The sequence below is a fragment of the Hemicordylus capensis genome, chromosome 2 (genome assembly GCF_027244095.1).
Source record: "Hemicordylus capensis ecotype Gifberg chromosome 2, rHemCap1.1.pri, whole genome shotgun sequence".
Classification (NCBI taxonomy): Eukaryota; Metazoa; Chordata; class Lepidosauria; order Squamata; family Cordylidae; genus Hemicordylus; species Hemicordylus capensis.
In genome coordinates this window covers 128,016,852-128,088,940 of record NC_069658.1, presented here as the reverse complement: position 1 = coordinate 128,088,940, position 72,089 = coordinate 128,016,852, and the positions used below count along the sequence as shown (strand labels likewise).

Genomic DNA, 72,089 nt, shown 5'->3' with positions numbered 1-72,089 from the left:
CATTGCTCCTCTCTCAGTTGCGCACCCCTTCTTCCCAGAAGACCCTTAGGAGCCTTTTAGTCCCACCCAGCTTATTAACCGATTGGGTCATGACCTAGGGGTCTCCAGTCTGTCAATCAAGATCAACTGCTTTTTCCAGTTAACTCTATCAGTGTTGGCTGGATGCCTACTACAACTACCTTCCAAAAATATTATGGCTTCCGCATTCAGGATACTCCAGGGCAATCTCTCAACCATTAGCTCACATTAAGAAACATCAGCTAGCATATTGAACTATGCACCATGCTGGTTGAACTATGAACTACTGAACTATGCACCAAATGAATGCTGGTTATGCATTATCCCACATGCATAACCAACATTCATTTTCCCAAATCATAATTTGGGTGATTGAGAGGGTAGTGGCCTCCCAGCTCCAGGCAGTCATGGAGGAAACTGATTATCTAGACCCATTTCAAACTTGCTTTCAGCTGGGCTATGGGGTGGAGATTGCCTTGGTCGGCCTGATGGATAATCTTCAACTGGGAATTGACAGAGCGAGTGTGACTCTGATTATCCTTTCGGATCCCTCGAGAGCCTTTGATACTACTGACCATAGTATCCTTCTGGAACGTGTGTGTGTGTGTGTGTGTGTGTGTGTGTGTGTGTGTGTGTGTGTGTGAGAGATATAAGGAAGAATGGCATTATATAAATCTGGTATGGGATATTTGGAGAAAATATTATCTACCCTATAGAAACTTTTGAACATTCACTGCCGTTCTATTTAAATCTGGGTACGTGGGGGCTGTTCACAGAGAGCTGTTCATCTCAAGATCATATATAGGAGGATTTGTTGTGGTTTGGCGTTGCATATAGGTTTCCTGCAATGAGTTATATCTGGAGAAACTGTTATATCTGGAGAAACTGTTTGTCACTTGGAGTGGTCCTGTGCTGTCCAAGTGGAAGTGGTCACTGGACTGGTGGTGTGAAAACTCCAGGGGTTAAGCAGGGGGGTATACTAACCAGTTTTCATCAGTTTCCCTCAAACTTTTAAATAAATTGGAATGGATATTAGCTATAGCTTCAACTTTTCCAGGCAATTGCAGATGCCTCTATTTCTCTCATTAAAATAGTCCAAAATATCTGTTGCTCAGTAGCATGGAATATAAAACAGAGCAATTCAGTGTGGGTGGTCTGAGAATGTAAAATAGAAGAATGTCTTTATTGCTAAGAAATCAGAGATCATGTGGCACTTTTACGTAAGAGGAAAGAAACTAATTCAACATTGCAGTGAAAAGTCATCTTTTGTTGCCTCCAAAACAGTATGAGAGGCGAAACACATTAATTAGTTCCAAGCAGCATTTGGCCAAGCCATTTTCAAATCCAGATTATAGTGCCAGGGTTTCCAGCCTTGGGTCCCCAGAAATTGTTGGACTACAACTTCCATCAGACCACAGCCATGACAGCCAAAGACAATTGAGTTCTGGGGATGACGAAGTGTAGTCCAACAACCTCTGGAGACCCAAGCTGGGGCACCCCTCTTCTAGTGTGTGGGGAGCAGGTAGCTGGTCATCATGCTGCCAAGGCACATGTTGTCCAGAAATCAGCAGCTTGGTTTGTTGATAGGAAGTTCCAAATAAACTATAGCTGCAAATCTGAATCTCTGAGCAGCCAGCCCATGTATTTTAGTAGGAAAACCCTGCATTATTTGCAAAGCTATCCATTCCTCTTGTGGCTGGAGCCAAGCACAGTCACGTGACTGTCAGAAGAAGCATGGTTGGGGGAAAGCCTTTCAGGGAAACTTCATGCTAATACAGCCCTGTTACTCCACCCCCACCCTATCCCATACAAACAAGTGTTGCAGGAGAAGATCCAGTTATCACATGGCTGGCTAGTCTCTCAGTACAAGTGGGAAATTCCTTTAAAGTCATTCCAGGATACCTGAGGCTGAGTTAGCTGCACTTAACTAAGAGGATGAAAGCGGGATGGTGGGAGAAGTTTCCAGCTGTCTACAATACAGGGAACCCAGTGCCTTTGAGGCCAGCTTTGCAAATTGGCTGACTCAAATAGAGAGCTTTTAAGCCCTGTTAAAAATTGATGCTCACAATGCCAATCTGGTTAAACTTTGGAAATAAGGCAGGCAAATATAACAACATATAGTCTGTAGCAACTTGATAACTTTGTGGTATGAAGTGGTTTAAGAAGGTACTGAAACCTTGAAACAAAGTGAATGGAGAAATTGTCAAGAGAATAATTGATCAAAAAATAAGAAATCAGAAACTCCATTCGACAATGCCTTGTTTTCACATCTTCTTTATCAATGCATCCAGATTACTCATCCAAATGCAACACTATTAGTGAAAATAAGGTGTTACTAGAATTTTAACTGAATTTTATCACTTCTCTGTTGTTTCAGAGTTTTATTGGCTTTGTGAGCTGGCCCAAGCAGTATTGCACTGGATTGGCAGGATATACATATTTAAAATTAATTAATTAATACATTTATATTGTAAAGCTCTAGAAGACAATGAGGTGCTTCACATGATTACTGTGAAGCGCCTCAATGAGGCCTGCAGGCAGAGTAGGCTTAGCCCACTCTCGCTGCAGACAATCATGCCCTGAGCCCTGGGAGGCCAGATCGGCTGCCCACACAAATACCAGCTCCATCACGGAGCCTGTGGGGGCTGTGGGAAGTCCCATGATGCCCTGTGCGTGTGTTTGGGGCATTCTGTGGGTCTACCCGTGTGTCGTTGCATGCCGCGGTGGCACACGAGCAATAAAATGAAGCTAACAGAGTTCTCGCTCTATTAACCTCATTTAAGGGGAGGGTGAATTAGGCAGGCTAGCCGCCTGTGAACCACCCAGCTCTCCCGCAAGCCCGGTGGTTCCCATGATCAGTAGAAAGCAGGCTAGCCTCCCTTAGCCCACTTTCTACCAATCATGGGAATAGCTTCAATATGCCACTAACTCTTTGCCTTCATTGATATACATCTCTTTATTAAGATTATATCAAAAAACTTGTTCTTCTATTCAATTATATTAAATCTTAAGTCATATTAACATTTTTTACAGACTCATTCATGGGTAAAAGATATAAAAAGTGAAATTACTGCCTCCTGTTTAAGTTGCTGGCAGTCCATGAAGATTTTTGCTCAGATGAGAGCAATGCACTGTCAGAAATAGGTGAAAGGAAAGAGGACATCTTCCCTTGACATTTCCCCGAACATTAACCTTTCAAGTCATGTCAATAAGGATGATATACACCTGTGAATGTATCCCCAATACATTCTGGGATAAGAAACAGCAATTAAAAAGTGGAAAGAGAGGCCACATTCAGACATAATAGATAACTGGTTAAAGGTGGCCGAGGTTTTGATTGGAACTCCAAATTGCATGTTCATATCAGACTCATCTAGGCAATTCTCTCTCCTCCCCTCTAATGGTCCTTCTCACCAGTTGTCTGGGGATGTCCCTATCACCTTTCCCTCTCATGCATGGCCAGGGAGCCCCGGGTCAAGTGGCTGTATCCTTGAAAAAGGATCTGTGCATGCCCAAGACTGACCCTGATGACTGGCCTTGATCATGATTAAGCCTGTGGGGCACGAACTCCTAAAAGGGAAAGGGGCTGCCCCCTTCCCCATCCTTCCTGTGAAAAGAATAGAACTTGGCTGCTTGGGAATCCATTCTGGGGCTATCTTTCAAACCCTGCCAATAGCACCCACACCCAAGCCATTGCATGGATGGTATGGACACCAGTCTGTGGCATGGACCCTTAAACCCATTCTGAATTCCCAGGTCCAGCCCAGCATACTACCGTATGCAGATCTTCCAGCAAGAGAAAGGATCCACGGTTTCCAGTTGCCCTGGGTTGGCGGTATCATCCCTGGGTGCACCCATCTCCACATGGGCAGGAGGGCTGGTAGGTGGCACATATCTGCGGCAGCTTGGCTGCAGTCCCCAAGACATACAAAGCTGTCTTCAGGGTACCCCTTTCGATAGCTGCCACCCACAAAGCAATCTTGCTCTATTTGGAGCCCCATTGGCCAGACACACTCGTGAGATGGCTGTCCATGGGCGAATGGGATGCTTTGTCATCGCATAATATTGGTGATTGTGGTTGGCTGTTTTCCCCCCTTCCCTTGGATGATTGTTTGTTTGTTTGTTCGTTTATTTAACATATTTTTATACCAGCCAAAACTCACGTTTCTGGGCAGTTTACAACAAAATAAAAATAGAAAAAGTAAAACATTAGTTAAAGCAAAAACAAAAAGTTTAGAACATTACAACAATGTAAAAATTTTAAAACAATATTTTAAAACAGCATTAAAACCATTAAAACAATATTAATTAAAAGCCTGGGTGAACATATGCATCTTCAAAGACTTTTTAAAAGCTCTTACAGAGCTTTAAAGCTCTTAAAGCTCTTAAAGAGATGGGGAGGCTCTTATTTAATTGGGAGCACATTCCAAAGCCTCGGGACAGCAGCAGAGAAGGCCCATTCCTGAGTACCCACTAGACGAGCCAGTGGCAACTGCAGACGGACCTCTCCTGATTATCTCAATGGGCAGTGGGGTTCATGACCAAGAAAACATTCTCTTAAATACTCAGGGCCCAAGCTGTTTAGGACCTTATAGGATGATCAGTGAGACCCAGTTTAGGGTGCTGAGTGGGAAGAGCGGGCTAAGCCCACTCTCTCTGCTCACGAGCGGGCAGGGAGCCCTGGGCGGCCAGATTGGCTGCCCACATGATGGCCGGCCGCTAGACGGAGCCGGCGGGGGCTGGGGAGCTCAGGGGCCATGTGGCCCCCGGAAGCCCCAGTATGCCCTTCGCTAGCGCGCAGGGCATACTGGGGAGACCCCTGAGCCGGGAGTCTGCTTTTAAGCCTCCCGGCTGGAGGTTTACTCGCGAGTAGCCGTGGTGCAGAGCCGCACCACAGCTACTCATTAGCAGATAGCCCGGGTTTGCGGAGCACTTGCTCCACAAACCCGGGCTAAGGGGTGGGCTACAGGAGCGGGTTAGCCGTGCCAGAACCACCGGGTTCGGCTGTGAGCCCGGTGGTTCTTACGATCACAAAAATCGGGCTAGGATTTTCCTAGCCCGATTTTTGTGATCGTAAGAATAGCCCCCTTGTATTTTGCCGAGAAACATATCGATAGCCAATGTAGCTCCTTCAATATAGGAGCAATATGGTCTCTCCGAGATGACCCAGAGACCAACCTGGCTGCCACATTCTAGACCAACTGTAGTTTCCAGACTACTTACTAGCAGATGTACCACTATTTTGAGATTGTTCATCTCAAGAAACAGAAGCAGCTGGTGTATCGGCTGAAGCTTATTGAAGGCACTTCTGACCACTGCCTCAACCTGGGACACCACGGAGAGGCTTGGATCCAGAAGCACCTCTAGACTGCATATCTGTTTCTTTTGGGGAAGTGTGACCGGATACAGAACAGGCAGATCAAAATTGTCTCTTGAGTTTCAACCCCACACAATGAGTACCTCCGTCTTATCTGGATTCAGTCTCAGTTTGTTATAGGGGTGTGCACGGAACCGCCAACTGCGGTCCGGCACTGGGGGGGGGTTCTTTAAGAGCGGCGGGAGGGTTTACTTACCCCTCCTGCCGCTTTCCCGCTTGGCGCCCGTAATCTTTAGAATAATTGGGGCGGCAGGACACCAGCGCCCCCGCCGCCCCCCCGTGACCGGATTAGGGGCCAAATCGGCCCAAACTACTGCCGCCGCCACCGACCACCCACCCAACCGCCCAATACAAGGCCCGATTTCGGGCCAAGGAAGCCACCCCCCACACGGCCGATGACGGGCCGAATTGGCCCAAACTACAGCCGCCGCCACCAACCGCCCACCCGCCCTCCTAGCCGCCTGAGTCCTCCCCACAACAAGGCCCGCGTTGGTCAGGCCAATCAGGGCCCCACAATTTGAAAAGGAGAGGAGCTCGCAAACAGAGCTCCTCTCTCCAAAGTCTCGGCCCGAATTGGGGCTTTGGGCGCAAAGGACGCCTGGGAGTTCCAAGGCGTCCTTTGCGCCCAAAGCCCCAGTTCGGGCCGAGAATTTGCAGACTATGTACAAAGGCAGCCCCACATAGAGTGCATTACAGTAGTCAAGCCTAGAGGTTACTAGCATATGTACCACTGTTTTAAGGTCAGTTTCCTCCAGAAATGGATGTAGCTGGTTTATCAGTCAAAGCTGATAAAAAATGCTCCTGACCACTGCCTCAACCTGAGAAACCAGAGAGAGTTTTTTTACCTAGGAGCACTCCCAGACTACATATCTGCACCTGGGAATGTCATCTCATGCATTAGCACTTGGTCCGCACAGATCTTCTCATGAGCAAGACTTGGGGAGCAAATATCCCCACCTGGGGAAGGGCTTGGCTGCCCCTTCCCCAACCTAGAACTTTGCTGCTTCAGGTTCCCTGATTGGGGCTGCCTTTTAACCTAACCATGGGCACACAAACGCAAAGTGTTCTCCTCCCTGTGCTGTGATGGGATGTCTTGCTTTTGTTGCCACTTGGAGTGTTTGTGCTTGTGAACATACATGACTGTTGCTCTCTTCCCAGGGAACAAAGCGCTTTGCGCCCATCCTGTCATCCCATGCCCTCTCCCTACTACTTGCCAGGTGGGGGGAGCAAGGGACAAAGTGGGAATCAGGGATGCCCCCACGTGACTGTGCAGCTTGACAGACTGACAAGTCCAGGATGGGGCATGGCGGCGTTCCTGTAGCCTGGCAACTCCATAGCTGGCAGGAGGGGTGGGGTTGGTTTTCCCAAGAGGCTGCAAGTGAGAAGCCTTGAAAGCATGGAGCAGCCATATCCTCGGGAAGATCTGCACTGCTGCCTCTATGATTGTGCTTTGCAAATTGGTGTCAAACCACAGTTATAGCTGCATCAACACTCAGATGTAACGCCTCGGCAGCCAAACATTATAGATAACCAAAGGTTCAAATTGGAGTTTGGCGAAGCAAAACAGAGATCATTTCAGCTCGTAACCTGGTTTTACATGTTCGGGCATAACCAAGTTACAACCTCAGCCATGTTTAACCACAGTTAGCTGTTATGTCTGAATCCGGTCCGAGGCAGTAGACAGGCTTATAATCACAAGGTAGAGTAACTGATGGTGAAATGTTCCAAAGATTAATGTTTCTTAATGTTAGATTAAAGTTAGAATAATGTTTCTTTTAATGTTATGTGTTTACACTCATATTTCATGATAAAACCTATGACAACAAGTTCTCACGGAGGTAAATAGTTAAAGCTAATGATGGACAGACTATAAATCTGTTAAAGGAGTACTCAAGAATAACTGGGTTATCTCCCCAGACATCATCTGGGTATCTAAAAAATTAATGCAAGCACCTGACATTGTGTCCAGCTATTACTATATTGCAATGGCATCATCACCACATCTGATGCAGTGTTCCTGGAGTCCTTGTTCCTGCTTTCTCTGTTCACCACCACTCAAGGAATTTACTAAAAGGAGGGAGCAGTAGGGATGGGTCCAGTGAACAAAGCTGCTGGGACTGAGATTTAGATGCTCCTGCTGGGGACGACTGCCACATGGGAGATACAGTGCAACCCGGGGGGGGGGGGGGGGTGAGGAGACACACTACATTTTCTGATTTTTATTTTTTTTGAAGACTGTGTTCAGTAGAATAAAGTGGGGTAAATAATGGTGGACCTTGTACTGCTTATTCCAGACATCAAAGCAGAATTGACCAAAAAGTTTCATTTTGAAATGAATTAGATGCAGATTTAGTGGGATGGACTTCTCCAAAGAGCTGGATTCCAGTTTGTCTCCCATTCTTAGTTGTAGTCTTCAGAAAGTTTGGCTGTAGATTGAACATAGGGAGAGGTATATTGGGCTGCCTTTGAAAGTTTGATTTATTTTGCTGTAAAATAAAACTTAAGTTTTTTAAAAAATAAATTATCATTGGCATGTTTCACAAAGTGCTTAACAATTCTATCTGCATTCTTAGAACAACCTTGCAAGTGAGTTAACTTAAGTTAGAAGCTCAGACCTCTTCAGTGTAGTTGATAATCAATTTGGGGCATTTCAGATGCTACAGGTGAGAAAAATAGGGTCGCGCTGTGAACACACCCACCATGCTATTATGTGTGACCTCAGCAGGTCCAAACTGAATGAGAGAGATGAATGTCTAATCTCCCCTCTACACCTGCTGCAAAACAATGTTTAACAAAGCTTTGCAGAACTTTTAGAGGGGCTATTTGGATGAACACCCCTCCCACATTATTAAAGGATATGCCAAGGTCATGTTGACACATCTTTTAAACCAAAAGGCTGTTCTCACAAGCAGCCTAACCCAGTCTAGGGCAGCCCAACCTGGGTTAGGCTGCTCGGGTGCAGCGATGGGATCTGCAGAGATCCCAGCACTGCCCACCTGCCTAACCCCACTTTCAAACCCAGCCTTTAGGCAAGGTTAAGGGCACAAGTGTGCCTTTAGCCCTGGCACCAGGATCATGTGTGTGCTCAGGCTGCTTGTAGCCTGAGTGCACAGAGAGATGGGCACCTATTCACATGACCTGGAGGTGGGGAGGGTAGGTGGGCGGGTGATGGGAAGGCTGTGCTAAATTTACCTTTCCCGCCCCCAGACAATTCCTCTACACTGGTGAGAAGCACGGACCACACTCCCACATGATCCATGCTGCTGGATGCTGCATGGATCTCTGGAGGCCAGGATGATGCCGCCCAGCCTCCACATATCCTCCAGTTCACCACGCAATGAGCAATGTCTCCCAGGGGTATTCCCTAATCCACCATGCTCATTGCATTTCATGGAGGCTGGGACGCATCATCCTAGCCCCCTGCAGATCCACGCTGTATGCAGCAGCATGGATCACCGATGTAGAAAAATTATCTGGGGGAAAGGTAAGTTTAGCACAGTTTTCCCCCTGTCCACCCGCCTTACTGGTTGTGTGAATACTCTTAGAGTTTTGCAGTGTGTGTATAGGGGCTCTTTGGATGAACACCCCCTCACATAATTAAAGGACGTGCTAAAATTGTGTTGGCATCTTTTTTAATGCCTTTGAACTGTTTTTTGTCTCAAAAAATGCTGTACTTTGTACTTCATTGACTAATGGAACTGAACTGTTCTAGACTTGAAAGGTTGTCTGTTTCTTTTCCTCAAATAATACGTTAAACATAAATCCAATGGCATACCAAACACAAGTGAGCAGAATGCTAGCATGAATGCCTACTTCCTTGATAAATCTAAATCTCTGGTTATCAGCCAGGACATTCATATTGTTATAACTACAGTTGTTGAAAAATGTGAAGAAGCATTCATCTTGAATGTTTTCTGTGGCTCAACTGTTTTCCATGAACCATTTGTACTTATATTTTTGCATCTACACCTAATAGCAATTCTGTGGGGAGCACTTGCATCAGGAAATGCATATAAACTTCCCATCCTATACCATTGCATCAATCCGTATTTAGCCCCTTGTGTCTGCTTTTAAGGAAAGACAAAGATGGAGATATCCAGTAGGGCTGTTCTAGATCTGTGCCATTTTTAGAAATTTGCAAGCATGTCACAAGGCATATCTGTATAATCTACCTACCACCATGGACTTGGCCAATTTCTTTGTTAGTAACAAGGTAATTAACATTCACTTCCATAATTCAGTATTTCCTTGTTCTAACTTGGTCCCTTGCTCTCCCCCACCCCTCTCCTGGAAAGTAGGAGGGAAAAGGGATGAGCACCAAGTCCTTTACTCCCCGAGAAACAAGCAACAGTGATGTATGTTCACGAACAGAAACACTTCAGGTAGCAACATAAGCAGAGAACATCGCACCACCGGAAGGGGAATATTTGCGGGGGTGGGTGGGCATTCCTATGGTGAGGTTTAGAAGGCAGCCACGGAACCTGGAGCAGCAAAGTTCTATTTTTTCACCTATAGTTGGGGAAGGGGGGCTCAGCCCCTTCCCCTTGGGGGTTATCAGTCCCTGGGCTTACTCATGCAAAGCTCCATCTGGGAGGAGAAAGAAGAGGGAACTGTGAAGAACCCTACTCCCACAGAACACTCTCTCACAAGAGCGGCAGACTTTGGGGACTTGACATGAACCTGGATGCTCTATTCAGGAAAGCTGCAGAGATGGGTATTCAGGGAACTGCTGTCACGGTCTTGGCAACTGCCACCAAGTAGCTGTCAAACCATGCAATCTGTCAGCCCACGTGCCCACGTCAGGATGCTCATCCTTGCCCGCAGCCCCAAATGGCGACCCCACCATCCCATCCAGGACCTGTGGGAAGCTGGGGCTCCCCTCTCCCCACTAATCCCTGTGCTGGGAGATCTGCACAGAGTGCAGAGCTATTCTGGACCCTGGAATTTTGAATGGGTGTAAAGGAATGGCAAGGAGCCCGGTCTCTCCACCGTCCACACACCTGGGCATGCCCTGACACATGGCCCCCTCATGACAAGGATAACAAACATGAGCAGGACATCCCCATTCCGAGTGGGGAGCAAATGGGTTTTTTTGGGGGGGGTCCGCTGCTGTCCAGGTTTAAGAGGCTGCCACAAGCAGGGGTTGTGGAGATGCTAAGTTCTATCCTCCCCCCACCAGAAAGGTTGGGGAAGGGAGGCCTGGCCTCTTCCCAGGGTGGGGAGGGTTGCTCCCTAGGCTTGCTCATGGCCACATGGCCAGTCACCAGGGTCAGTGGTGCTCCAGGATTAGGAAAGAGCACAACCACTGTGAAGCCAGATTCATCCGACGCTGGATGGACCACTCACTCACAAGAGTGTCAGGCCATGGGGACACCCACACACAACTCTGAAGAACCATCAGAGGGGAGGAGAAAGAATTGCCAGGCACAATCTTGAATCATGTGCGATGGAAAAGCATCTGCTTCTCCCATGAACAACTCCTTCACAAGAGTGCCAGGACATTGGGTCTCTAAATAGAGCAAGGTTGCTATGTGAAGGGAAGCCTTGGGGAGGTGTATGCTGAAGACTGCTTTTCCTGTCTTGGTGGCTGCTGCTGAGTAGTTGCCAGAGCATGCCATCTGCAAGCCCATCTGCCCATGTGTACATGTGCATTCTTGCCCATGCCACCAAAGGCGATTTCGCTGTCCTGGGCAAAGAGGAAAACTTGGGCTCCTCTCTCCTGGGAATCCACGTACCCACAGATCTGCATACAGCAGCATGGCACACCGAGCCCTGGAATTTTAAATGGGTTCGAAGGTTCATCCTTGAACCCATTGTATCCCCCACCAGAGCAGCCACTTTGTGGGGGGGTGCTCATGGCCGGGTGTTAAGGTTAGCCACAAGTAAGTATTTGTGAGCAGCCAAGTTCTACTTTTCATACTGAAAGTTTGGGGAAGGTGGGCCCAAATCCCATTCCCCTTTGGGGTTTGCACTCACTAGGCTTACTCATGAGCAGGGCTGGTTGCCAAGGTTAGTAGTGCCCCAGTAAGTGGAAAGTCCACTTCTGCTCCAAAGATAGGGCCACCTGACCAGGGGCACACTGCTCAATAATGAGAGTAAAAGGCCATGGGAACACTCCCTTAAAGTTCATGAGAACTGCCAGAGGGGAGGGGAGAGAATTGCCGAGCAAGTCCAGTCATGATGCATGACAGCAAAACATCCCCTTCTCCAATGAATCACTCCCTCACGGGAGTGACAGGCCACTGGAGCTCAATATCAAGCAAGGTTGCAAAGTGGAGGGAAGCCATAGGGAAGGGTACCTTGGAGACAGATTTCTCTGTCTTGGTGGCTGCCATTGAGTAACTATTGGAGCGTGCCCCCTGCCAGCCTGTCTACCCATGTGGATATGTATACCCTTGCTTGTGCCCTGAAACGGTGACCCTGCTGTCCTGGGGTTTATTCAAGATGGGTTCCCCCTTCTCCTGGAAATCCAAGTGCTGGCAGATTTGCATACAGCAGGACGCCACACCAGGATCTTGGATTCTAAATGGGTTTAAAGTGTCCATTCCAGTATCTCCCTCTTCCCCTCTGCACACACATCTGGGCTATGGCATATGGAGTGTATAGGTGTCCTTTGGGTGCATACAAGTCTCCATGGGGAATGAGGGTGTGGAGGTTTAAGAGGATCTGTTCTATCTTTTACCGTGGAGAATTGGGGGCCCCACACAAGCAGGGCCTCCTTGGGTGGGTGTGGTGGCTCAACTTGTGAGCTCACAGTCTATGGGTTGACCAGCGCCCTCACAGCCACATTGGCCTCCCCAGAAGACTGGCCCTCTCATGAGAGGGTGAGCATGCCAGAAGCAAGCTGTCAGTTAAGCAGGATGTTTATTGGGTCTAGATGGACTGCTTGGTGGGGTGACCCCTCGCAATGTCATCCTAGGTTATGGTAGGACAGAACCCCAGCATCCTTTGCCCTCCCTCCTTTTACTAGTGAGAGTTAGGGGGCCCACGCAAGCAGGAGCTACTTGGCTGCATTGGAGGGTGGGCTGGCTCAACTCATGAGATTGCAGTCTGTGAGTGGAGCAGTGCCCTTACAGCCTTCTCCAGAAGGGAAGAGAGGGCAAGCCCGCTCAGCAGCAAGCTACCAGACAGCAGGATTTTGATTGGGTCTGCATGGACTGCTTTGCTGGGGTTACCACTCGCAACATCTTTCCAGGTCACAGTAGGACAGACTCCCCCAACATCCTTTGCCTTTCCTCATCTACAGATCCCATCCTAGGCTATCTCCATGTCCGCTCCCTCAGTAACAGCAGAATGCCAAATCCCTCCCTCTCACACCCAAACCCCTCACCCCAGAATTTGTGCTTCTGCTGGACTATTAGGGTACAGGGCTTCTTGGGGGGGGGGGTCAGTGGTGACATTGCTTGCAGAAGCGCTGTTGTTGCATGGCATGGAAGGACATTGCAGAGCATTTAAATTGATTTAGAAGTCCTTTCCATTCCAAAGGTGGGCGGAGAGCTCCGAAAATGCACAAATGCATTTGGCATATCCCCTCTGAGATCATGGCCAATCATGGCTGCCCTGCTGATATGGCGATGCTTTGCCCACAGTCTGGCCATGTAGGTTGCTTGGATCTGCCTTGGAGGCCGAGCAGCAAAGAGGGGCTCTCCTCTCCTGCAACTGGAGTTTGGCTGGCTGTGGTGCAACTTGGAGTTGAAACTTCAGCCACATATACCTCCAGTTTGCCATTATGTGTGAACCCAATCTATGCATGCTTAGTTGGGACTGCAGCCTGAGACATACTGAAGCATTATTCACTTCCCTCCCACTTCCTCAGGTGTTCTAATTGAATAGGAACTTCCAAATTTGCTTCCAGTTTCCCTATAGCTGAAATTTGCTATCTATGATTCATGTAATTACATTTCTGTATCACCCCATCTAGTAGCCCTGGGTGGCTTACAAACCATAGAACAAAAAATTAACACTCATAAAACAAAGCAGTTAAAAGTTAAAACCATTTAAAAACTATTTAAAAACCACTGATGGGCCCCCACACACATACACACTCTTCAGAATATGATGTTCCCAAGTTCGGGTTCAAATTTTGTCAACAGGATCAGCAATTTAAAAATACAATAGGAGGCACAATTATAATTCTTGCTAAAGTTTCTTTTTAATTTCCCCTGATGTGCACATCTGTTTAAAAATGTAATGCTCACCGAAGGCCTTTAGAAAAATACAGCTGAAATAGGAGGATGAGAGAAAAATAGAAATCTTGGCCAGGTTCACACGTTAACCACATCAGGTGGTTATCTGCATGTATGAATGAGCCATCACTCACTCTTATAATATAATATAATATAATATAATATAATATAATATAATATAATATAATAATTTATTTGCTTTGATTTCTATACCACCCTTCCAAAAATGGCTCAGCGCAGTTATATCCTAATGCTTAGTTAGGATTGCAGAAATCATATAACTTGAGTTATACAAGTTATAAGAAATAAAAGTTGAGTTTGTGCATATGTAAACTAGTACTTTGAGATGGTTCCTTTATAATGCCCCCTCCCCCAACATCTGTAACTGAGATTTCAAGTAAGTGATAGATGTCAGTGTCTCTAAGGGAAGTAGGACAAGATATGCTGGAATTTGTAGGTTTAAACAACACAACCAGTCTCAGCTTATCAGAATTTGGAATGGAAGTAGAGGCTCACTGCGGGGAGTGCACACTAGCAGGATAGCAGCAGTCTCAGGTGCCACCATTACATCTGAACTGCCCCTATTACATTGTGAAAGTTTCTATGGATTGATCCCCTTGCAGTTTTGGGAACTGAGCAAGTAAACATTGGCAAGTACACCCTAAATTGGCTAAGAGGCACCTTTTAACGTGGTGATTCTCTTAATTTAGCAGGGGGAGAGCTACTGGCCCTATCAACCCCCCCAGCACAGTACTCCCAGTGACTGTTGCTGGTGTCTGTCTTATGTTTCTTTTGGATTGTGAGCCCTTTGGAGACAGGGATCCATCTTATTTTATTTATTATTTCTCTGTGTAATAATTCTCTGTTTATTATTTCTCTGAGCCATTTTTGGAAGGGCAGTATAGAAATCGAATAACTAACTAACTACACATGCAACATCCATACGTTGTATGTGTGTATGCGTATATAGCAGGCCTGCTCAACTTCCGCCCTCCTGCAGATGTTGGCCTACAACTCCCATAATCCCTAGCTATTGGCTACAGTGGCTGGGGATTATGGGAGTTGTAGTCCAAAAACAGCTGGGGGGCCTAAGTTGAGCAGGCCTGGTATATAGCAACTGTCATTCACACTACACAGTGTGGTTGTGGGCATGCATTTCTTTCACAGTACAGTGTGGACAGGATGCTTATCCCCAACTTAGTGGAATATCAATGTCTCATATTTTGAGTTTCATTAAAATTTGACTGTCTTACTGCAATACTGAAAAGAGACCAGAATTGCCTCTTAAGACTTGCGGGCTCACAGTCTTAGCAATTATGCTGCACTGGTGCTCCTCAATTCAGCCTCTAATACATACATACATAAATATATTAAAATCATTTCAATTTTTAAAATAACATGAATAAAGTGGTGTTTGCCAGTTCTGCACTACTTTTATAATCCAAGGCTTGTATTTTTGTATTTTGTTCCCACAAAAAAATGTGACTGAAGCATGTCTAGGGAGCCAAAAGTGCCTGAAGGACAAAGAAGTGCTAGAAGGGATGCTTTAGGGAACCCCTTGCTAACATTCTGCACCAAAACTTAGAGGAGTCCAAACTTATTTCCTAGCGTCTCTTGCAGCTCTAGGTGGATATGCTTTGAGAGACCTGTAGACTTAACAGGGAAAACCAATCCCATTTTCCCCCTCTTTGGGGGTACAAATCTTTCTTTCTTATAGAAACATCGGAACATAGGATGCTGCCATATACTGAGACAGACCATTGGTCTATCTAGCTCAGTACTGTCTTCACAGACTGGCAGCAGCTTCTCCAAGGTTGCAGGCAGGAATCTCTCTCAGCCCTATCTTGGAGATAAACTGAAAACTAAAAGATATATGTGACATCAAGCGCCACCTCCTGATCGTGGGGGATTTTAATAATAGAGCCCAACGGAGCGACAGGAAAGCCTTTTCAGGAGGCCTCCCAGTCCCCCCCCCCCTCAAATCCCTCTCTAACGAATGAGGAAAAAGCTCTCCAATGTTTTCTGAGTGAGACTCTGGGTTTAGAGGATAAGGCCTTGGGGGTATATAATGATTTTGATTTTTCCCCAATCCGTCACGAAGAGAATTTTAAATCACAGTATAGACATAAATTTAAATCTGGAGTCAAATTTACATATTACCACCTGAGATCAGCTAGCTGGCTAGATAGACTCTGGGCTCCCCCTTCTTTTGAAGTCTACAGGTCCAAGCTAGTACTTACCTCATGGTCAGACCATGCGGCTCTGGGATTTTTTTGTAATCTCTCTGAGGTAATTCCACATGGTAAGCCCTTGTGGCGATTACACCCACAAATTTTAAGTGATGAATATCTCAAAGGTGTCCTTTTATCAGAACTGAGGCGACAGATCCTTCGGTTATTAGAGGCAGAAGATGATCTTTTTGGAGCCTGGGAGACATTTAAAAAGAGGGTAGGCTGCTGTACTAGGGCAGTGACCAGCCGGACATATAAGATAGGGGTCAAAAATTATCACAAAGCGATCACCCAACATCTGAGGATTGTCGATAAGATGAACAGGGGAGAAGCCTTCGACGTGGAATCATGCCACCGCTACAAGAGACATCAGGACATTTCAAAATGAGCTGCGGCACAGGCGTTGAGAAAATAAGCTGTATCGCTTCAAAGGGTCTGTAGTTGAAAAGGGGGAGTGGGCAAAGGAAAGATACATGCATCTAGTTTGACATTCCAAGGCCTGTGATCGGATGGAAGTTGCCCACTAAAGGCCGACCCCCACAATATGTTAAAGATCATGGCCCAGTTTTATACAAACTTGTATGCATTGAAGGATATTTCTGTAAAGGACATTCAATCTTATCTAGATAGGTTCTGCAGTCTGAATGAATATGGTCTTGGCTATTCCCTTACTGAGGGAGAAAAGAGCTCTTTGACCCATCCTGTAACGACAGAAGAGGTCAGAGCAGTTATCCCAGCGGGAAAGAATACATCGGCCCCGGGGCCTGATGGTCTGACATGGCCTTTCTATAAGTTTTACGCAGACCAGCGACTACCAGTCTTAGTAAAATTATTTAATTTTGTCCTAGACAATGGGCGTTTAAATAGGTCTTTTGGAGATGGCCTCTTAAATTTTTCCCCGAAGAAAGGTGACACCACTTTACCACAAAACTGGAGGCTGATAACCCTCACAAATATCAATTACAGAATCTTTGCCAAAATCCTAAATAATAGATTGGCAAAAATGGCCCCTAAATTAGTCCACAGCTTGCAGACAAGCGCCATCTCGGGAAGAAAGATGACAGACTCATTGTGTTCTGCTGAGAGAACTTTTTTACTATATACAGAATGAAAGTTGGAAAGGTCATCTCCTCTTATTGGATCAAGTTTGTGGTGGCATCCCAGCTGCAGAGGGTCTTGGATGATACGGATTATCTGGACCCTTTTCAATCTGGCTTCCGCCCCGGGTATGGGACTGAGACTGCCTTGGTCGCTCTAGTGGATGACCTATGCCAGGAACTAGACAGGGGGAGTGCGTCCCTCTTGGTTCTGCTGGACCTCTCGGCGGTGTTCAGTACCATCAACCATGGTATCCTTCTGGGCTGCCTCTCGATTATGGGAATCGGAAGTACTGTGTTGCAGTGGTTCCGGTCCTTTCTTGGAGGGAGGGTTCAGAAGGTGGTGCTGGGGGACTACTGCGCAGCTGCATGGCCATTGGCCTATGGGGTCCCACAGGGTTCAGTCTTGTCCCCCATGCTGTTTAACATCTACATGAAAACGCTGGAAGAAGTCATCCGGGGACTTGGACTGAGTTGTCAGCAATATGCGGATGACACTCAGCTCTATCTCTCCTTGTCACCTGATCCTAGGGAGGCGGTGGATGTCCTGAATCGGGGGCTGGAGACCGTGATGTGGGCTAATAAACTGAAATTGAATCCGGACAAGACGGAGGTAATGTTGGTCAGTAGGAGAGCCAATTGGGATGAGGAGATTTTACTGGTTCTGGATGGGGTTGCACTCCCCTTGAAGGAGCAAGTACGTAGGTTGGGGGTATTACTGGACCCGGCTCTGCTTTTGGAAGCTCAGGTGGAGGCAGTGGCCAGGGGTGCCTTTGCACGGCTTCAGCTAGTGCACCAGCTACATCCCTTTCTCAATAAGGCAGATCTGGCCACAGTTACCCACGCCTTAGTCACGTCAAGGCTGGATTACTGTAACACACTCTATGTGGGGCTGCCCTTGAAGAACATCCGGAAACTGCAGCTAGTGCAATATGCGGCAGCGAGGGTTTTCTCCGGAGCTGCCCGGTGGGAGCACATCACACCATTTTGAAAGAGCTGCACTGGCTGCCAGTTTGTTTCCGGGTCTAATTCAAGGTGCTAGTTTTGACCTTTAAAGCCCAAAACAGTTTGGGCCCGGGATACCTGAGGGACTGCCTGCTCCCAAGGGTTGCTGCCTGCTTGACAAGGTCATCTGAGAGGGCTCTGCTTCGGGTGCCCACAATGAGGGAGGCTTGGTTGTTGTGCACATGGGACAGGGCCTTCTCTGTTGCTGCCCCCAGACTCTGGAATGCTCTCCCAGTGGCTATTCGCTCCTTGCTCTCCATCACAGCTTTTAGAAAAAGTGTAAAATTTGGCTTTTTGACCAGGCATTTATTTGATTCTCTGCTGCTGCTCTTGATAGTCTTTATTGCTTTTGTGCTTTTGTTTTAAATTTTTTAATCAGATTTGTTTAAATTTTTCCCCCACTTAATATTGTAATTGTGTCTTTTTTACCATCTTGTGTTAACATTTTTTGCTGTAATCCACCTTGGGATTGCTTTAATGAAAGGCGGTATATAAATTTAACAATAAATAAAATAAATAAATAAAGTTAAGGCCTTTGACAAAGTGAACCACAATTACCTGTGGACATTGTTGAAAGCTAAAAGTATACCACCACTCTTCATTACTTGGATACAGCTGCTCTATGCGAATGCAAAGGTGACACTGCAGATTAATGGATGGCAGGGCGACCCAATCACTTTGCATTTGGGTGTCTGCCAAGGATGCCCACTGAGCCCATTACTTTATGCTTTTGCCCTGGATCCGATCCTGATCAGGATTCAGAGAGAACCTCATCTGCGAGGACTCTCGGTCTCTATTCCTCCGCCCTGCAAGATCTTCCTGGGAGGGAGGAGGAGGGAGAGTGATGGGATAGCTGAACCACCTGTCCACTCAGAATCGCATTCTGAATTTAAGGTAAAATTTGTAGCTCATGCTGATGATGTTACATTACTGTTATTGAATGAAAGTGAAATCTCTGTAATACTAGACCTCTTCTGAGAATATGGCAAGATCTCGGGCTCAGAATTAAATGCTGACAAAAGTGTATTTGTTACCCCGGACACCAGCAACTCTTGTGCCTACCCATCTCTGAATGTAAAAGCGAAGGGGCCCCAGAATCCAAACTGAAGTGGGTAGATACAGTAAACATTTTGGGGACTGAATATGGGATTAAGGAAAAAGTCTGGGGGGGAAATTGGACAGATTGGGAAGAAAAGGTAATGTTTAAAATCACCATGTGGAAAAAATGGAGCCTTGCCATGTACCAGAAAGTGGTTTACGTCCGGACTTACCTGATACCCCTGGTGCATAACCTGGCGGTAGTCTACCCTCCTCTGCTCAATCTCCTTCGGAGAGTTGAAAGCCAGATCTTCCATCTAGTATGGCACACAGCGTCCTTCCCTTTGGCCCATGCGGTAGCATTTAAGGAGATTGAGCGGGGAGGCCTAGCCCTACCTGCCCTGCAACCCTATTTTGTAACTGAATTCGTGTCCTACAATTTTGGAAACTGGGTTTTCGTGAATGTCCATAATATGTCCAACCTCCTGCAAAAAACCTGGGTCTCGCTTTTCGCTCTGCGTTGGCGAAAGTCAGCATGGGGCATAGCATGGTGGGGGAAAGGATCTTTCAATGGTAATATCACACAAGTATTAAAAAGAAAACACCTGGATTACTTGAGAGATTTGTTATTCACACTTTAAAAATGGAAGGTTGAACCGGATCTATTTAAAGGATCCTCCTCAGTTAAGCAGCTAAGGAAAACCATTTATGGAGAGATTCTAGAAGTGGGTTTTAAAAACCTGATTTAGAACATAAACGCTACAAACACCGCACTTCACAGTACTTGTTACAACCCGATCACCCTATTGCTCTCTTTAAGGAGAAAAAGGTCCCTTTCCATTTATGGGAAATGAGGGCGTTTATACCACGAAGTACTACCGCTTAATGCAGCTAAGCCATGGCTCCCAGAGGACCAGCAAGAGTGTCTTAAAATCACCTGTAAACAGAAAGCTAGTGAGCTAGGCAAAACAGTCAGGGAAGCCCATTCACATTTCTTAAAAGAGTGTGTGGTAGCCAAAAGAGTGTGGCAGGGAGTAAGCAAGTTGTTAGAGTGGCCTGATTTGGAAAAACAGACTTGGGAAGAACTAACCTCGGGTTTTAGCGATGGAACCTCTTTTCAAGGTCCCAGAAAGAAACCTTCAAGGAAACGGGACGGAACGGGTGCCCTCATACTAGGGAATTGGAATGTTCCCCTTCTCATAATCAGGTTAGTAAACCTGTATGTCATTTATGCAATGCTCCTGCATAGGAATAGGGAGGGAAGACGCGACCAAGAAGTTCACGTGGATGAGACAGTAAATCTCTTCTGGAAAAGTTTGTATGGTTATGTGCAAAAAGATAAGTGTATCTTTTCTAAACAGCAATGGGAAAAATTATGGAAATGGACATTGGACGTAACCCACCCACCCCCCCGATTACCTGATGTGCCTTGTAATCCCCCATCCCCTAGTTACAGTACTGCCTGCATATACTCTATAACCCTGTGGGTTTCCAAATCCTTGTGTGTAAATCTTTGTAGATATATGATGTACAAACAACCACTTTGTATATAATTGTGCTTTGGCAACATACTGTATACTTTGGTAGTTTGTTGGTTCAAAAAAAAAAAATCTTGTCCTATTAAAAAAAAATCATCTTGTCCTATCTTGGAAAAGCCAGCGAAGGAACTTGAAACCTTCTGCTCTTCCCAGAGCAGCTCCATCCCCTGAGGGGAATATCTTGCAGTGCTCACACTTCTAGTCTCTCATTCATGTGCAACCAGGGCAGACCCTGCTTAGCTAAGGAGACAAGTCATGCTTGCTACCACAAGACCAGCTCTTTCTTATAAGAAAATATTTTAGGGTACAAATCTACCCCCAACACAAGTCATGTTAAATTATGACAAAAGGACGGACTTAAAAACTGCTTAGATAAACTGTGTTGTATTCTCTCTAGTGTTCTGTAGTTTGGAAGTTTGTCCCAGTGAGGATCCTGTTGGGAGTGTGGGGGTGGAGTCAGAAAGAAAAGTGGTGGAGGTGGGAGGAGCAGGAGAAGGAGGTGTTTCTGGAATAAAGTCTTAGTTAAATCCACAGACGGTTGTTTTGTGTTTACAAGGGAAGCAGTTATAAAACAAACTGTTAACACTAGCCCAAGTAACGCATTATGTTCAACATACATACAAGCTACATACAATATACTCATTTATGTACAGAACTTTACACATATATTTTATACATGTACATATCTGTACATTATGTTCAACACATGTACAGAGGATCTGTACCTAGTTTCATTTTTGAAGTGAGCACATGTACTGTCATTCACACACACAAAATGTACATATATACAGACAACTGCACACACACATACAACATAAAGTCTGAATAGGGCTTAAATTCCAATTGTGTAATTTTGAGACAATCAGAATTTACAGTTGTGTAATTTAGAAAGGATCAGAAATGGAATGTGGCATGTACGAGGAGGGCTGGCCTTGCTCCTGCCTCCCTGCTCCCCCCAATCAATAAGGGTTGATTATTGATCTAAATGTGCATACATTCACTGATATCCACAGCTCTACACTAATCTAAGCAGTCTGAAAACCGACATTTTAGTATTTTAAAAAATGAATGACTGTATTCTAGCCCAAATTTCACATGATGCATTTCCTGCTTCAGCTGAAGAGAGGTTTTTGTGTGTATGATACCACAAAATGTGTTCAGGGGTTTCCAGACTGAGATAAATAAAGGTTATGCTTTTCTTTGGATATTTATTAAAGTTATATGTGGAGACATGGATTGTTGTAACGATTAGCTTGTCAATTCAAATGTTTTCTTAAAAATTATATTTATATTTATTTATTTATTTATTACATTTATAGACCTCCCGATCCAAAAGCTCTGGGTGGTACACAACAAATTTTAAAAGACATAAAACAAACACCAGCTAAAACACACCAGTCAAGAAACAATTCAAAACAATTCAAAACCAATTAAAATACCCCCCAAACAAGTAAAAAACCTTGGAAGGCCAGGCCAAATAAATTTTCAGGGCCCTCTTAAAGGCTAACAGCAAAAAAAAAAAAAAAAAAAGAGAGAGAGAGAGAGAGATGGCAATTAATTTCATATCTCTTGTACTGTTAGGGCATTCTCTTTTTGAAGCACTGTGATCCTCGGATACTTAATTAATCTCTTTTTCAAAATGGAACTTTTCTGAAGAATACATGGAGGGTATTTACGTGTGCAGCCTAACCCAGGCTAGGGCCTAGGCTTTTAACCCAGTGTTTAGCCTAGTTTAAGTAACCTATGGTTCACTTGACCTATGGTTCACTTGATCATCTGGGTGACCACCACTGGGTTAAACAGCCTCCCCCTGGGGCACCCTAGGATATAGGAGGGAAGAAGTCCTTCCGCTCCCAGTATCTCCCTCCATCACACTGCTGCTCATGTGGGCGTACAGTGCAGTGGAGGGGATGGTGGCTGCTCATCTGTCGGAGAAGGCAGGCAAACTCCTGCCTTCCCCACAGCTCCTGCCTTCCACCATCCCCAGTGAGGTCATGTGCACAGCCTCATTGGCTGACATCCAGACTAGCACAGCACAGGTGCACTAGTGCTAAGTTTGACCACTGCTTTGCTGTTGTGTGAGTGAGGAAAGAGCAGTTTTTGCCAATCTCCCCTTCCCTCTGAAGCACACTGTGCATCATGTGACCATTAGGGACATATTTTTGTGATGGATAGTAGGCTTCAGAGGGAAGGGGAGATCAGTAAATATAACCTCTTCCCTCCTATATAATTTAATTATACTTAAATTATAATTAAATACTTTAAATACTTTATAATTTATAATTTATGAAGTATATCTATTAGAAGTATTTTAATTAGGAAGCATAAAATTATGGGAATATTACCATTATCCAGACCTAGTCAGATGCTCACCAAATGGTGGAAGCGTGCAAAATTTTCTAGAAGGATGCATATCCCTCCCCAATAGCATTTGAGGTGTCCCCTCTAATTTTACTGAATCCCCCTGCACCAAACTTAATAACTTATATATTCAGTCACCAAAAGATATTTTCTCCCCACTGGAAATCAATTATCACAAAACTAAAATTATGGCCTTTGCCAGGAGGCCCAATCCACTCTTGGTGGATTGAGGGGCATAAGACTGAGCAAGCTGCACACTTCAAATACTTGGGAATAGTTTTTCATTCTGGCGGCTCAGAGCCCATGGGGGCATGTGGCTTTAAATGCCCAGAGAAGTGCCTCTGCCATTCTCAAATTCCTGCGGACAAGAGGAGGCTATTATGTATGCATAGCTCTTGAACTGTTCACAGCCAAGTCACTAGCTCAGCTTCTCTATGGTGCTCAACTGGGCCCTTTCCCCAACATTGCAGCTCTGGAACTTGTACAATCTAAATTCCTGCGGGCAGTGCTCCAAGCACCGAGATGTGTCTCCTGTGCCACTCTGCGCCTGGAGACAGGCCTGATCAAGCTGGAGGCCAGGGTGTGGGTGGCCATCCTCTTATTGGCTCAGACTATCCTTCTGCCCAATTGGCTATAGGGTCCCCATTTATTAGCTTCCTCCTCCATTTCAGGTTCCTGATTATACTACTACAGTACACCAGAGATACTAGCCCTGTTCAGGTGTTCAAAATCACAGCTGGTGAACACGAGTACAGAGACAGAAAATGGGTCTGGAAATCCCACCCCCAGCACTGTCAATCATTTTCCTGCCTGGCTCTTCACACTTAGGGCATTCATCTGAAGAAGCAATCGCCCTAAGCATGTTCAGTCCCATTTTTGTGATCAACAGACTGGGAAACCCCAGCCTGTTGACCACAAAGACAGGTGCTTGCCTCTTCAGATGGACAATCTAAGTGTGAAGAGCCCATCAAGCGGATGACTGACAGTGTTGTGGGTGGGATTTCTGAACCCATTTTCTGGCTCTGTACTCGTGCTCATTCACTGTGATTTTGAATGCCTGAACAAGGCTATTGTTTGGAAGTGAATGTTAAACTAACTTGTTTATTCACAGCCATTGTACCATTATTCTATAGCTGCAATCTAGGGGTAACTTTGATTAAACATTGCCATTTGAAGAATATAAAGGGAAGGTAACTGGACCCCTTTACCACTATGCACATCATGAATTAACTATAGTGTTCTGATGAAAGAAGTTTATTGTTTGAAGACCTTGAGATAAATAGCCTCTTCCATCTTGCTTTCTTTCTTTTGGCAAGAACACAGGTCAAAGATTCTCTCTGTGCCCAATATCTAAATGGATGTTTTACCCTTAGCATTACCTGTATGACCCTGAAGGATGCTCTGTTTGCTACTAGGTCCTGATGCCTCATTCTTCCCCCTTTTCCCTAGTGCATTGTAGAGACATTGCAGAGTCTTTTGAGAAGATGGAATTGACACTCTCTGCATGAATTGTACACACTTGGGTGGAATTCATATTCTTCTGTCCAAAAAAGACACAGTAAAATTAGAGGGATTTCAGAAAAGAGGACAAAGATTATTTTGGAGCAAAGCAAAACTCTCATGAATAGAAAGGAGAAGGATATATTTCAGATAGGTCATTAATAATAAGAGAAGATACTACTTGCTCAGATCAAAGGAACAGCATCCTATTTCCCACAGTGATCAGCTACCTGATTCTGCAAAGCACACAACCAGGCCATGAAGATAACAGCTCTTCCCTACTGATAGTATTCAGGGGTATTCTACCTTTGAAAATGGAAGTTTTGCTTAGTGGAACTGGTAGGCCTCTTCAAACCCTGAATTTGTCTAATCCTTTCTAAAGGCACTTGAACCAGTGGCTCATCACTGTATCTTGTACATCTTTAATTGTGCTGTATGAAGAAGGTTTTTCTTTAGTCTACTGCCAATAAATTTTGTTGGATTACCCCAAATTCTAGTATAGTGAGAGAGGGAGATAAATTATCTAGCCACTTTCTTCAGGCTATGCAAAATGGTTGGGACTTTTACATACAAACTGGAGTGTGTGTGTGTGTGTGTGTGTGTACGTGCAATTGTTCAGCCCAATGTAACCATTGGACTGTATGTCTCGACCCCTCTTCCCTTTTAAAAAACAAAACAAAATTTTCCCATTTGACTGCCCCAAACAGTCCAAAACAAAGTAGTTATACTTTCCTCCATTTCTCTTCTTGACCAAATAGCTGATTGGCAAAAATTTTCTTCTTTAAAAGGGTTCAGTTTGCTATATTAACTGGCAAGATGGCTTCCTGTTTAGGTGGTGACTCTGCACCTCCATTTTCTATCATTTGTACTCTTTGACTAATATGCTGCTCCATTTTCTCCTCTGCATACCCCTGTGTAAACATACAGGGGATGCCATGAAAAGCAGTTAGGTTGACAGATCTAGTTCAGTGTATTAATTGTACCTGTATCCATCCTGGATTGAAGGACTGGATGGGCTATTTTGGGAAAGAGTGTGTTTGCGCCTACTTGTGAGAGGCTCTCCCATCCTAAATTCTTACACATCCACATTATTAGTCCTGGGCCCCTGGGGCACATACATGATTGTTTTGTCCAAGATCTCCAGCACCCCCACCCCACCTGCAGCCTTGTTTTGAGCATGGAGGAGACAAAGTTTAATTCCACCCTTCTCCATCTGTGACCTGTCCTTCTCCTTCAAAATCTGTGCTGTAATGAAAAGGGAAGGGACAAACAGATTGCCTTCTCTCCACTTCCTCTTCCACTCTGAGAAATGGAAAGAAGTTGCTCTGTCCATCCCTCTCCCTATCTATTATGGTGAATGGCCATGAAAAAAGGAGGCTGGATTGCAGGGGTGGTCGGCCCAAGCTCTGGTCTTGAAAGCCCTACAACACTATAGAAGCTTGTTCTTGGAGAGTAACAAGAAACAAAAAAATGTGTGGCAGCTTTCCTCGGTAAAATAGGTACTAATGGGGAGCAGAAGTTGGAGCCCAAGCTCCAAAATCAAATGAACAAGCATAGGATTGGAGAGACCTTGCTTGTCAGCAGGACATGCAAAATGGTGCCTTAGAGAATAACAAGGTAAATGTGAGCCAGCAGGATGCATTCGCTTTTTCAGCAGCTGCATCAATCTTCAGCTACAACACAAGAAGTCATAGTTGCACTCTATTCTGCACTAGTCAGGCCTCACCTGGAAATCTGTGTCCAGTTCTTGGCACTGCTTTTTAAGGAGAATATTGACAAACTAGGACAGGATCAGAGGAGGGGAACAACGACGCCAAGGGGTCCTATGAGGTATGGCTGAAGGGGATGGGTATATTAAACTTGGAGGAGATGTGCTAGTTATCTTCTAATATTTAAAGGGCTATCTCATGGATGGAGGAGTGGAATTGTGTTTTGGTCCTGAGCACAAGACATTACAAGGAACCCAATTTAGGGTGTAGCATCTATTGGTCATGGGAGTACAAATGTCCTTGGGCCACCAGGGTCTGGGGCCACCATGGTTCCCACTTGCCCCCACTTGCCCCTCCCCAAAACGCAGACACGCGCGCACACACGCACACACACACACACACACACATTCTCTGTACAGGATCCCCAATGGGACAAACTTTCAAACAACAAAACACAAAAGATTACTAGCTAGAATGCAACACTTCACTATGCTGTGGGTCTCATGGTGCAGAAAACTAGAAACACCATGCTTCCTTCCCTCAGTTACTGACTGAATTAGATTGTGCAGTGTGTACCTAATTAAGATATAGTTAGGTGCACTGAAGATATGATTCAGAAGCAGATTTGGGGAATTGCTGCTACAGCAGAACACCAATAAAGCCTTACCTATAATTGCATAGGTGTGTTAACATTTATCTCTCTCTTCTTGTCCCATTCTCTATGGTATTGTTTTACTCTTCCGGGATGTAAACATTCTTTTCTTCTTTCTTCTTGGCAAAAGATATTTCTACACTACAGAGCAGCTAACTGAAATTGTTTCCATGTACAAACAGATGCTCCATTCCATAAGACAGTGGAGCTATCCACAATCCACTGTCAGTTAGGCAAGCTAGCTGAGGAAAATCTCAAAACATGATGATGTGAACCGGATGCCATTCAAAAGTCAACATTTACCCACAGATCCCACATTGTCATTGTCTTAGCATATAATGGGGGGAAAGTCATATGGAGATTAGCTCAGGGAGGTAGCTGTAATGGTGAGGGTTGCCTCTTAATGGTATGTATTGCTGCATAATTTATTGGCTAAGGCTGTATGGAGAGCTATTTCTGATTCCTTGTTTGTTGTCTTACTGTTGAGGTATACACAGGGAAAATAAGCTCTGTACTTTCCTGGTTAGATCAGTTGAAGCCAAATGAATAAATGTTTGGTTGTAAGTACTGATAAACAATATTTTGTGCTCTGCCAGTCAGAGAGTGGGAGGGAGGGAGAGAAAATTACAGTTTGTGTCTTATTAGAATCATTGAAAGTTTAAACTCACACTTGTGGGATTACTCAGTGCAATATCTAGTACACAGAATGAGTCAACAGGGGCTGCAGTGGAGATTTTAAAAATAAGGATTGAGGAATGCAGTTACCAACTCATTGCGTTTGTCTTCATCTTCACATATGGAGTTCTTTTTAATAAGGGGAGCAGATGCAGGCTGGCCTCTGAGGTTTCCTCTTCTCTTGATCATTTGCATGTAAGCTGATGCAGAATTTGTAAACTGAAAAAGAACAACATGAAGAGCTTATGGTGAAGCTCTGTAAACGATGAGAACTGAATTGTTAGTCTATCAATAAAATAGCAGTCTATGGCACACTGAAGAAGGGACTGCATGTTACCAGGGATGGTGTGTGTGTGTGTGTGTGTGTGTGTGTGTGTGTGTGTGGAGGAGAGACTACTGTTGATGAGAGACCTTATTTTCAAGACGCTGGTCCCCATTTTCCAACACTCCACAGACATCACTTTGAAGGGACTAACTATGCTAATATAAACATACAAATCACTGCCAGAGTCTTTGCCATCGCACTACAAATTCAACATCACAATATTGACTGCGTGGGGCATAAACAAATTATGGTCTTAAGAAGACCACTAGAGTCATAGGGCTTGTGCACATTCTGCCCAGTGCTTTGTTTAAAATAATATTCTAGCAATAATCTTTAAGTACTTTTAGCAAGGGAATTGATTGATTGATTTAGCATCTAATGCTAGGAAACCGGAGTGTCAGGACAGGATTACTGCCAATGTTTCTGAAGAGCACTGTCAGAAGCACCCAGACCAAACACTGCAAGGACTCGGTGGACATAGCATTAGTGTACAACAGCTCAGAGCTGTGTGGTTATGCATGTGTGTTAAAGCTGTAATCCATTAATATGTCCGTCTGATGACTTAAGACACCTGAGTGTTCTGTAACAAGCCCAAGAAATGGGCTTAATGGGTGTTTTTTTTTTTTAAGTTCTATTCTAAATTATCTTTGCAAGGAGGGAGAAAAACATGTAATGACTTTTTATTATGATGATTCTGAAGCGGGGTGTGGAGTGGTGGGGGGGGAGCAGCCTCTTCCACTGAGGCTCCACTTCTGTTATGCTTTAAAAGGTGCTTTTGTTGTTCCTTTACACATCTCTGCAGTTCTTTTATTCTCTCCCAGTTGGGCTTTATCTGGCACTCCTTCTGTGGCCCGTCTGCCTTCTGCCTCTCTCTTGTTACAGTAAGCGAGCTCTTCACTAGTATCCCTGCCGCTTTCAACTTTTACTCTCCTTAGTTCAAAGGATGTGCTGGAGGAGTAACAGTTTATTCCTGGTGCCGGTCTTTGAAGTGCCATTTGCCAGCATGCTCAGTTGTTGTGCTCAGGTGGCAGACTTCTCCCTTCATGTTTAAATTATGTTTTAATAAAGAGAACCATTGCTTGTAATCTTTTTCTTTTTTAATTTTTAAATTCTTGGATATATATATTTTTTAAAATAAAGTTGACATTCCTTCATATAAGAAGGGAGGCTTTGAAGAATTAGTTCATGGGGTGGGGGGAGAAAGATGTGGGGGAATGAGGAATTTGAGCCAAACGGTTTTCTAGGAATGGAGACTTGAATATTGTGGCTTAAGTGTGTGAGCAATGAGCCAGGGAGTCCCCAGGCTGAATCTTCGCCCAGACGTTACCTCCTTGTATGGCTTTAGGCAAAACTACACACAAGGGAGGGCACCCAACTGGAGAAGGAGAAGAAGAAATGCTTTCTCAAAGTATATTTTTACAATTGTGCCCAATGTATTCCAGAGGCATCTGGTGAGCCACTGTGGGAAACAGGATGCTGCACTAGATATGCCTTGGGCCTGATCCAGCAAGACTTCTCTTATGCTCTTATCTATCTGGATGGCTCAGAAACTCCCAGGGGGTCTTAGAACAGAAGGAGGAGCGAAATCCCTTGAGCTGCTTTAGGCAAGCCATTGTGTTTGCCAACCGACCAGAGAAAAATGGCTTGGCCTTCAACAGTGACTTGATCTGCAGACAAATATCAGCACCTCAGTGTGCCGATTGAGTCAATGTCAACTCCTGGTGACCACAGAGCCCTGTGGTTGTCTTTGGTAGAATAAAGGACGAGTTTACTATTGCTGTCTCCAGCGCAGTATGAGATGATGCCTTTCAGCATCTCCCTATATTACTCCTGCTCGATAGGGGTGTGCATGGAACCGGCTGGCCTGGTTCAGTTCAAGTCCAAACCGGACCTGAACTGGTCTGGGCCAGTTCGGTCTGGCATCCCCTCGAACCCCCCCCCCCCCAGTTTGGTTCAGTCTGGAGATGTTCACGATTTTTTAAAAAAAACCTCTTACCCCGTCTGGGGGACTTCCTCTAGGTGCTGGGGGGACCATGGGGGTTCCCCCTCCCCCACCATCCTCCTTGCCACCCTAACTGGCCATTCAGCCAGCACTTCGGTCCATTCAGGCCTTCCCCCTCTGGCACTGTGGCCATTTTGGAGGCCACCAAACCTTCTCAATGGGCCTCTGGAACCTAGAGGAAGTCTAGGTGGGGGTAAGTGATTTTAAAAATTGTTTTTTTAAAAATTTCTCAAAACCCCATTGGGGTTCAGTCCAAAGTCGGCATTGAACCTTTTAGCACACCCTTACTGCCTGAAATAGCTGTTTCCCATAATCTGGGAAACCTACCAGCGGGGATTTGAACTGGCAACCTCTGGCTTGCTAATCAAGTCATTTCGCTGCTGCACCATTAGGTACATTATCAGTAGCTTTGATCTTTTAAAAGTTCAAATAGTTCAAACTCTCAATATTTGGTGGGAAATTAACCAAGGTTGAAAATTGGCAGGATCTGTATCCAAAATACTAGGCTTCCCCCCGCCCCCCAATCCAGTAAAAGAGCCTGGGGTAGGTCTGATAAATATTATGTCATTATTTCAACTACAGATGAGACATTAATATCCCAAATGGTGCTGGCTCCCAGTCAGGTGAAGCATTCTTTAAAAACAGAAATATGGCCAAAGAACTGAATTTTAGAACAGGTCTGACTCACACTGAGCATCTGCAATGCTCTCTTCATTAAGGACAAAAATGGTCCACCTGATTATTTCCTTGAGTTATCTGTGCTGTGAAGAAAATGTTTATTTCTCTGCCAGTTGTTCCAAACAATGTATTCAGCATATTGAAAAGAGAGCAATGCCACTATCCTGGCTTAGTTGTCAAAAATTGAACTGAGTTTGAGATATTAATAGCAGCAATAGAATAAAAAATACACTGAGCTTTTTGGTTGAGGCTGCAATTCAGATTCAAACCAGTGGTATTTACTTTTAAGTAGGCATGCACAGAATGGATTGCACTATGAAGACAAAAACCTTAAACATTACAGTTCACAAGTAGGCAGTGATTTACATCAAAATCAAGCTATCCTCTCAACTGCCCTATAGAGATCCCCTGCTGACAAAAAACAAAGTCAACATTCCTCAGGGGGATTACTTATTGTGTTAACCTCTCTCAGCCAGGCTCCTGTGCTTCACCTGCCTTTCTCTATGTCCAGTGGTAGTGATGGCATGTTTTGCTCCTTAATTCCACTTCTACAGAGAATAGAGCTTAGCTTTTCTTTCATTTTTTTAATGAAAGCTGGGGATCCAGGCAAGTTAATGGGCTAACCGGACACCAGGGAACATGCTTAAAATCCAGTAAAAACCCAGAAATCTGGGGGAGATGGCAACCTTACTTGTAGTGGGGATCATTAACAATCAGCTGTAATACTAAATTTCTTTTAATGCTGTTCTGGCCATCTGAACAGTTTCTCAATTGATGCTTTCTTCCTCTGTTTGGCTAACATCCTGACTACTGAGTATCCGTAAAGCGGGACGGAAGGGACGTGACTGGAGTTGCCCATTGCAGGAGGGAGAGCGAATGCATAGCAATATGGTCAAAGAACTGGAAATAATCTAATACAATTATTTTTATACCCATTAATGGGCACGAAAATAATTGTATTTATTTTTATTTAATTTATTGTTAAATTTATATACCGCCTTTCATTAAAAACAATCACAAGGCGGTTCACATAGAAAAAATTAAAACAGGACTATAAAAATTACACAATTAAAATATTATGCTAAAATATAAAAACAGATCTAATTTTAAAAAATTAAAATACATACATAAATACACACATATTTGATTGTTTGGAGACTTATGAGCGTCGGTATTCAAACTTTGGAGGGCAATTTCTTCATATTAATATCTATCAATAGCTATCTCTAATATGCTTCTAATAATCAGAAACTGTGCAATTAAAACCTCCAACAACACAACTCCCCTCGTCCCTCTACACTCGTGCTGATGCACAAGTGGTAAAAATGTCCCTGCTCTGCCCATGCACTGGAAATGCCCTGGAAGAGAGGAAACAGGTCACTGATGGCCAGCAGTGTGTTTCCTCTCTTCCAGAGCACAGGCAGAGTAGGAACGTTTCTTCCCCTTGCACAACAATGCTTCAGTAGTCAGGATGTCCATCACTGTTTACAGTAACCAGTGCTTGACTTGACTTTTGGCAAATGGCAACTACAATGGACTTTGGCAAATGGCAACAACAATGGCAACTACAGGACCCCCTCCCTCTGATATTATTTTTGCCTTATCCAAACTCCTTTTATTTTCTTTGAAATCCCTTAGATATTTCATCCAAGATAGAAACTCCAAGTTTGCCTAGATATTTCTCTTTAGGCAAAATCCAGTGGTAGCTTTGTGACATTTCTTATTCCTTATCTGACATCTCAACTACTGTCATATCTTCCTAATTCTTTCTCTAACCTCTTAGAGCAGAACTGCACATTTATGCTGGCAATGGCATGTCTGCTGGTTAATGAGAATGCAGGGGCATTTTGCGGAGTAGGATCAGTGGGAGGAGGAGGCTTGACCCCCTCCCATGCCCACTGATTTCCCCTCTGCAAATGCTTCCTAAGCAGTTTTTCCTCTGTAGAAAACATTCTTCTCTTCTCAGAGCCAGTCTCTGAAGGGAGAAAATAGGTGGATATTTTTAATGGCATTGGTGGGAATTTGCAGGGTGAAATCAATTGGTAGTGGAAGGGTTAAGCACACCCCCAGCTGCCCACAGATTCTTCCCTAAAATGACCTGCCTGCCGCCCACCTTAATATTCCTAACCCTGTACTTCCTGCTTAATGTGTACTTTCCACTAGCTTCCTTCAGTAGCTTCATTTTACCATTATATGACACAATTCTCATGCCACCTACACATTGGCCAGCCCCTAACTTCTTCCCTTGCCATCATCTTGTCTGCTTAATATTAATTGTTTGACTGTCAGAGTAGAGACCATTTTGTGTGTTACAGCATGTTGTTTCCCAAGATAACATTAGATAGTAAGACCTGGATGCCAGCAGCCTTTTGCTGCTGAAAATCAAGTAGACAAGTAAAAACAGATAATAACTTCACCTATCCTCCTCAAGCTGGGACGCAGATGGTTGTGGGTTCTGAAATTTCATCTGATAATGAATCATCTAGACCTGGAGATAAAAAGCTGCTGCTATTTTCAAGTAAGACGTAAGCAATAACTTAACAGTAAGCAAAAATAGCTTCGTTTGTAATAGCTAATTGTATAGAACAAGGAATCCTAGCATAAGCCAGAGATCTCTGCAACACTGCCAATTAATATGAATATATCACATCTTTTACTTAAGATTTCAGCAAACTGTAAATGAGGTTTGTTTTTAAAATTGGTATGGGTACAGAAGGACTGTATCATAGTATCTCAACAGCTAAATTGGCATAATGCCACAGAATATGGCACTATGCTTGCAATGAAGTAATGCTAAGAATGATATACCAGGCAGTTGAAGTGCTGCAGTCAAGATCAGAGTGCCAGAAAAATCAAGAATGTATGCATTTCAAGGCATTATTATTTTCTATTTTACATGGCAAGTTGGCTTCTTCCTCTGGTCAGTACAAACTTGGGCAAAACATGAGCTGGTTATAATTTCCCTTTTTGTCCTGACATTTAATGGGTTTAAAACTTGGCCATCCAGCTACTAGCTGCGTGCAAATGCACATATGCCCCCACACTATTCTGTTCTTTCTTTGTCTCAGAAAATTCACTTTTTTGGGACAGTTGAGCATGTTGAAGTGGGGGAAGGAGCCCTTAATCCTTTCCTTACCAACTGTTTCTGCATTCTTGATTTCACCATCTTGGGCTTTCTTTCCCAACCCCAAGAAATTTCAACCACAGGTTTGAAACCTGTGGTTTGAAACCTCCCCAACCCCTGGGGAGGAAGCAGCTTTAGGACAATCTGGAGTGGAGAAATGGCAAGTGTGGGACCATGGTTGAATGCCTTTCCCCATCATTCCTTCATTCTCAATGGCTTCCTCCCATGCCAAAGCTGCTTGGGGAGAGGCTTCAGCTCTGTGCAAGCATGGAGGAAGGCCAGCCGTGGCCCGGGTTCTGCTGTCACCACGCCTCCCCCCCAGCCCTGTCCTCTACGTCTGATGTCAGAAGCAGGGAGCATTTATCCACACACCCCACATCTGATGTCAGACGCGAGGGCATGTCTGGGGCGTGAGGCGTGGCCTCTAAGGGGCAGCAGCCCGGGTTCTTTGAATCTGTTTGCTCAATGGTGGCTCCACCCTGGATCAGTGGTGTTTTTGTTTTTTTTACATTTATATCCCACTCTTCCTCCATGGAGCCCAGAAGAGTGTACATGGTTATGTTTATCCTCACAACAACCCTGTCATATGCTTTGCATGCTGAAGGCCCAGGTTCAATCCCTGGCATCTCCAGCTAGGTCCAGAAAGACCCCTATGTGGTCAATACTGGCCTAGATGGACCAAGGGACCAAGCTTCATATGCCCACGTGCTTTGCTGAAAATAAGAATAATGCATTTCTATGAACACACAGCTATCTCCTTTGTTCTTAGTCACCTTCAACTTTATGGATTTATTGCTTCATGTTATCCTGCACCCAACAAAAGTCTTCTACTGTTAATCTCTTTTTTTGTTTTGTTCTACAAGCTTGTGTGTATTAGAGCGCCACAGTGGCGCAGGGGGGTCTGCACCACCACCCACATTTGCTGCAGAACATGTCAGCCCCTCTCTTTTGGTCAAAATTGAATAAATGCTGTTTTTTGTGGAAAAAATTAATTGTAAATTCAGCTCTCTTTTTTGTAGCAGCCACTTTGAAGTTCAAGGGAATAAGACAGTTCCTTAAAGATGTTTACAGCTTAATATATTTCCCCTCAAAATGAGATACATTTCTAGGAAGAGAGAACATAGTTTGACCAAATGCTTTTCAATCATTCATGAGTTCATTAAAAATAATGATGTTGCACCGCATAAGCTCAAGACTACTGTTTATGCTCCTTAGCACACTTGAAAATGCACTTGCACAGCTGAATGCATGGTCATTTTGTATGCTCATTTGCATCACTGGCTACATATAGGCACAGAGTGTACTTTGTGTTCAGCTGCAGCTGGTTGAGAAAACATTTAGTTTTGCATGGATGCCCTTGCTGCTGCCACCCTGTATGCTCAATTACCTGTTCTTCTTGTGAAGATGTACCTAAATCCATATTTTAATGTGATGTATACACCACAGTCAATAGGCTCATATTGAATTCCCATTATCACTGAAAGTTGTACTCATTTGTTTGAGATTACAGATCGCATCCATTTAAAAATCTTTATGCCCAAAGTCTAAGTGAGGTTCTAAAACCAAGAGGTGCAACAACTTCTAACTTCCTGTGTGCTTTATATGGCAAAGATTCTCAAAGGTTGAAAGTTAGTAAGGCATTTCCCTTTGCTGCTGCTTCTCACTTGCGCCAATATTACGCGGGCACAGGAGTGCCTCTGTATTATGAATCGAGAGGTAAAATGGCATTCTATCATGTTATTTCACTTCAGCCTCCAGTATTCTGTGGCTTCTCAAAGCACTATGATTGCACTATTCATGCAAGAAGGGGCATTTTTACACTCAGAATTGCCTGCTCAACAAGTGTGTAGAGCTCTTCTCACGACTGGTGAGAAGGTCGGTGGGCTGCAGCGTGGTCGGCGGGCTGTGGGGAAGATCGGCGGACAGCGGGCTATGGGGAAGGCGAGTTTAGTCTACCTTTCCCACAGATGATCTCCACTTGGTGCATGGGCAGATCACCCACCCAGATGACTGGTGGCTCCCGCTCCAGCTCCTGAGGTCGAGGTGCTGGGCACACCGCTGTGCGTCACCCCATCCCCCAGAGCCCAAATAATGCACCGTGCAGGTGTGCGGTGCATTGCTGGGATCCCCCCTCCCCCCCTCGAGTGTGCCAGCTGCAGTTAGGGTTTAAATAAATGAGGCTAAAGGATCACGATCCTGGTGGTTCACATGAGCATGCAAAATGAGGCTGGGCTCCATTAGCCTGGTTTTGCACACTCATGTGAATAGCCTCTGTCAGTTTTGTATTGAATCCATGGGATAATGGCTAAGTTACAAGAAGCAGAAGAACAGAAAATGAAAAGCAGACATGAACACCCCCCACCCTCTATAATGAGATTTTCTGCATTCAAAAAGTGAAGCAGAGACTGATTATTTCTTTGGGAAAGGTCTCTTTAGATGGTCTGTCTTCTGTACAAGGTTCTTTGATGGGTTCGTTGGAGACAATTTCGAATGTCTACAAATTAAGAAAATAGATTGTATTGTAACATCAAGTTGGCATGTGCTCACTTCATTTGGAATGTCCATAAGGAGAAAAGGGATAGTGGAAGGGAGGGAGTGGGCAGAGAAGGGAAGGGGGAATAAACAGCTTCTGCCCTTGTTATCTTTAGCCTGGAAACAGCTGTGAAGGGCTTCTCTCAGGACTGCCTGGTGAAATCTTCCCCGCTCCCAGAGAAGAAGAAATGTCTTGAAAATAAAGAGTAAGCATTACAGCTGAATTGTTTAATCAGCACAATCAGAGAAGGGACAGTGACTAGGAGATTGGAAGGAGAAGAGAGTGGCAGCATTCTACTATCAATCAGTTGTAGGGCCAGCACTTGGAGACTGATGCACGAAACTGCAGACAAGCTAGGATCTCCTCATTATCAATTTTGTGGAATACAAAATTTATGAAATGCCTTCTATGGAACTGGTTTGTTTCCACCCTTACAAACAACAACCTTCTGAGGGAATGAAGATACAGAGCCGGGTCTCACGATCAGTGAGACCCGGTTTGTGAAGCTAAGCAGAGAGAGGGGGCTAAGCCTGCTCTCTCCGCAGACGAGCAGGGCGGGAGCCTTGGGCAGTCAGATCGGCCGCCCACAAGACTGCCGGCTCTGTAACTGAGCCGGCAGGGGCTGGAGAGTTTGGGGGCCGCGCGACCCACCTGAATCTCCAGTATACCCTGTGCGAGCGCGCAGGGCATACTTTGGAGCCCCTGAGCCGGGAGGCTGCTTTTCAGCCTCCCGCTCTGGGTCTACTTGTGAGAGTAGATCCCAAAAACCAGGAACCCCAAAACCAGAAACCCAGTTTAAGGGGTGGACTACCAGGTTACCCGCTCAAGAATCACCGGGCTCACAGCCGAGCCCGGTGGTTCTGACAATTGTAGAAAATTGGGTTAGCGGAGGCTAGCCCGATTTTCTATAATTGTGTGAATAGCCTCACAGTGTTCACATATTTGTGTGTGTGTGTGGTGGGGGGGGCGTATTAATAAATGTGAATAATTTGTTCAAATGTATTCATAAATATTATTTAGAAGTATATTTTTTTTCTTTTCACTGCCTCTAAATTAATTTCTATGTTGGTCTCTGGAATGTGAACTCTGGAACTAATTGTGCTGATTAGTACCTTTTGCCTATTGAAGTGACAGCACTCACTATATACTCAGAGGAATTACCAAATTCTTCTTAAACATTGCTATCACACTAATCCTCAGCTTTTGCTGTTGCCACCAGCCTACAGAAGTAGTGCATTGGAGCATGAAGGACCTAGCCAAAATAGTGTTTCCATGGCTATGGCTTTGTAGGCCAGTACAATATCTCAGACTGGACATCAGATCTCATGCCCTCATAGCATGAACATCATGGACCATCAAATTTCCTCACTTTTTGGATCTCTGTTGGAGCTGTAACACCTATAACTATCCCTATAAACCAAAGGTTTTTCCTTTAATTGAATTTAAACAGTATTCAGCATTGCATGGTTAAGATGTTGAACTCAAGATCTCCAGCTGGAAATCAAGTATTGTCATGGGCAACTGTGCCCCCTTTGAGTGGTGGGAGAGAGGAGGGAGAGAGGAACACAGGAGGAGGGAGTTTCAGAATTTATTCAAAGGGTCTGGGAGGAAGAGAGAGTCCATATAGTGTGCCCCTCTTGAAAAGGATACATCAGGAGAAGAGGAAGGAATTAAGGAAGGTTTGACTTTGTGGTTTTCTCAGCACCAAGTATAATATGTTGTATGATTGTTGCTATAACTATCTTGTTTTTCTGGATCTCAGATTGACAAAGGTAGAACTTGGGTGCCTGTCTTCCTTGAGTCGTGGTTTGCTTTGTTTGTGAGATAGTGTTGTGGTAAGAAATGGATAGTGGCAGCTCTCTCTCTCTCTCTATGAAATTTCTTGGTGATTGTTGTGATGAGCTCCATGTCTGGCCTTGAGACTAACTTGTGCTTCACTCACTGCTCTGGTCTGCTCTACAATCTGCATTGCAAAAGTGCACTCAGTCAAACTGTGACTGAGGTTGCTCTATGAATGACTATGATGCTGTATGTGAAGCATGTTAAAGCATTAAGGATTTAATCACATGGCTGTGCTCGGGCATGGTCGGGCGGGAGGGGGAGAAGGCAGGGTCTAAGCTACCTTCCCCCAGACAAATGTTCTGAGCCCTGGTGGTGCACAAACTGCACGCCCACATTACCAGCACGGCTGGGAGATGCATGGATGACTCCCTGCTGGTAAACAGAGGCCAGGATTTATCCTGGCCTCTATGAATGCCACAGTGTGCCAAGTGCAGAGCACTGGGAGATCCTCCACAGGGGATGGCTTTCTATGTCCCTGTCTCTGTGGCAGCCCAGGCTGCAGCATTCGCACTGCCACATGATCAGGGGTTAAGGGCACATTTGCACCCTTAACCTTGGCTAAGAGCTGGGCTGTGGTGCTGGATTTAGCGCTGCAGCACCATAGTGATTCGCACAGATCCTGGCAGTTCTCACGGGCAGCCAAGCGCAGGCTTGGGTGCTCGTGAAAACAGCCTCTAAATGTGCTAACTTTTGTTATTATCATTTTTGCAAAGACATGGAAGACAGGATGCTCCGGCCATCTCTCAGAGGGTAGCATGCCTGGATATGTGACGGGGGTGCATTTTATTGTTTGCTCAGGTATGTGCATAAAACCATGTTCATACCATGAAATCAAATCAGTCTTTTGAAAGTTAAAACCTATCATGTGCCGCTAGTGTTTAGAACAGGCTAGAAATGAAATGAGGCTCATGATGTTGTCATGGGAAAATGCTATGACCAATGTGTTGCTAAATGGTAATTGTACTGTGCAAGGTCACAGCTTCCCTGGTTGGATCAGGATGGCTCATTCAGTCCTCTAGAGTTCTACATTTATAAGGTCTCCTTCCCTGCTGCTTGGTGGAGTATTCTCCTCGATACTCAAAGCCATAACATGGCTTTAGATATGAAGCTGGAAGCAGTCCAGCGCTATGAATAAACTAAACCGGTTGGACTTGGGTATGGTGTGACATTTAAAACTGCAAGAGGCTCTGAGTTCTCCCCATCTGTTACCAATCTGAAGACAGAGCTTTTGCCTCCACTGCTATTATATTTCACTGATTCATATTCATTTTTATCATTTTCTGCAATGCTTTGAAAAACAAGGCCACTGAAATTCAGGTTGATCCATCTTTCCTGACAATTTGCTAGTTATAGTGATGTCCAGCTTTATGGAGCTTGTGATCTATGCAGTTCCTCTTTTATTGTGAGGGACATGCATACATCCCTGATTTGAATACAGAATGTAGCATTCACAGTAATGGATGGCTGAGCTACCTGGGGCTGAGGGAGGAGGCTGAGCAGCAGGCACATGGTTACAATGCAGAGTCTTTTACAGCACAATTATAGTAAAAATGTAACTCTCAGCATGCCAGTAATGAAGAGCAGCATTATGTCAAATTGTTCAAAATGTTACTTTGACAAATTATAGATTGTCCAGTCCTCCACTACTTCAGTAGGGCAAGACCTGCTAACAGAACCCCCTGCTAACTGAATGAAAGAGGCACCTTTTTAAAGTGATGGTTCTCTTTATTTAGCAGGGGAAGAGCAACTGGTCCTATCCATCCCAAGCAAAACATTCCTCCACTAGCGGTTGCTGGTAGGGCTGTGCACGAAATGATTTTTAAAATTCAATTTGTGCCTGAATTGAATCACCCTGATTTGTTTTGTGTCTAGATCACACACACACACACACACACACACACACACACACACACACACACACACACACATCACCCCAGATTTGATTTGGATTTATTTGATTCAATTTTGATTCACATCATTTGGACCACTTATAAAGGTCCTAGAGGCACCAGATTTGGGTGGTGGGTAGGTCCCTTGGGTTCCACCTACCACCCAAATTTCAAGGCAGTGGGGCACTTGGTTGATTTTTAATGATTTTGTTTAGTTTTTACTGATTTTGTATATTTACACCATAGGAAATAAGGGGGATTTGAAGTCACCCTAGCCTAACCCTAACATGGATCCCCAGCTTTAATTTTTTTTAAACCCACTAAGCTCTAGCCTTTGTAGAAGTGGAGTTATGAAGCAAAATGTGTGGTCACTATTTTTCAAGTGTTTGGATTCTTTGGTGTATAATAACTTTTCCTCATAATGAATCCTGCTGCAGTGCTGCTGCCATGGGGGAAATCTAGGCATTTGGAGCCACCACCCCCATGGAGAACTGGACTACCACCCACCCACACATGCCACTGCCGGGTTGCCCACTCCACCCGCAATTTACCCCTAACATGTAGCCTGGTGTGGTGCCCAGCTTCCATCTGTCCTCTGCTGCTTCAGAGACAACAGTCTCCCCTTGCCCTATTATAGTTACACCCCTGCCTAGGGGCAGGGCAGCCGGTAGGGAACACTGGCTGGTTGGGAGCAGCAGGCAGTGGGGAAGGCTTCCCCGGTGAGCACATGGGGTGCAGTGCAGGGGGGTGGATGTGACCCAAACAGCATCACTTCCGGGTTGCCGATCTGGTGCGATTCGGCTCGTCTACAGCCCTGGCTGCCACCATCCTCACCTGTACCAGCAAGGGGGCAGGGAGAGAATGAAGACAAATGGGAGCTATTAAACTGAAAGGAATACAAACAATTTAGTACAAATTGTTTTGTACAAATGAAAGTACAAATGAAGTACAAATGAAGTACAAATGAAAGAACAACTAAATGAATGGGAGCTTAAATAATAAAAACAAATGGGTAAGAAAAGGGGATGGGGACTTGCATACCCTAGTATCTCATTCCCCACAGACTGAGGCACGTAGCCTCCAAGACCACTTTTGATTTTTAGAAGACATTGAGGTAAAGATGGGTGTGACTGCATATCATGTTGAGCTTTATCCTCTGTTACAGCTCATTTTCATCTCAGTTCACACTGCTATCTTCACCTGTGACTTTTAGTAAAATCTGTGCGAGTACATGCCTGCTACAGAACCAAAGGTGAGCATTGGCTTCAGGGTAGTGGCATAGCTATGAATGCAGGCAAAGCGATTGAGAAGACCCTGAAAAGGTGGCTGTGTTTGCAGAACTCCTCACTGCCACTCCAAAAAGCTTGTCACAACCACGTTTTAGAATGGCAGGTACATTAAGTTGTCTGAATTTAATAAACGACACATGGCAGCAAATACACTATCAAAGCTTCAAGGACAAATAAATGTCTGACTTACCTCTTTGTGTCTGTTGCCTGGCTTTATTACAAGTCACAATGCAGACAATGTGAGACAAGCAATATAAAAGATAGGGAACGCTGTAGCAGTAGCCTTGTGATTTAATACAGAATACAGCTACTGTTGCTAGTCTTGTGGCTGGCACAGCTAGCAGAGGCCCCTCTTAGTCATTAGAAACACCAAGATAATTTGCTGTGGTTTTCCAAGAAAGAACCAGCACACAAATCAGTCAGAATGTAAAAATGAAATGTGCTGTAAACGTTCAGAAAGTGACACTGAGCCATTTGTTTTCAACAGAAGTTCCATTGCACAAATGCAAGCATACATTTCTGGGTTGGTTGCACAACTGTGCTCTTGTACAGTGTGGTGTTTTTGGTTAATCCATTTATGATCCAGACCAGCTTTTGAATGGTGCTTTAGTTACTTTTATTCCAGTCCTGAACTAGAGGTGGGGCTAACAGGCAGCCAGCAGCAAGCACACTGAAGGCAGACTGTATTTGCCTCTCTGTAAATAATGTATGGCTCATTAAACCATTAATATTCCTCAATTCCACTGTCTTGTCCTTGCATACCACAACTCTTTCTTCCAGATTCTACACTGGTGATGAGAGTGGCTAAGAACCCCTCCATCAACTAGCCAACCAACAAAACTCCCTTCTCAATAACACAAAGCAACAGAGAGAGGAAAAGGTCTACAAGACACTGATTGGACAGAAGGAAGGCAAAGGACAGAAACAAAGACAGACCATTCTTCTAAAGAGTTTTTTCTGCCCCTCACTTGGAATTCTGAATTTTTTCTTCTTCATAGAGATAACAGACTGTTTACAAAAGACTTTTGTAGTAGCCTGTTTTTAAGTGCAGCAGCCATATTATCTATTGCATAATCTCTTAGCTCTGCCTGAAGGAGTGGAGTGGTAGCCATTTTGAGTGCTTCTTTTATTCAGTGGCACAGCATACTTTTCCAACAATGACTGGTTCTTCTTCCACCTTTAGGAACTTCTGCCTTTGTTATTATCAATATGCTTTCTGCTTTTCCTGAATTTGCTATTCATGACTCCCACTCTACATTGAGGCTGGTCTTTTATTTGTGGGGAAAGGAGGGATGTGGTGTTTTTGGCTAACCCATTCCTTGATCCAGGCCAGCTTTTGAATGGTGCTTTAGTTACTTTTATTCCAGTCCTGGAATAGGGGCGGGGCTATAATAACAGCCAGCAGCAAGAGCATGGAAAAGCAGTCTGCACTTGCCTCTCTGTACATGATATCTATTTCATTAAACCATTAATATTCCTCAACTTTAGTGTCTTGTCCTTGCATACTACAACTCTTTCCTTTGGATTCTAAATACAGCTCTACTGGGGCTAGATTTTAACATGCACAGTAGCTCCAGTGGAATAGAAATGCTGGCATTAGACTGTGCATCATGTTGTTCAGTATCCAACGTGGTGCACTTAAATAAGAACATAAAAGAGCCCTGCTGGATCAGGCCAAGGCCCATCTAGTCTAGCATCCTGTCTGGACTAGAAGACAACCAGGTGCACTTGGGAAGCCCACAAGCAGAGAAAAGAGAAGAAACTGCCCTCTTTCCTTGGTGCTCCTTAATACCTGGTGTTCAGGGGCATGGCACTGGCTTTGATCCTGATAGAAGTACAGTATAAAGCTACCAGGGCTATTAGCCATTGATAGCCCTATCCTCCATGAATAAAGGCATGAGGTTTAAAGACCTTATCGGCTACAGTGGACACTGGACAACCATTGTCTTGCAGCCTCATTTACTTCCCAGGGATGCTGTGGGTATAAAAAGTTGGGGGACCATGTATGTTGCTCTGAGCCCCTAAGAAGAAGGGTAAGATAAAAACATAGGGTAATAGGCACAGTGGTGCTCGCAGAATGAGTTTTTGCAGTTGCAATGCTTCACAGGATTGTGTTACCCCTGACAGAAGAGGAATCATCTCATTGCACATTGTGCAGAGACTTCCGTGTTTTTGTGTGTGTGTGTATGTGTGTGTACAGGCTATTGCAAGGAGTTCCCTGTTTACATATATATAGACTTGTGGGTAATGTTGTGCATGTGGTTTTGTGAGGAGTTCCCTATTTGCATATATATGGGCATGTACAAACAACTGCAACATATTGGTTAGTAGGGATGTGCACAAAACCTGTTTGAGTGGTTCTGTTTGAATTCAAACTGGACCCAAACTGGGTGTCCCAGCTCAAATTCTGGTTCAGTCAAGCCAACCCATGGTTCGATTCAAATTTGAACCACCCTCAAACCGGTTCTTAAACGTTCGCCATAGGGAATAATGGGAAATCAAATCAGTCCATTGTTCCCTACGGTTAGCACTTAGGGGCACAAAAACATGTTTGGTGGTAGGTTCCCATGGGTGACAACCAGCACCCAAGCCTCAAAGCAATCAGGATCTCCGGTAATTTTTATTAATTTTCGACTCTTTTGTTGCTTTATGATTTCTGCCATAGGGAATAATGGAGATTCAAAGTGGCCACATTACTCCCCATGTGTGGTGCCTAGGTGCTCCAAAGTGGGTTGGGTGTCAGGCCGCCATCAGGCCAACAAGCACCTAGCCCACAAGGCAGTGGGGCACTCAGATAATTTTTTAGGAATTTGTATATGTTTTAGATTCTCTGATGTTACATTACTTTTTCTCATAGGGAACCCCTATAGGGTGGAACTATTGCTGGTACACATGCCTTGCCAGTGCTAATTGAAGGCACAGTATTACATGTGCTGGTGCTGTCAGCAGCGGAAAGGATGCCAGCGTGACAGCACTGGATGTATCATCACATGAAGGTCGTCCCCAGATGCTTCACATCCTTCCCACTGCTGACCTGTGCCTTGCAGTGGACACAGGAAGAATGGTTTGGGGCACTGTGAACAACTTAGAAGCGCTTCCAAATGTTGCTTGAAGTCTCCAACATCTTGGATGTCTTTGACCGCTTGGGACCTACTGAGGCCACTAGCTGCCTGCCACCACCATCTGCCCCACTAGCCTCTGTCTGGGAAGGGCCAGGATGAGGAGGCTCCTCCTCCTCAGCAGACCCCTCCTCAGAGTCTGACTTGGTCCCAGAAGATCCAGAAGCAGACTCAACAACCTAGACAGCGGGGACCTCACTGAGCAGCCTGATAGTTTGGAGGGGGGCACAAGAGAGAGGGATGGTCTGGCTGAGATAGCAGCTGTAGAGCCCTCTCCCTCCACCCCCACCATGGAAACATCAGCTTCCCTGGCATGGGAGTGCCCCCGCCAAGCATGTAGGAGAGACTACACACTACCTCACCAGGAGCAAAGAATTGGGTGGCTGTGGCACCCTCTCCCACCTTCTTTGCCCCCGGCCCCTACATTCCCCACTAGCATGTTGTCCACCTCTCCCTCTGCCCACCAACCACTTGGATCTAAGCCTTGCTCAGGATATGGCAAGTGTCAGACATCTCCCTGACTTCCCCCCGATGCTTTTAGAAAAATTTAAATTAAAATACAAAACCTAGTGCCCTACCACTGACAGAAATGAAACAACCCACCCACCACCACCCACAAACTACAATACTACGAACATTACACAATATACAGTACAAGCAATAAAGAAATAACAGATGACCTGCAAAGGAAAAACCTGCAAAAGAAAAGCAAACAAGAAACACAATACAATCAATAAAAATTCAAACACCTCTCCCAAAACCAACCAGGAGGCCCTATTTAAACCCAGAAGGGAAGGGGTAAAGGCGTAATTTAAATATGCCAACTTACTCCTCCATAGTCCGGTAGTTTTCTCTGGCTGCAGTGCTGGAGAGGCCAGGGGCTGCAGCCCAGCTGAGCAGCACCTAGCACCCACTCAGCTGGGTGGGGAGGGGGAGGGCAGATCACCCAAAAAAAATCAAATTAAACAATTATTTTATTTTTGTTTGTTTAAACAATTAAATAATTGTTTAAAATATTTTAACAATGCAAACAATGGAAGGAAGGAAGGAAAGGAAGGAAGGAAGGAAGGAAGGAGAAACCCAAATATGGAGAAATCTCAAAAAAAAAAAAAAAGGTGGAGGGAGAATTTAAAAAGCCTGCCTCTCTCTCCCTCTCATAAAAGTTCCTCTCAGGAGGGCCCTCTGCAGCTCCAAAAGAGAGGGGGACTGCAGCAGCGCAGGGCCTAGGGACTAGATACGAGCCCCTGGGCCTGTAGACTAGAGCAGTGTTTCTCAACAATTTTGGAGTCATGGAGCAGTACATTCTTCATGTGCAGTTTCCCAGACCAGCAGTTAGTAAAGGGGTCGCCCCCCTCACCACCACCCCTATCCCCAGTGTTATCATATACAAAGGGGGCGGGGCCCAGGGTTCATGGAGCCCGAGTGAGCTCTCCAGAGCTCATTTCTACGTAGGCAGGCAGCCCTCACTGCTGGATAACATTCATTTCTCTTCCTCAAAAAGAACATTATCCAACAGCAAGGGCTGCCTGGAAATGAGCTTCAGAGAGCTCCCGCCCGCAGCCCCTACTGGCCAGAAATTGTGGTGGTTTTTTGAGGGGGGGGTTATTAGTGATGCTGCATGGACTAATAACCAATGCATCGCAGACCAGCACCGGTCCGCAGACCAGCAGTTGAGAAACACTGGACTAGAGTACCCCCAGAGACTCAGTTGTTGCTGGCCATGCAGAGTGGACAGCGTGCTTCCCAAAAAAAAGGAGTTGAGTGGACGGAGGAAAAGTAGCTGCTTCAAAATTTAAAAATAACTTTAATCTTGCAGGCCAGAGCCTGCAGCCTGGTTCATGCTTGGTTAGCAGGAGGAGAATAGAGTCCCACTTGCTCACTGCAGGAATAAAAATTTTTAAAAGATACCCAGCCAGGGGGAAAAAACCTTTGGAATAGACAAAAAGGTGGGGGGTGGGGAGGCAAAAAGAAAAGGACAGGACAAACTTTTCTGAACAGAAGAGAAGACCAGAGAACAGACCTCCACAGCCACCAAACAGGCATAGGCAGAAGCTGCTTCCCATCTCAGCAGAGTGAATTTGCTAGGCAACAGGGGTGGCCTTAAATAGAATTTGAATCCTCCTCCTTATGGAGCTCCCCCCTCGTCCCTCCCCTCTGGCCAATTGGGTGACAGTTGTTCCTGAGTGGAACAATTTTGAAGCCATCCAAAGGGCCAGACACATGGCCAATCAGGGCAGCTGCAGCCTGGCCAATCACTGAAAGTGACACATGTCACAAAATGGCCACCGCTTGACAAAATGGAGACACAAAGCTTAGAGCCACATTTGAACTGGTTCTGGTCAAACCAGGCTTGACTCGGTTTGAACTTGGACCGGCTCTATCTTTTGGCTAGCTGTTCCGGCTCGAGCTCGAACCTTCGAGCTGAGCTGGTTTGAACTCAAGCCAGTTTATACATCCCTATTGGTTAGTGCAAGAACTAAGCTGGAACAGAGGTGAAGTTCTTTGTTCAAAGACCGTATGCTTTGTCCTTACACTAGTGCGACAGCATTTACACTAGTGCAAGACTAGTCTGGATGCTACCCATATCGTTAAAATGTATTCAGATCAGGAAGACAAAGATGACTTCCTGCATGCTATGAACTATGTAAAATCGATCATGGATCACCATATACATACTTCATGCATATTTCTTGAGCAGCGTTATACAACAGAAGCTGCAGTTTCTGTGGATAAGTGCAGTAACATCCCTACTCCATAACCTCTTAAGTAATAACTTCTTCAAGCTTTCACCTTTGATGTGACTACTACCTAACTAGGAAGTCAAGTCTCTGTTACTTGTATTTGGTTGTATTTAGAATTAGAACCTCTGCTTCTAAATCATTTTCTCAATTCCCTTCAAGCTTTCACCTGCCATTAACTTTTCTATTATTTTTAGAGGTTTGATGGCATGTCCTTAACCTTTAACTCTGTTCTCACTGTGATTGATAGTTATGTTGGCCACATTTTTATGCTGGTGCCCAAAAGTACATGACCACAACTATCTCACCTGTTAGCTGTGTGTGCACAGCACAACCATTGAACCTGGATGACATATATCAAGATGGCAGCAGTCATATTTCCTGGCCATACCTGTTTTCTGAAATCATTTCTCTGAGAAAAAAATTAGCATCAAGCACCAAGTCAAAGTGTGTGCCTGCATTTGTGTCTGTCTTGTCGGTCTCTGTATCTGTGTCTGTGTGTTATGGCAGGAAACTGCTGGTGAAATTCACTAGCTGATCTTGTACTTATCCCTTGATCCATGGCATTCAAATAATTGGAATGTACAGTAAGTGGGAATGTACCACATGTTTTTGTAATGCTTCCCCTTACAGTAGCCAATATCCTTATCAACACTGAAAGCAAAAGGAGCACATGTACAACCACTGCAGTCTTGGTTCAGCTATTTCACCAATCTCCCCTTCTCCTCTTCTCCTAGAATTGCTCGGTGCCACTTGAAATTATCTCCCTGAGGGTCATGCAACCCTTAGGGATATAATTTGGTTAGTTAGGATGTCTGTCATCAGTGGTTTTCTTTTGGTAGAATACAGGAGGGACTGGCCATTACCTCCTCCCACTCAGTATGAGATGATGTCTATCAGCATCTTCCTATATCGCTGCTGCCCAATATAGTACCAGCGGGGATTCAAACCGGCAACCTTCTGCTTGTTAGTCAAGCATTTCCCTGCTGCGCCACTTAAGGTTACTGGAAGCCAAATCTTCAGAGCACCTGTCATGGCTAATAATCATTGATGAGGTTCCTTCCCATGATTTTCTCTAATTCTCTCTAAAGGCTATATAAACTAGTGGACCTACGGTTTCCACCCATTTCCCCCACCACACTCCCAGATGATCCCATTCTGGAGTCTAGGAGCCTGAAAGGATGGGAGGAATTGGCTGCACAGGCTCCCTCCTTTTCATGAAGGACAAATGTGGCAGCTAATTGGAGAAGGAGAGAAGGAGGAGCTTCCTACTCACAACTCCGGTTCCAAAAGCTGGCAGCCTTTAGATGACATTCCACTGCTTTCCAACCAGAATTTTCTGTGGCGAAACCAAGGAGGAACTGAGGGTGCCAATTCAGGTTTGTGTCCAGAAACCTCAGGTCACTTTTCTAACTGAACCAATGTTTCCTGCATTTGGACAACCACAAACCGACACCTCTGGCATGGTTGCCTCCAGTTTGGCAATTGGCATGATGTCCGAAAGTGGCTCTGTGTGTGTGTGTGTGTGTGTGTCTGTCTGTCTGTCTGTCTGTGTAGAAATTTATATATGTATAATTTTTCAGTGTTAACTAAAATGTACCTGAAGTGAAAATTGAGGTAAACTTGGAGACTCTTGCTCAGCAGAAACATCTGAGGAAAACAGAAGCAAGCAATCTTTTGATAAGACAACTGAAATTTCTCAGAGGGGTGAGCTTTTTCTAGTTGGGATATTTAACAATACATCACATCTTAATTTCAGCTATAGTGAGCATAACTAAATTCTCTAATGAGCATTTTAAAGTTCTACCCACATGTTTTAGGGTATTGATCATAGATTTGAAAATATGTTTACCTTCTGATTTAAGAGTAGAACTAAAATTGAGTAGTCTTATTCCAAAGTACAAAGTTTGTGTTTTAACCCTTCAGATGAAGGGCATCTACATTGGTGTGGGGGTCAAATTCTCTCTAGATGTTTGCATAGAGTGTGATTTGTTGTATTGTCTTCCTGTCCTCCATGGTATCAAAAGCCAAGTTTTCAAAAAGGTGCAAGACAAACAAGAAGAAGCAAAGAGACAAGTCTTGACAGTGGCTGACCTGATGTACAGCATTACAGAACTATAGCGCTGCACACCAGGGATACTGCAGACTTCAGAGCAAGCCCCAACACTTTTTTGAAGCAGAAAATGTAGCAGCAGGGTTTCTGCAGATTTCCCCATTCATGTCAATGTCCACAGGAAACTGAGGACTCAGTTCTATGGCTTTGTAACACTGTGCATAAAGGTGCCCTGTCAGTAAAGGGGTGAGGTGTGAGGATCACCAGAAGGATGGAGAGTTTGCTGAAGAATTAGGGTAAAAGGTAGGGGAAAGGCTAACACAGAAGGCAGAGAAGAAAATAAGGGAGGCAAAACCAGGGCCATACATATAGGAGCATTCAGAAGCTGCTAGAACGGCATCCTGCAATGGATCACCCAAGGAAAGATCCAGAGGGACCAATTTGTTTTCCAGAAAAAGTTCAAAACACAAAATGTATGTAACTGAAAGCTCTAGAAAGGAAAAGGCAATGTAGTCAGATTCGGAAGATAACATTTTAAGAGCCATTTGGGGGTGGAATGTTGGAAAGCAGGCTTTTAAAAATAATTTCGGCATGATTATTTTCAAAAATCATTGTTCCCAAGTGAAATGTTGAATTTTTTTAGTATGTAATTATCCAAAAATGTGGCAATTTTGCAGCATTATTTGTGAATTTTACTGTTGGGATAATGTAAGGCAGATTTGCCATGAGTGGTTATTATAATAATCTCTGACTCCATTCCAGAGCTGCATCGGCATTTAATGTGCACCTAGAGCTTATAATAGGATGGAGGCAAATGCACCCCTTTCACTACCTCATTCGGTGGTGAAAATGGGAGGGCATTTCAGCTATATTGTGGTAGGCACAAATTCAGGGTGGGTGATTGGAAACCTATCCCCAGGTGGCTGCAGCAGTGCTACTTTGGGCAGCCATATATATATATCCAAGAATATATATATATGGCTCTGTAATGCCTCTGTAATGCCTCTACTCAGCATTACATCAGCTTCCTAACTGTAAGAGCTGATAGGTGTTATCTGTTAGGTGGAATCAGTCTGCTTCATGCGGTGATGGGCAGTCCTTCTCTAGAAGTTTTCAGACAGAGGCTGGACAATCACACTGTATCAGTTCCCTGCATGGCACAGGAGATTGGACTAGAAGACACCCAAGGTCCTTCCAGTTCTGAAATTTGAGGGTTCTGTGCTGTGGCTTCACACAGAAGGGGCTTCTATGGAAACACTGGTGGGCACTATCAGTTCAGAAAATTCATCAATAAAAATCACACAGAAGTGGTGTATAATGGTGCCATCAGTTCAGCGAATTATTTCCTTAGAAATTATTTTTCATTCTCAAACCACATGTGGGACAAACCCCCCCCCCGCAATTAATTTTGCCCCTTTCTGGGCTCCCCACTGTTTCTGTTCTGGTGCTGCCACGGGCCTCCTGGTATTGCATCAAGAAACAAGGGGACATACATGCAGATTGCCGGTGGGTAGGAGTGTGCATGGTTTTGGTCCGGCATAATAGAACAGACCGCCGGACCGGTCCGGGGGTCCGGCAGTCCGGCTGGGTGGGGGACTGTGACTTTAAGCGGGGGGGTACTTCCCCCCCCCGCTGCCGCTCTTCCCCCTCCGGCGCTGGTCCTTGGAAAAATCTTCTTGGGGCGGCAGAGCTCCTCTCTGCCGCCCCTGCCCCCGTAGTTGTTCGTCAAGCCTTAACAGAGATGAGCGCTAGCAGCGCGCACGCGCACTGTGCGGTGCGCGCGCTCGTCTCTGACGCTGCAGCACCCGCGCCACATACATCACTGTGACATATGTGACACGCGCGCTGCAGCATCAGAGATGAGCGTGCGCCGCACAGCGCGCATGCGCGCCACTAGCGCTCATCTCTGTTAAGGCTTGACGAACAACGATGGGGGCAGGGGCAGCAGAGAGGAGCTCTGCCGCCCCAAGAAGATTTTTCCAAGGACCAGCGCTGGAGGCGGAAGAGCGGCGGGGGGGGGGGGTAAGTACTACCACCCCCCGCTTAAAATCAGAGTCCCCCCCTGCCGGACCGGGGGGGACTCCGAGCCATGCACACCCCTACTGCTGAGCTTGCCCTCTCATGAGAGGGCCAGTCTACTAGGGAGGACCATGAGACTGAAACCCCTAGGTCTCCCTTCAGACTGCATGATCATGAATTGAGCTAACACAACAAAGGGGGGGTAATGCTTGTGTGCACCCCACAACTCTCCATGATAAAAAAAATAGGAAAGGATCGCTGCAGTCCCTCCTTCCGTGTGAAGCTTGCACGCACACACACACACACCGCCAGGAGATTTTGACACTCCACGTGTCAGCACCTGACTGCATGCGTAGACAGGGGGAACATTGGGTGCGTGGACAAATAATTAAACCCATTCAAAATTCCTGGATTCTGCGTTGTGCTGCATGCAGATCTGCTGGTGTGAGGGGAGGACAGCCCCAATTTCCAGCGCCCCCTGGGAGAGCGGGGTCTCCATTTCATGGCACAAGCAAGAGTGCACAGATATGGGCAGACAGGGTGGCAGGGAGCACACTTTGACTGCTACTTGGTGGCAGTCGCAAGACAAAGAGAGCAGCCACTGGGGTACCCGGCCCACAGCTTTCCTCCATAGAGCAACCTGGCCCAATAAAGAGCCTCAATGACCTGGTACGCTTGTGAGAGAGCAGTCCATGTGAGAAGGGGATGTTTTATCATCACACATTATTAGAGGTTTTGCTCGGCAATTCTCTCCTCTCCCCTCTAACTGTTCTTCTCATGAGTTGTGAAGGGCTGTCCCCATGGCCTGGTACTCTCCTGAGCTAGCACGGTCCATCTCGGGTCAGCATCTATAATCATCACATGTGTGGAATCAGTCCTTTGACTGGAGCACTGCTATCCCTGGTGACTGGACCCTCTCGTGAGGAAGCCTGGGGACCACCAACCCCCAAAGGGGAAGGGGCTCAGCCCCCCTTCCCCAACCTTTCTGTGAAAGAAATAGAACTAGGCTGCTCAAGAATCCCTGGCAGGGGCTACCTTTTATACCCAACCCCGGGCACACACACACCCAGCCATTTGTTCCCCTCCTGGCACTGTGATAGGATCCCCTGCTTATGTTGCCACCTGAAGTGTTTGTGCTTGTGAACATGCAGCATTGCCGCTTCATTCTTAGGGAGCAAAGCACTTAGTGCCCGTCCTATCATCCTCTCCCCTTTCCCTCCTGCTTGCCAGGTGGGGGCTGGCAAAGCACAGAGTGGGAAGAGGGAATGCCCCTGTATGACGATGCCATTTGAGAGACTGACAAGTCTGGAGTGTGGCATGGTGGTGGCCCTGTTGCTGGCCAACTCCATAACTTGATAGGTGACAGGAGGGGCGGGGCTGGTGTTCAGAGAGGCAGCCAGCGAGAATCACCGCAGCTATGGAGTGGCTGCAATCCCAGGTGCACCCCCACTGCTGCCTCCAATTGCAGTTTGAAAATCAGCACGGAACTGCAGTTATGGCAGTGTCTGTGATCGGATGTAACGCTTTGGCAGCCAAAGCAGAGGTCTAGGTGGTGAACCTTTGTGCAAACCCAAGGTTCAATTTGGAGTTTGGCGAGGCAAAGTGCCACCAAACCGCGGTTTCACGAATTCAGACATACTTGGCCTTAAACATTATTTGGCCTTAAACATTATATGTACTCGAGTACCATTCCTGGAACAGCTGAAAAAGAAACAAGTAGATAGTTAGGAGAACAGGCATGGACAAACAGTAAATCAGAAGCCCTAAAGCAAAGTGAGTCTAGCATACTGTGGCACAGGCAGGAGTGCCCCACCCACCAGTGGGTGAGGAAGAGCACTAGCAGCATGGGGGCTCCTGGGACTGGCTGCAGTGAGACCCTGGAGATCATCGGCTGCTCCTGTCTTCCCTATGCACCTAGCCAAGACTAGTGGAGTGTGGGGCCTAGGGAGGAGAAATCACTCTGCCTACCTACTGTATTTAGAGCAGTGGATCCCAACCTGGGGACCTCCAGATGTTGCTGAACTACAAACCCCATCAGCCCCAGCTACAATTTATGATGGGAATTGTAGTTCAGCAACATCTGGAGGCCCACAGGTTGGGAACCACTGATTTAGAGGTGGGCTTGTAGCAGGGAAGCAGCTTGCCTAGGGAACAAGAGGCTGTTAGTTCGAATCCCCACCAGTGTGCTTCCCAGACTGTGCCTAGTAAGTATATATTTGTAGTCACCTATATCGGGCAGCAGCAATATAGGAAGGTGCTGGAAGCGGATGCTCATTTCAGTGACAATGGCAAAAGGTATCATTTCATACTGCACAGAAGAAAGGCAATGGTAGGCCACTCCTGAATTCTACCAGGAAAACCACATGGCTCTGTGGTCTCCAGGAGTCAACACTGACTCGATGGCACAATCTTTCCTCTCCCTTTTTGGTATCCATAGCCAGCAACTCCCTGTGATACCTCTAGCAGACCGTTTGGGCTAAAGGTTTGAGTGGACACAAGCACCAGTCAGCCCAGACACAGAGCCCAGCATGCCTCTGTCCGGAGGAAAAACAGCAGGGTCTGGGTCAATGGCCATGAAATTAACAGACCATGACCGGGCTGCAGGGTCTTTCTGCATAAAACTTTTGTGTTGGGGTAGCATTGCAGTGATGATACATTCAACTACAATACAGAGCACCTTAGCTTCCTGTGAACCCAGTGGCATCGACCAAGGTGTCCTCTTTGATGCGGAGCTTCCCCCTTGGGGTGGTGATGACCCCGACACACACATACAAAAGGAGAACACTCATGTAAGGACTTAGAAAGCAGGGGACAGGCTGACATAGAACGTAGAACAAAAGGAGAGATGGACAGAAAGATCATGGCCAAACATAAAAATTTAGAAACCAAGGAGCGGGAATCCTACAATGAATCACCTAGGGCAGGGATTCCCAACCTTGAATCCCTGGATGTTGTTTGACTACAGCTCACATCGTCTCCAGCCACAATAACCTTTAGTCTGACAACATTTGGAGGTACAAGGTTGGGAATCCTTGACCTAAGGCGGGGGGCATCATAAGTAGCTTGGATCATGCAAAGAAGGAAGGCTGCCTGGCTGGCTGAGAACGTTGGAGTTGCACACAGACCTCCCATTCTCTGTATTGCCCAGGTATATTTTCTGTCTGCACAAGCCAAGAGAGGAAACAGAGTAATGGAAACCCACAATGTGTATGTGTACACACACACACACACACACACACACACACACTTCATTTGGGGTAGTGTTTGAAATGTATGAAGATTATTGTGTGTTTCCATCCCCCTGATATTCACATTATATATTCATACAGCCCTGCCCTTGGCTAAGGTTGAAAAAATAGCAGAGACAGGCAAGTTTGCCTTCACAAGCCTCAGACAGACACTGCTAATTTCTGAATCTATTTCCAAAGAAACAGAAAATAACTCAATTTATTTTCCAAGCCAATGTGAAGCTTGAAAAAATGCCCCCTGGTAAAGCAACACAGTTTCTTTGTTGCCTTGCCAGGGGGCTTCTTCAAAGAGTGGCCCCCAGAAAAACTGTAGGATGCCCCCACCTCCACATTTCCAAGGGGCATCTTGTTGAAACTGTTCCCCAGCAAAGCAATGAAGACAGCTCTGTTGCTTAGCTGGGGGTTGGGTTGAAGGGTAGTGACCCTTGATGTGTGCCACGTTTATTGCAAAATCTAACTTTATTAGGATTCACAGTAAATGCACTACAGACATTAGGAATCAGGAGCTACCCAATATTTTTTAAAAACCTTTGGAAGAGTCTGACACAAAATGCTGTAATGATAGACTCCAGTTTGAAGTTTTATTGATTAGTTCAATTAGAGCTCATAATAATTGTGGCCCTTAGGCACTGATAAGTTAAAAATACAAGTCGACATCTTCTGCAGAGCTATGAAGGCAAGATAGGGCTCTGCCTTTGCAGTGCAGCAAGAGCATGGATGTGCTGGAGCCTTGCTTTGCAACCCAGCACAGGTGGAGAGGGAGGGAGAAGTGATGTTTGCTTCTCCAAAAGTCAATTTTGCTGCCAGGATTATGTCTCTGAACGGTCACAAAGCCCTTAAGGACACATTCTTGGCAGCAAAAAGTCTTCTTTTTTGCCTTGAAATGTCCCAAACATTTTGCCTGAGGACATCCACAACTTCACACCACTGCTGCCAAAGGTGCTTTTAATTCCACTTTTTAGGTGACATTGTGGCAACAACTCTTAAAAGAGAAGATATGAGGACCCAAGCCTTAAAATTTTCTGCTTCAGAGATGCTGGAACCATAAGCCTATTGTTGATATATTGAACACTAGAATTAAATAATGAGTCAGTAACATGAGACTTTTTTCATATGGTCCTGGGAACAGTTCGAGTGCAAGGTACATGTTTTCTTCTGCTTGATAACCTTGGAGCAGGTTTTAACTGTGGATTAACTGAGGCTGGCGATTTCAATCAGTTATTTCCCAGCTCTATTACAATGTAACGCAGCACTTCAGATACAGATGGTTTTAATCACTTTTTTCTTGGACCTCTCCTGTGGCTTTCTGGTCCAAAATAAGTCAGACCTATTATCAAAAATGGAACCATCTCCTTCCCTAATACTTCTGTAGACCCAGATTGCACTATAGCAGCTGGAGGGCAAGATTCATTAGAGCTGGATGTGTTCAATTCTGGCCAAATTTTTTCACAGTTCAGCAAATTAGCACTTGAGAATCTGTCTGAAGAGGGAGCTGGAGCTCATGAACTCTGCATCTGATTGACAGACTGAACATATCAGTTGTCAAGAACTAGAGATCAACTAGGTGATGTTAGTATTACGTACTGCAGTCTCTCAGGATATTAGATCCCCTTGCCTGTATACTGTATTTTATTAACATGCATACATTTGATGGCCCACACTAAGATATATGAAATAGGGGCCTATTAGAATGGTCCGCCTGAAGAGGTTATTGGATCCAATAGGATTCCAAGAAGCCTTGGAGGGATTTAATGTTGGCTTTGCAGGTGACCCTGTTGATGCCCTAGTGCAAAATTGGAATAACATGCTCACCAGGGCAGTAGACACGATTGCTCCTAAGCATCCCCTCCGACCCGCTTCAAAACTGGCCCCTTGGTATATGGAACATCTACGGGGGCTGAAGCGGCAAGGTAGGCGACTGGAGCTCAAGTGGAGAAAGACTCAACTCGAATCCAACAGATTACAACATAAGAGCACATTTAAAGATCTATGCTCAGGCAATACAGGTGGCAAAGAAGTGGTTCATTTCTGCCTGTATTGCATCTGCAAGTTCACGTCCAGCAGAGTTGTTCAGGGTTGTGAGGGGGCTAGTATGTGCCCCGCTTCCTTGAATCAGAATTTGGAGCTGTCAGTTACTCACTGTGATGTGTTTAAAGAATTTTTTACAGATGAAATCTCTCAGATTCAGGCCGACTTAGATGGAGACTCTAGGGATGTGCGGCTCGGTTCGGATCCGAACCGGTTCGTTCCGAACCGGTTAGGATTCAGAGGATCGGGTCTGAACCGAATCGGGCCCGTTTCGATTTGGATCCGAACCAAATTCGGGCCGGTTCGGATGTCCCATTGCCTTCTATTGACTGTCTGGAGTGTTATTTTCAAGTTTAAAGTGTGTCCTCCATTTTGTGGCTCCTTCCTGAAACTTTTGCTCCTGGCATCCATTTTGTGAGGCTATTTTCAGGCATTGCATTGGCTGCGCTATTGATCCTTTGATTGGCCAGATTGAGTCCTTTGCTCTGGTAGGCTGCTTGGCTGTTGTACTGTTGAGAGCTGGCACCCTGTTGGCCGTGGGGGGAGTGCAAAGGTGGGGGCTCCCAAAGGAGGGAATTTCAAACCTATATAAACCCAAGCCTCTTGCCTAGAAACTTCTCTTTGGCTGCAGTTGTGGGATCATCTGAGACCCTTGCTTGCTCCTTTGCTGCTGGTGTCTGACTGTGAGTCCCTGACTGTGTCCTGTGTCTCTCTCTGTGTGTTGTTGTGTGCCACCTTCTTTAATCTTTTGTCCACCTGCCCTCTCTGTGACTCTCTGTGTGTGTCTGTCTCTGTCTGTCTCTTCTCTTTACTTACTTTACTTTTTTCTTAAGTTTCCCCAAATTTCCCTGTTGTTTTTCTTTGTCTGTCCTGCTTTCCTCCCCCTCCCCCTTAATAATAATAATAATAATAATAATAATAATAATAATAATAATAATATTTCTATACCGCCCTTCCAAAAATTGCTCAGGGTGGTTTACAAAAAGAAATAACAAATAAGATGGCTCCCTGTCCTCAAAGGGCTCACATTCTAAAAAGAAACATAAGACACACACCAGCAACAGTCACTGGAAGTACTGTGCTGGGGATGGAGAGGGCCAGTTACTCTCCCCCTGCTAAATAAAGAGAATCACCACGGTAAAAGGTGCCTCTTTGCCCAGTTAGCCTTCTCATCCCCCCTCCCTTGGGCCTACCCTCCCCCACTCCCACCCACTGCATTCATTGCTTTAAAAGTTCAATTTATTATTGCTCTTTGTGCCTTGCCTTGTTTTTGTTCAACTTTTTGATTTTCATTGCATTCCATTGGTTTCATTTATATATTATTGCTGCTGCTTTGGTTGTTTGCTTTAATTGTTAACTGGTACTTTGCATTTTGTTGCTGCTGCCTGCCTGAGTTGCCCCCCCCCAAGAGGATTCTGTTATTATAGCCAATTTTTGTTGTGATTGTCCCATAAAATCTATTTTGGTTCTCTTTGGTGGTTGGTTGTGTGCTCTCCCCCCCCCCCGCCCCCGAGACTTGCCCAATTTGCTTTTGCTTGATTCTTTCAGATTGGTTTTCATTCTGTGTTCAACTAGTTTTGCATTTGTTGATTGATTTGAATTGAGATTATTATTGCTCCTTGTTCTGTGTGGCCCCCCTGCTCCTAACTTGCCCCTCCCATCCAGAGACCCAACCAAACCCACCCCACCCCATCCAGGCAAGTTTCTCCCCCTCCCATCCAGCCTTCTCTCCATCGCTGCTGCCCGCCCGAGTTCAGTTTCTTTGTGTGCAGACTTGCTTTGCAGTCCATATTATTATTTCAGCAATTGTTTCATTGTCTCTGTTTGCTGCTTCTTAGTGGGCCTTTTTGCTTGGTTCCCCCTCCCCTCCCCCAAGATTCTGCTGGTTTATTATCATTCATTGGTTTAGAATTGGGTATTAAACTTTTTGGCTTGTGTTTGTCCCTACTCCCCCTGATTGATATCGATTGATTTGCTCCATTCCTCCTCCCTGCCTGCTCCCCCCACCCTCCCCCCTCCCAGACTCCACACCCAGCCCAGTTTCTCCCCCCTCCCATCCAGCCTTCTCCCCATCGCTGCTGCCCGCCCGAGTTCAGTTTTGTTTGTGCAGACTTGCTTTGCAGTCCATATTATTATTTCAGCAATTGTTTCATTGTCTCTGTTTGCTGCTTCTTAGTGGGCCTTTTTGCTTGGTCCCCCCCGCCCCCGAGATTCTGCTGGTTTATTATCATTCTTTGGTTTAAAATTGGGTTTTAAACTTTTTGGCTTGTGTTTGTCCCTACTCCCCCTGATTGATATATCGATTGATTTGCTCCCCATCTCCTCCCTGCCTGCTCCCCCCACCCTCCACCCTCCCAGACTCCACACCCAGCCCAGTTTCTCCCCACTCCCATCCAGCCTTCTCCCCATCGCTGCTGCCTGCCTGAGTTGTTCTACTTTCTCATTTGCTGTTTGTTGCCCCCTCCCCTTCCCCCAACACCCCCTTGCCACACACTAACCCTAACCCAACCAACCCAACCAACACACCCTCTGGTCCCACCACCTCTTCTTGCCCCTGACTCCCAGACCCCCCAGACCCCTTGCCAAACACTCCACCCCCCAACCAACACACCCTCTGGTCCCATCACCTCTTCTTGCCCCTGACTCCCTCTACATACCCCAGAGACCCCTCGCCACACACTAACCCTAACCCAAACAACACACCCTCTGGTCCCACCACCTCTTCTTGCCCCTGACTCCCATACCCCCCAGACCCCTTGCCAAACACTCCACCCCCCAACCAACACACCCTCTGGTCCCACCTCTTGGGACCGCTGCTGCTGTCCTCCCCCCACACCTGAATCCCCCCTCCCTCCTGCGCTCCTCCTCTCTTCCTTCTCTCTCTCTCTTTTCTCTCTCTTCTCTCTTTCTCTTTGTCTCTCACCCCCCCTCCCCTTCACTTCTTCTACTTCCTCCCATAGCTGCAGCCACACAGTAGCCTACCTCAGACCTCACCTGGAGGCTGCCATCTTTTTTTTTTCTTTTGAAAGTTTTTTGTTAATTTCATTTGTCTCTGCTTGGGGGTGAGTTGAGCGACACAAATAGTGTTGTCTCCTCACTTCTGCCCCTCCATCGTTGACCTACCCCGGTTGCCTGTGCCTCGTGCGGCCACCCTGTCTGTGTCCCAGCCCAGGGTGGCTGGCTGGCGGCGGCGCATCCGTGACCAGCAGTGAGCAGCAGGAGAAGGACCGGAAGAAGAGGGGTTAGTGCGTGCGCAATTGTGCACCTTTGGTTGCCCCCTTTCCCTCCCTAGTTGGCGGTTTTAAATAGGGACACCCCTATTTTGAAATGCATTTGGGTTGTGTGGGGGGAGGGACCCTTGGAGATGTACTGTTGTGACTTGTGTCTTGCTTGATGAAGATATTGCTGCTGTGTGTTGTTGCATTGCATGCAGGTGAGGTGGTTTTTTAACAGGTTACCCAACACACCACCACACCATCCCCAGGTCATTATGTTTGGAAGATATCTATGATGATGTTCATGCTGCCAAGTGTTTGATGCCTGCTTGCTTGCCTTGGGCAGCAGACAGAGTGCGTAGGTGGGTTCTTCTCTCTCTCTCTCTGTGAAAGTGAAGTGCAATTTGGGTTTTGTGTCAGTGAAAGTTCCTATAGGCTAGCTCTGCTCATCATCAGTTCGCCAAAGAAGGGTTTCCTTCCTGGGGGTCATTCTAGTAATCTTTGAAAGATATATGATGATGATGTTCCATCCATGCTGCCATCAAGTATTTGCTGCTACTTGCTTGCCATGGGCACACTGGCAGAGTCAGAGTGGGTGGGTTCTGTGAAAGTGCGACTGGGTTCTGGTTTTGGTTGTGTGAAATTTAAAGTCACTAAATAGGCTGCATTGAGGTTGATGCTCCCCCCACAGCATTACTTGGAAACCACCACCCCAGAACCATGCCACACTGTGTTTCAGTTCACTAAATAAGGGTTTCCTCCTTTGATCTGCAGGTTCCCAAGCTTTGACTGCGTCCCTCCTCCCCCAGTAGGTGCTGTGCCCTCCCCCCATCCATTCTCTCCAAAATAATAAAAATATTAGCCCACATCCAACCCATCACGGTCTCCAGCCCCCGATTCAGGACATCCACCGCCTCCCTAGGATCAGGTGACAAGGAGAGATAGAGCTGAGTGTCATCCGCATATTGCTGACAACTCAGTCCAAGTCCCCGGATGACCTCTCCCAGCAGTTTCATGTAGATGTCAAACAGCATGGGGGACAAGACCAAATCCTGCACAACCCCACAGGCCAACAGCCACAGAGCTGAGCAGTAGTCCCCCAGCACCACATTCTGGACCCTCCCCCCAAGAAAGGACCGGAACCACTGCAAGGCAGTACCTCCAATCCCCATACTTGAAAGGCGGCCCAGAAGGATACCATCGTCGATGGTATCGAACGCCACCAAGAGGTCCAGCAGAACCAACAGGGCCACACTCCCCCTGTCTAGTTCCCGGCATAGGCCATCCACTAGAGCGACCAAGGCAGTCTCAGTCCTACCTGAGGCGGAAGCCAGATTGAAAAAGTGTCCAGATAATCAGTATCATCCAAGACCCTTTGCAGCTGGGACACCACCACATGCTCTATCACCTTGCCCAAAAAGGGCAGGTTAGAGACCGGTCTATATTTGTCCGAGTTGGAGGAATCAAGGGAGGGCTTTTTTAATAGTGGTATTACCACCACCTCCTTGAGGCACGATAGCACCCTGCCCTCCCTTAATGAGGCATTAATAATCACTTCCTGCCCTCCCTTAATGAGGCATTAATAATCACCTCCTGCCCTCCCTTAATGAGGCATTAATAATCACCTCCAACCATCTACCTGTCCCCTCCCTGGCAGCTTTTATTAGCCATGAAGGACAAGGGTCAAGAGCACATGATGTCGCCCGCACACTGCCCAGGATCTTGTCCACATCCTCAGGCTGCACCAACTGAAAAAATCCAACACAATAGGACCAGATGGTACCAGAGGCACGTCTTCCGGAACTGCCAAAACTCTGGAGTCCAAATCAGCACAGATTCGAGCGACTTTATCCGCAAAGTGACACACAAACTGATCACAGCAGGCTGTGGATGGTTCCTCCCCCATTACCTGGGGGGATGTGTATGCCAGATGATACTCCAGCTGTGTCCATTTCTTGAGATGAACAACCTCAGAACAGTGGTGCATATGTTGGTAACCTCCAGACTTGACTTTTGTAATGCTCTCTATGTGGGCTACCTTTGTATGTAGTCCAGAAGCTTCCGTTGGTACAGAATGCAGCAGCCAGGTTGGTCTCTGGGTCATCTCAGATAGACCACATCACTCCTTTGTTGATAGAATTACACTGGCTGCCAGTAGGTTTCCGGGCAAAATACAAAATGCTGGTTATAACTTATAAAGCCCTAAATGGCTTAGGCCATGGGTTTCTAAGAGAATGTGTTCTTCATTATGAGCCTCACCACCCACTGAGGTCATCTGGAGAGATCCGTCTCCAGTTGCCGCCAGCTCGGCTGGTGGCCACACGGGGACAGGCTTTCTAGGTTGCTGCCCCAAGACTGTGGAATGCGCTCCCTACTGAGATACGATCCTCCCCATCTCTGACAATTTTTTAAATGCATTTGAAAACCCACCTCTTCACCCAAGCTTTTTCAGTTCTTTAACATTTTAAGGTGATTTTTAAATTGTTAAATTGTTTTAAGTTTTTGTATTTATTTTAACTTGTTTTATGCTATTGTTAACCACCCAGAGATGAAACTTTGGGGTGGTGTACACATTTTATATAGATATAAATTTTATACATTTATATATATATATTCAAGATATATATAACTTGAGGGCTGCTGTCCTAGGGACTGGAAGTATAAACCAGAAAGTCCCTGATTCAAATTCCACCTCCACCATGCTCAGTAAATGGTCTCAGGCAGGTTGTTATCTCTCAGCCTTAATCATTCTACAATATAGAAATGATAGTACTGACCTGCCTTATCAGATGGTTGCAAGGATTAATGAAATCCAAACTCTGGCAAAAGAAATGCAAGGTGGCAATAACGGAGGCGAAAAGAGAGTTTGAGGAAAGTTTAGCTAAATGCATCAAGGAGAATAACAAAAACTTCTTTAAGTACATAGGATACAGGAGACCTGCCAGGGAAGAGGTTGGACCGTTGGATAATGAGGGAGTGAAAGGGAATATTAAGGAGGATATGGAGGTTGCAGAGAAGCTAAATTAATTATTTTCATATCTTCATGGCAGAGGATGCCGAGCATATACCTGTTCCTGAAACAGGCTTTTCGGGGATAGAGGCTAAAGTACTGAGTCAGACAGGAGTGACAAGAGATGATGTTCTAAACTGTCTGGAAAAACTGAACACCAGGACTGGATGGCATCCATCCAAGAGTCCTCAAAGAACACAAATGTGAAATTGCCAACCTCCTTGCTAAAATATATAACTTCTCTCTGCAATCAGGCTATGTACTGGAGGACTGGAGAATAGCAAATGTAACACCAATTTTCAAAAAGGGATCCGGGGCAATCCGGAAAATTACAGGCTGATTAGCTTAACGTCCATTCCAGGCAAATTGATGGGAAACATCCTTAAGGATAAAATTGTAAAGCACCTAGAACAACGGGCCCTGCTGGGAGAGAACCAGCATGGCTTCTGCAAAGGTAAATTTTGTGAAGCAAAATTTGTGAATTTTGCTTCACAAACCTTTCAGAGTTCTTTGAGAGTGTCAACAAGTGTTTGGATCAAGGTGATCCAGTTGACATAGAATACTTGGACTTCCAAAAAGCTTTTGACAAAGTTCCTTATCAAAGACTCCTGAGGAAACTTAGCAGTGATGAGATAAGGGAACAAGTACATGTGTGGATTGCTAACTGGTTGAAAGACAGGAAACAGAGGGTAGGTATAAATGGAGAGTTTTCACAATGGAGGGAAGTAAGAAGTGCCCCCCCCCCGGGATCTGTATTGGGACTGGTGCTTTTTAATTTATTCATCAATGATCTAGAAGTAGGGGTAAGCAGCAAGGTGGCCAAATTTGCAGATGATGCCAAACTCTTTCAGTTAGTGAAATCCAAAATGGATTGTGAGGAGCTCCAAAAGGCTCTCTCCAAACTGGGTGAGTGGGAGACAAAATGGCAAATGCCAATGGTTCAGTGTTGGCAAGTGTAAAGTGATGCACATTGGGATAAAAAGCCCCAACTTCAAGTATATGCTGATAGGATCTGAGCTGTTGGTGACTGACCAGGAGAGAGATCTTGGGGTCGTGGTGGACAGCTCATTGAAAGTGTCGACTCAATGTGCGGCAGCTGTGAAAAAGGCAAATTCAATGCTAGGGATCATTAGGAAGGGGATTGAAAATAAAACTGCTTATATTATAATGCCTTTATACAAAACTATGGTGCACCACACCTGGAGTACTGCATACAATTCTGGTCACCACATCTAAAAAAGCACATTGTAGAATTGGAAAAGGTGCAGAAGAGGACAACCAAGATGATCAGGGGCCTAAGGCACCTTTCTTACGAGGCAAGGCTACAACACCTGGGACTTTTTAGTTTAGAAAAAAGACAACTCTGGGGAGACATGACAGAGGACTATAAAATCATGCATGGAGTGGAGACAGTGGATAGAGAGAAATTCTTCTCCCTCTCACATAACACTAGAACCAGGGGTCACCCCATGAAATTGATTTCCGGAAAATTTAGGACCAGCAAACGGAAGTACTTTTTCACACAACACATAATCAACTTGTGGAATTCTCTGCCACAGGACATGGTGACAGCCAACAACCTGGATGGCTTTAAGAGGGGTTTGGATAACTTCATGGAGGAGAGGTCTATCATCGGCTACTAGTTGAAGGGCTATAGGCCACCTCCAAACTCAGAGGCAGGATGCCTCTGAGTACCAGTTGCAGGGGAGTAACAGCAGGAGAGAAGGCATGCTCTCAACTCCTGCCTGTGGCTTCCAGTGGCATCTGGTGGGCCACTGTGTGAAACAGGATGCTGGACTAGATGGGCCTTGGGCCTGATCCAGCAGGGCTGTTCTTATGTTCTTATGAAATAATGTCATATGAAGCGCACAACATTCTAAAATGCTTTATATATAATTGTTGTTTACTCAGTTTTATATGCTACTACAAGCTTTCCCAGACAGAAGGCTTTACCACGGGTTTTCTGTGAGGCTTTACTGCTAGTTCAAAGTTGTCCCCAAAAATTGACACAAAAAGTGGAATTTTTTGCCCTGGATATGAATTGGGCTACACTCTAATGTACAATGAGAAACCTGAATTGTGTGTGAAGTGCTCCCTGATAGCTCTCAGAGACTTTGGGATAAATTTGGCCAATATGTGAAAGGAGGAGGAGGAGGAAATGTGAACTAAAAGCTGGGTGTGAAAAATTTCCAGGGCCTTTGAAAGCTTAAAGCATGAGACTGGCATCTATATTATATTGCACTTGTAAAAGTAAAGTTTCTGACATGGATTGGCTGAGCTCGTGTTCTGGCTGGGAATGCTCTGTTACACAAGGAATTAAATGGTTTGCCATGCATTTTCTGGGAGGGAGAGGAAAGTTGTCAGTTTAAGAGACCTTATATGCAGGATGCATTTGGACTAGGGAAAACATGTCAGCATATAGGTAACTCAGGGATACAGAATCGAGAAGAAAGGAGACTCAAGGGAGGGTACAGAGTCTGCAATGAACTAAGAAAGTGCAACTGAAGTAAGAGTAGATTGAGAAAAAGGGTAGAAGAGGGGCAGGAAATCTAAAGTCTCTCTCCCTCCTCCCATAGCACTATGAAGGAGGGAGAGGAGAGTACAAGGAAGGAAGGTTAAGAGAAGGATGGTTAAAGGAGGTAGAACAAAGTAAGCAGTGGCCAGAAACTCAGGGCCATGAGAAAATAATGGGTAGTTGCTACATGTAGAAAGGAGGAGCCAAGAAAAAACAGAAGCCTAGAGGCCAGCAAAAGCCAAACGCAGTGAGGAGTATGAATGTGCACATCGTTTTGATGTTGAAATGTTTCAACTCCAATGGTCCATTTTGAGTGTCTCAAGCTCAGAGCAAAATGCCCTTTATATAAAGGGCTTGTTTCGAGCTCGGAACAAAATAACCCCATTTCAATTCAAAATGTTTTGAGCGCCATTTTGGAGGCCTGGTTTTTTTTCCTTGCTGATTGGTTTTCTGGCACTGCTTTTGATCCTATAGGGGTTTGGGGAAAAGGTTAAAAATTTGTTTAAAATCACCTGCTTGCCCATTTATTTTGTGGTTTGAGGGCTAGGTAGCACCCATCAAGCCCTACCACCCAACCCACCTTGGTGTCCCTAGGAGCTACCTCTGGGGAACAATGGGGTATTTTGAGTTTCCCCATGGAAAACCTGGAACATTTCAAGCTGGAAAACTTGAAACATTTTGAGTTTTGTTCATCGAAACAACCAGGTTGACCACTGTTTTGACGGAACATTTCAGCTGCTGCATTTTGTTTCGAGCTCAAAACAAAATGCAGAATCCGTTTTGTGCGGATCCCTAGTGAGGAGGGGTCTGGATGTCACATGTTGATTTCAGCTAACCAGGTGGTTCTGTGGGCCTATTATTTGTATTTAAGCAAGCATAAAGCACCAGTCATTGCACTTGGCTTAGTGAGTTTATCTCCTAAAGTAAAAGCCCAAATCTTCTATGTGGCTTTCAGCTAGTGCTAAGCAAACATCTGCCCTCCACCAAGCATGGATGCAATTAAACAATGCTTTAGCAGAGCTAATAGTAAGTATGAGCCATATTACTAAGAAGCTTATTAGATAGCTTATGCATTTGTATTTGTGTTAGAATCTGTTGCATGTCTAATGTGAATTAGTGGACTTAATCCAGCTAGCTAGCTGGCTGGAGGTGTGCTGTTAACTGCAAAAATCAGCTAGTCTGGTCAACTGCCAGCCTGCAAAACTTTTTTTTTAATGGCAGTGTCATTTAGCATGATCCTTTGCTGTGAGTGCTAACATTGGTGTTGGATTCAAATCCCACATCAGTTGTGGACTTTATGTATGTTTGGGAACTCCTGCTTCCCAGCTTCTCAAGTCATCTATGACTTGGAGCTAAGAATGTCTTATTCAAAGGGTAGATGAAAGAATGGAGGAAAAATTAGTTTTACTTGTTAAACTGAAGCATTGCCATAGCTGCAAAAAATTATTCTGGCCATACAAGAACAACATGAATAAGATAAATAGGAGGCTCTCATAAGTTGATTGTCCCAGAATATAGTTTATTTTGCACAAACCAATGGCCCTCCAGTCGTATGGACTGTATGGACTGACGGTATTGAAAAGCTTTGCATTTAAGGCAAATGAAAGTTCTGTTTCCTTTGTAAGTTTAATGGCTCACTCACACATGCATGGCATCACTTGATGTTGCTGTCATTGACTAATGTATGAATCAGCAATGTGAGTCAGGCCCATGTGTTGCCAATTCAGACATTAGGCTTACCTTTATGTGCAGGTGCAAAAATGACTCCTGTATTTCACCACACTTAAAAGCTAAACCTCCTGACACTTAAAATGTTACCTCTCATCCCCAGCTTCCATGGATCCATTGCTAGCCCTTGGCAGATATTTGACAGCAAGCCTTATGGATTTTCAATGCTAAGTCACGCTGTTTCCATAATACATGTTCCTTTAAAATTAAAATGCAGTCTGTCAAGGTGATTTATTTGCCAAGATGCATTAAAGCAGACTGGCTTTTCTTATATGTTTCATTTCAGATAATACTCCAAAGGCAACCTCACTTAAGCAAACCTAGTGGTAAGTTCTTGTGCAGTCTAATGATCCACTAGAGAGAGCTAGAGGGTAATCACTTGCCAAGCAGATTATGAGAAGGAGAATCAGGATGCATAATTAATTAAATCAAACTAGCTATGGTCAAGGATCAGGGAACTTGGGCTATAAAAGCTCCATTGTTAAATTATAAAGCAGAAGTCTTGTATCTCCAAGTTTCCAGCAAAAGCAATGCTATTTTTGTTTAGCTTCTACAACTGGACTTCACCTCCAAAGTGACTCCAGGTTATTCAGCACTCACCCAAATCTTAAAGATGATTTTTAACATTTCACAGTGTTGAGTGACAATCAGGTTATAGAAAGAATGAGATCTACAGCTATTGGCTGTCATAAACTATGCCTACTACTTCTAGCAGGAACTGAGTAGGGCCATTCACATGACTGGGCAGGCGGGGCAGTGGGAAGGCAGGGAGGAAGGCTGGTTCAACTCACCTTTCCCCCAGATGAGTACTTGAATATTGCTGGGAGCACAGAGTGCACTCCCAGACAATCCACACTGCATGGTACAGCACAGAGATCTGGAGGCCCGGATGCATCGTCTAGATATCCCAAAATGCACCATACAACACACACGGTGCATTGGGGGATTCCCCCAGGATACGGTTGCTCTAGGCACCCATCTCTGTGTCCACTGGGGCTGAATGTAGTCCCAGCGAAAACATGATCCTGGAGCCCGGGTTAAGGGTTCACTTGCACCCACTCACGGAGCTAGACCAGGGGTGGTCTGTGTCCAGCCACCACGGCCCTGCTCACCCCCGCATCCAACGTCAGACATGGGGTGTGTGGTCTGGCTCCCAAATGGGGCTGTGTGGCCCCATTCGGGCACTAGATCCAGGCCAGCATTGCGTTCACAGCGTGGCCAGGAGCAGCTCTTCCCTGCCTTAAAGGCAGGGAGAGCCACTTCTGGCCGCACTGCGAATGCAGCGCTGGCCATCCAACTCCCGAACGGAGTTCAGCCCCATTTGGGAGCTAGATCGGGGCCAGCACTGCATTTGCAGCATGGCCAGAAGTGGCTCTCCCTGCCTTTAAGGCAGGGAAGAGCTGCTCCTGGCCACGCTGTGAACGCAGTGCATTTGCAGCACATTTAACTCCCAAGCGGGGCCACGCAGCCATACTCAGGAGCTAAACCAGCACCCCACCTCATCTGACCTCAGATGTGGGGGGTGGGGGTGTCAAGGCCGTGAGGTGCAGCCCCTGAGGAGCGGCAGCCCGGAATCTTTGAACCCAGTTGCCCAATAGTGGCTATACCCCTGCTCGCACCTTTAACCCCAGCAAAAACCTGGGTTGAAAAGCTGGGCTGGGTGGTGCTGCCCTACCAGGATCAGGCCCGATCCTGGTGGTTCTCATGTGCAGCCTAACCCAGGCAGGGCTTCCCTAGCCTGGCTTAAGGTGCACATGAGAACAGCCTCAGTGTTTCAGAGAGTCATTGGTTTGAATTGGGTATGGCAGATCTACTTTGATTTCAGGAACAGAGGAAGTTTTATGGCCATCAACACTGAAAGGAATAGTAAAGACCACTTTCCTTGAAAGAGTGTAACTCAAAATGGGTTGGAAACAAAGGATACTGTCCTCTCCTACACAACTAATGGTGTCTGTTTTTCCTGTTTAAAAAGAAATACAAGGAAGAGACACTAGCAAGAGCCATGGGATGCTATGCTCGATGTAAACTGCTTGATGTGGAACAATCTTTGCAAACTGATCCAGTCTGATCAACAGCTGATCCAGGGGGGATCATATGACTCCCTTACTCAAACAGCTTCACTAGTTTCTGGTCTGTTTCCAGGCACAATTCAAAGTACTGGTGGTGAACTTTAAAGCTCTAAACCCAGCAGTTTCAGTTCAGAATATTTGAAGGAACACTTTCTCCCATATGAATCTGCCCATATTCTAAGATCACTTGGAGAGTCCCCGCCCCGCCCCATCCACCAGCATCAGATTTTCATCTGCTTTGGAGATACAGAAGTGGGTCCCTCCTGCGGCTGCACCCAGCCTTTTGAATTCCCTTTTTAAGGAGGCCTGCCTTGACCTTTCCCTGATGGCTATTTGCTGAAATCTTCTCTAAAGTCCTTTCTCTTTTGTCAGGCTTTTAATATGTACTGTTATTGGCTTTGTCACTTCTCATTGGATTATTATATCTATTCTTACCTGCGGTTAATTTTGCGGTTTATCTGCTGTTCAGGCTTCTGTGGTCAGGGTGATTTTGTCTGCTGTTTAGTTTTTTGTGTGTGGAGAGTTCACTTTGGCCCAGCCTTTACAGGGACACACATATCTCAGGCCAAGAAAGGCCTATTCCTGATGAAGACCCAGAAGGAACAGTGAAAGGGAGGACATGGAGAGAAAGAGTCCCTTAAGAAAAGTGGCCTTTCAGCTCTATCTGTGAAGGTGTGAGCTCAAGAAGGTTCAGTGTTCTTCATTTTAAGGCCCAAGATCCAGTGGTGACTCCCTGACCAATTTTTCATGGTGTTTGCGTGAAGCTGTGGCTAGGGATGGAGCCACCATTGTGCAGGGGTTCAAAGAATCCGGGCCGCTGTGTTCAAGGTCTGCGCCTGCTGCCCCAGACATCACCCTCCATCTGACGTCAGACGTGCAGGGGGGCATGGTCACATGTGTAAATAGCAAATTAAAGCCAGCACCACAACTGCTGGAATGCCTTTCCCTGCTTGTAAAGGGAAAGCGCAGTCCTGTTTTTGAGCAGCTTCAGCCAGCGCTGGACTTCCAGACTGGCCAGGAATGTGGCTCCCTGCCTTTACAAGCAGGGAAAGGCGATCCAGCAGCCACAGTGCTGGTATTAATGAACTATTTACTTGCAAACGGGGCCACACAGCCACACGACACCCCCCCCCACACACACACACACATATCTGACATCAGATGCAGGGGCGTCTCTGATGTCAGAAGTACAGGGGTTGTGTCTTGTGTGGCAAGGGGCTGGTGGTGGCAGGCTGGACAGGGGCAGCCGGCATTCTCCGTATGCCACTGGCTGTGGCTGAAGCTGAATATTCTGCACAGCTCCCCTCACACAATGCAGAGATTATTGTGAGCACTGTGTTGGAAATTCTCTGTGGTGAGAGAATCCGTTTCTCATTATAGCAGAGTGCACAGAGGCACAACACAGCGGAAATTTAGTTAGGCATGCGTGTGTGCTGAGAGTAAAGTAACTTGGAGCCAATTCATAGTTTCAAATCAATATAAAAGGCATTTATTAAGGAACTCCATTCTAGATAGGAAAGTGAGGATTTAGGATCTCTAATCTATCTATCTAGCTGGATGCAGATGGATTCTGCATCCTCTCTGCACATATGGTGCAGGGAGAGAGACTTGCCATGTTGCAAGGTAGACGGGCAGGTAGGAAGGGAGAGAGGAAGGAAGTTGAATCCCTAAGAGTAGCAATCTACATTTCAAAGGGGTAGCATCAGAGCAGTGGAGAAGTGATGACCAATATCTTGACTCTCTAGCCCTCTGACTTACTAGTCTGTCCTCCACTGTCTGAGGCAAAGAGACAGTGCAAAGTCCTTAAACTTCCAACACACTGGTGGGGCTCCTTTAAGGGAAATTGAGCTCTCTTTAGCTCCTGCACCAACTTGGAAGGGGTTCATGGAATACTGGGAAGTGCAGCTCTTCAAAGCTCTTAAGAGAGTGTTCCATCTCTCTTAAAGAGCCCTCCCAGCCCTTGGGAAAGTGCAGTAATGTGCGGAAGTCAGCACAGTGGGAGATGGCTCTCACATTGGAGGTTTTTTTGCCAAAGTGGCCTCCACTTGAAAAACAGTGAAGATAACTACTGTGGGAGAAGAATCCCTCAGGTTCTGTGAACTAAACTGATGTTATGAGGTCTGCATGAGGCATGTCAGCTACCACCCTCCACTTTTGTCTCAAGTGGGGGAAAGCATCAAATGGTGCAGACACATTAACAGCAATAAAAATATCTTAAGAGCTGTGCACAACAGGCAGCTACAGTGTGGACAGACTGGAAAGAAAGAGAGTGGTGATGTGGCTTTGAAAACAATGAATTGCTTTATTGAGGGGCTATGGGAGGTACAAGAAATGAATAAGTGGTTGGTTAGGCATCTTACCAAGTTGCTATGCTAGGAAGGGGGATAGAGGTCTAAGAAGACGAGGAGAGAGAGAAAGAAGTCAAAAGTCATGTCTCATATCTACCTAGATCTTGCTGGTCGGAATCCTTCTCTCCGGGGGGCCCATGCATAGAGTGAGCTCATGGGCATACCTAGACATCATGCGATGGCAAGGGGCATGCGGGCATATGGGCAGCAAGTGTGGCAGATGCAATGGCAGATGCAAAAGCATGATCCCAAGAGCAAACATGATCCCATGTTTGAAGGGGATCTTGAATAAGCAAATTCACATTTTTGAATAAGCAAAAATATGTCCAGAGGCTAGGGGGAAGCTGACTGATGGTACCCTATGGCAATTTCCTGATGACTTCAGGAATTACTGCTCCTGATAAGGTGTGAATATTAGTTACCATTAGGTTATGTCTGGGTGGTGCTTCCTTGTATGCTCCATGAAAAAAAGATCCTCAGAAAAAGGGAGATTGCAGAGCAATCATCTGGACAAAAGAGGAGGAAACATTACACCCTCTGGCACGGAGTAACTCAATTTTGAAAAAGATCGAGAGGAAGAGTAGCACGTGGCTCAACCTTGGGAACTCTTATCAAACTACAGAGGGAAGATTGCTGGCATTCCTTTCTCTTTTGTTCCTTAACATTCAGGCAGGTCTATTCTGTATTCCACCTACTTCTGCCATAATGCAATCAGTGAGGATATTTCCTTGGGTTTGTGGCAGCAATTTTGCAAATGGACCTGAGTACTGCCTTTTTAAGAAAACCCTTTCTCAGAATGACCATTTACCTATAAATATAAGTAAATGTTTATAGGGACTTGTTTGTTTGTGTTGTTTGCTTATTTTTGCATTTATCTACCGCTTTTCAGGAAAACCTCTCAAAGCGGTTTACACAAAACTTAAAGGACAC

General features: G+C 45.4%; 1 long non-coding RNA gene across 2 annotated transcripts; it reads right to left on the bottom strand.

Moving 5' to 3' along the window:
- Positions 1-21,770: 21,770 nt before the first annotated feature.
- Positions 21,771-46,251, bottom strand: LOC128346245 (uncharacterized). Of its 2 annotated transcripts, none has more exons than XR_008316861.1 (5): positions 46,209-46,251; positions 45,018-45,106; positions 27,478-27,606; positions 24,231-24,391; positions 21,771-21,993 (listed from the first exon to the last, which is right to left on the bottom strand). It is a non-coding gene; the product is annotated as an uncharacterized LOC128346245 (long non-coding RNA). The 2 variants fall into 2 exon arrangements; XR_008316860.1 differs by lacking the exon at positions 21,771-21,993 and adding an exon at positions 32,810-32,880 and having other exon boundaries at positions 23,967-24,391; positions 46,209-46,250.
- Positions 46,252-72,089: the final 25,838 nt, after the last annotated feature.